Consider the following 72089-nt stretch of genomic DNA (forward strand, 5'->3'; position numbering starts at 1 on the left):
TGGTCTGAGGATAATCTGTCTGCCCTTTGGAAAAATTAAGTCAGAATCCAGGCTTTCCCAGGCAGAAATAGCGTCCTGCAGGATTATGTGAAAGTGTAACTGGCTGGACCATAAAAAGAAAATTAACAATTGTCAGAGTAACTGCCCAGCTTTCTCACGTTCAGGAAGGGCCTGTCCTTACAATTCTGTCAAAACCAGCTGTTCTATTTCTTAACCACAGAGTAGGCGTTGTATCTTCCTGATGTGGCCAGATGCATTCAGCGTCTCAATCTGCTTCTAAAAAGGGGTAAAATCCAAAAGAAATGGACTCAGTTTTTTTCCCCCAGAAAGTCATTTCCTTGTTCTGTTTCACTGAAGAATTTTCTAGGACTATTGAAACATTATTCTTGAACATGAAATATTTTGAAAGAATAATTAATTTATAATAATAGCTAAACAAAGTTAAAACAGGAAAATAGGATATAAGCTTGTGAATAATTAATAAATACTTATTGAGTTCTAAGTTAGACAAGATGGGGAAGTCATATGTATAAAGTTATCCATGCGAAGTGCTTACAACCAAACAGGGGGGAAAAAAATGAACTCAGTACTAAGAATACGGTAAGTTCTATGATACTGAGATATTTGTTAATAGTTCATAAACTTTATAGCTCAGTCTGGCCCAGAGGAGTCAGAAGATTTTCACAGAGGACATAAGAACATTTCCTTTGTTCACTTTGGGGAAACGTGAACTTGGTTCACGTCAGGGAAAGCTGACAAGAGGTTCTGTCAACTCAGGCTGCTTTTGTTTAGTCACCTAGAGTCGGGAGTTTTGAATTCCACAGAGGGGATACACAACTCCAGCCGTGTCGGATCCTAAGAGCAATGTCACCTACTGTTTCCACATCACGGGAGGAAATCAGGAAAGCCACAGGAAGCCACAGCCTGCACCATTCATTTATCTCAACAGACACCTCTTAGAAATCACCTTACTTCTGTCTTACAATATTTGAAACCCTCTACACCAGGCCCTGACATGACACACTTGTCTATATCATGGTCTACAGAGGGCTGAACCTGCACAGATACGCACAGCACGACATCAGGCAGAGCCATGGTAAGAAAGGGTTACCCTCAGGCAGGTCTAGGAGATTTCTGGTGAGCAGAGCAGGGCTCGGTCCTCTCACTTCACCAAAGAGGTGGCGTTTCACCACTGAGGGCAGCACAGGGGGTGGCTTCTAGGCCCTGAGAGTTTTTTGAGGGGACTGTGAGGGATGGCCTCCCCACACTCTCAAATCCCCTCCCTCGCTGCACTGTTTCCCTCGCTGTAGTGACCGCAGGTGATGGAAGCCCATCACTGCTCGGCGAGCACCACTCAGCCCCCAAGAAACACACCTGCCCTGCCCGGCATGCATCTTTGCTCTGTGAGTCCAGGACCCCACCCACAGTCACCCCCACCAGCGCCACTTAGCAGAAGGCGAGGGCCTGCAGGACGCTGCTCTGCAGAGGAGGGGAGCTGAGAGACACAGGCTGGAGCCCCTGAGCTAAAAGCCCACTGCTCTCTGCGCCTCGTGGCAACAACAGCATGGAGTCTTGGCGCCAGATGGAACAAGCACCCGCTTCTCGGCTACACCTGGCTGGACTGGTCAGGGGGCACCACGGGGTGCCCGGGGTGGCTCTCTGGGACAGCTCAGTCCACACGTCTCTCCCCTCTTTCCAGCATCTTGGTCTTCTCTGAGTTGTTCTCACAGTTACGAACCAAGGGGAACCTACATGGCCACAGTCTACAACTGACTGGCTGGAGCCTCTTTCTACCAAATCGAGTCAGACGGCCAGTGGCATCACGTGATGCAGAAAAGCTTACATTTGAAATAATGACAAAGACATGAGCCAGTATTTCCTGAGATTTTCACTTACACTCTACACTTGGCAGGTATGCTTCTACTTTGTGCTTGCATGGGACTGTAAAAATGGCCCAGTAGAACTCGATGTTCTCTGCTTTTGGACAAGATCCAGGCAGATGTAAAAAGATACTCAAAAATTGTCTACTTTTCCCTCAAAGTTTCTCCTTCTCAAGGGCAGCCTGTTTTTCTTTTTTGTTTTGTTTTTAATTTTTCACAGTTTTCTTTTTATTCAGACATGAGCAATATCATTCTATATTTGACAAAAGAGAACCGAACTGACGAAAGCTTTAAATGTGCTTCTATTATATAACAGAATTTAGTCTAATAATCAGTAGTCTGGATTCACATGTAATTCTGAGAAAGAATCTCTCTGATTCTGGCATATTGACCCGACAGGTGGAGGTGGTGCCACAATCCTATGCTTGAATTCCCAATCCTTTTTCCTCGAAGGATACTCCTGGATTTTTAGTTTCCATAGACTGTCAGGTACATTAACTCTAAACACTGAAACCAACTCAGTGCAGGTGGGCAGCAGCCACAGTCACAGTCACAACTCCTGAGTCAGGAAATTCCTGCTTCTCTGCATCGCCCGGTCTTGTCTCCTGTGTTCACAGGGCCGCTCTCCAGATTCATGGACAGAAGTAAAGCAGAGCTTCTGCATGTTTCAGTTACACTTAATTTCAATGTGGGGCACTGGAAAATATATTCACCGATTCGCTTAATTGTCACTGATATTAGCACACGTGATCAGTTGCAGCAAAGGAAGCTTTCTCATTGATGGAGATGGGGTGTCACACCCCACTGGCCACGGCATTCAGGTTAGCAGACACTGATTGCCAGACCGAACAATCCCTCTGACCAACGTCTGTGCAAATGGCTGATTTTCAACTGATGACAGGGTGAGCTGTCACAGAAGCAACGCCTGGGATCCATTGTGGTGGGAGACAAGTCTCACGGCTCCTGAGTTCCTGCCTAGGTCAAGCCTCCTTTGGGCCATGAGTAATATACTGGTCTTCTCTGACCCTGGGGTCTCCTGTCTCGCTGGCTATCTGTCTACTTACAAGCAAAGTGAAATCTAGACCTTTAGTTTCAGACCTAATGTGTGCACAGACAGAGTACAAACACGTCTAGAGCAAAATACAGAAACCAATGTGCGTGTGTGCTAAGTCGCTGCAATCATGTCTGACTCTTTGCAAACCATGGACTGTAGCCTGCCAGGCTCCTCTGTCCATGGGACTCTCCAGGCAAGAATACTGGAATGGGTTTCCATGCCCTTCTCCAGGGGGTTTTCCTGACCCAGGGATCCAAAGCAATGAAAAACTGACTCACAGGCTCACTTTCAGTTCTGTTACCATCGAGATCACTCACACTCTGCATGTGACCATAAGGACTTAAATACCATCCAAAGCCTCTGTGTGGTTTCTCTGGTAGTTCATGCAATGCCATTGGTGACTAGGCAACTTGTCAAGTGATAGAAATCATTAGAAAGCAGGGTCAGGCTGCTTGGAGGTGGAACTTCTGAGAAGAGCATTTGGAAACAGCAAACACTGCAAAGGAAACCGGTCGGGAACCAGGGACCTCTAAGTAAAGATGTTGATCACAGGTAAGATCAGAGGTCTGAAGTGGCAAAGTTCCTCAGATGTTTAGGCTGTTAATGGGAGAGCCTGCAGGGGATCGTGATGGGGGGACACCTGGGGCTTAAAGAACTGGCCACCTGGGCGGAGTGTCCCCTGGGGGCTCCGCAGAGGCTTCGTAGCAGAGGGCGGTGGGAACCCAGTGCACACACGTGGATGTACTGCCTGAAGCCACAGGTCAGTGAGTGACGGACAGGACCCTGAGCTCCACCTGTGCCTGCTGACGCGACCATCAGCCAGCATTTTGGAATCCACCCCAGTTTAATCTGGGTGGGAGATGTCCTCTCTTGTATCACTTACTGGACAACATTAAATCCAACAAAACACTTGAGCATCTGGAAAGCGCTGATACCCCTCACACATGCCCTCCTGAATAAAACAGCGCGCTCCCTCCTCTGAAGGCAACTTGCTTTCATTTAGAAATTACTTTGTAAAATTTGCTTATGAGATTAACTGGAACCTGAATCTTCTATTTTCTCAAGTCTTGTGTTGGAGAAAAGTATTGTGCGAGAAAATGAGTTTATTTTTAATCACAAAAGCAGAAGTTCAAACCCGGTGAATGTAATGGAAAAACCCAACAATTTGTTTTGTCAGGATTTTTCTTGAGATTTTAATATCAATATTTGTCCTTAATTTACCTCAAACACTGAAACTTTTTAACATTCCAGTTCGTTTGCATGAGTAATTTTATTTTCCAGAGAAAGACGGTATTGAAATGTTTTCATGTCATTGCCTTGGCAACTGAATCCTATATCTTTTATTGTTTTTCAAATTTCATCACATTTCAAGCAAGAGTTCTGGAAGATAATGACAGCTAATGCTTATTTATCACCTACTCTGGGCCAGGGAGTATTGAAGTGTTTACATTTACTGTCTCTGTTATTCCTCTCAGTGGCTCTATGACGTAAATGTTCCCATTTAACAGATGGAGAATGGAAAGCAACAGAGTTTAACCTAACTGCCCAAGTTCACAGAGAGTGTTGTGTGAGAATAGACATTGCAACTGAAATCAGACCCTGACTCCAGGGCCATGAACACTGCCCTTTACTGCTTCAAAGGGGCATTTTCAACAACGCCTATGATTTGAAAGAACTCTTGAGCCCTTTTTGAAGGTACCATGTCTTCCTTTTAACAGCTTCTGCTCTTGTCCAACTCGCAATGACCAAAGGACCACTTTTAACAGACACCCTAGTGGGGACACTCCACACCTTCCCTTCCCTGGACACTACATCTGCCGGATGACTCAGATGTTGTTACAAACTGCTTAAAGGTTTGCAATTATACATTCTTGGCACTTATTTCACAATTCTACTTCTTCTGTAGGTGTCAAATCCTTTACAGGGTCAATCCTCTCATCCGCTTTCATGAACATAATGTACACAGGTAAGCGAGATGAAGAGTCTGGCAGCATCTTTCTTTTCATGGCACCTGAACTCCCGCCTCCAAGTCTGCATGTCTGCTATGTGACTCCTGCAGTTCTGGGTCTGGGCTGGAATGCTAGGTCCCGATCCTTGGTGTATTTTCAGAGAGGCCCAGGGATGTTTTTATAAGGTCAACAGAAAACGTTTAGTAAAGTCCTCTTGACAATGCACCACCCTCCGTTAGGATGTAATTGCTGTGACATTTGTGTGGCCATTTGTCCTGGGGCTGCATGGCCCCAGGGCATCTCGTGAGATTCTCTGAGAAGTCCAGGCACCACTGACAAGAGGTCATTTCTCTGGAGGCTGCTGGTCCCTCTGGACCAGGTGTTTGGCAGATGGGCCAGTGCTGATGTTACCATTTCGCTCCTTCAGGAAGGGGGCCGGCTGTCACTCCTCTCGCAGCACTGCCTTTCAAGTCTCCCTGACCGTTCCCGCACCCTGAGTCCCTCACGGTGCGTAGGGTGGACCCCATGGAGCCCAGCACCAGTGTGATCACTCCTTCCCCTTCGTAGCTACCTTAGGCTGATACTGCAGGAAGAGTAAACTCTGTACAAAAGGACTTTATGTCCAGGAGCCAGGCCCTGAGGAAGAACTATTTCCTGGACACCAATCTGAATTCGGACTGGTTGGTTTTTTTGTCTGTTTTTTTTCTTTTTTTTTTTAGTTCAGGTACTAAAGATACCTGATTTTACTTAACTTGACTCACAGAAAAATAAGGACATACATAGGAAACATATGCTGAAAAGACAAAAATCCCTACATATCATTCCATAATTTACCAACATATTTGAAATATGATCTCTATTTAATAAGTTAAGTATTTAATTGATTTAACACAGGTCTATTTTGGTGTAAAGAAGTATTGCAAAGTTCTTAAAAGTTATTTTCCTGAGACACGACTTTATTGACAGCTTACAACACTTTAAATTTTATATTTATTGACTCTATATACACTGTTTTGTGATATTTTATTGTTCTCACTTGCAAAGAGTTTATTTATAAATAAAACCGGTAAAATATGAAAATTCTTTGAGCCTGTCTGGCACATCATATCCATGAAAAATTAGCTCCCCCTCCCAGTCTCCCCCACAACCTGTTTATAATGAAGGAGAACTTTGCTCTAGTTGGTTCCCTGAGATCTATCATGGCCATAAACAGGTGGGGCAAAACGAGATTAATTCTTGACCACTATAACAAGCTATTTATTTTATAATTGCTGAACTATAACTATTTTATTGCTCATAAAAATCAGAGTTCTGGGTTATACCATATTATGGGAGTCTAAACCCGTGTTGTGGAGAGACTGAGAAAAATTGAGAATGAAATGCCTGGTCCTTGTAAAGATTCAGAAGAAATTCTAAATATATTCCAGGGATTCTGAGTATTTGGTAATGAAGAAAAACTATAAGCCAAATTCACAGAAGATGGTATAGCAATGGTTGAAAAAAATGGTTATGAAAACATTTGTTTTAGGTACAACACCTGTTCTAAAAAATGACTTTATTCTAAGGTTTTATATCCTTGCCTCAGTGCTAAAAACTGTTTATTAAAATGAGAGCTCTCAAAGCATCTGATATTTTAGTCAGTTAAATAGCAATGATGACAAATAATCTGGAATATATCTGACAGATGGTGATTAGACTTACTATGGTGATCCTTGCATAAATGTATAAAAACATCAAATCACAATGTTGTGTGTCTGAAACCAATACAATATTGTAAGCCAACTATACTTGAACAAAAATGTATGCTCTCTACACTTATGATTCTTCACACAAATCAATAATTACAACCCCCAGAGGTCGGTGCTGGCAGCGTGTCGACTCTGTACACAGGTACACCTCTGAGATACCACGGGCCTGGCTCCAGGCTGACTCAACGAAGTGAGCCAGGCCTGTGCTGCCAGCCCCCACCGCGTGCAGTCACCGTGCTGCACTATCTCACTCCTCTCAGTCGACCTCAGATTTGTCTCCCCTCCCGTCAACAACAGAGCACGAGGTCCTTCCCTCCCACAGAAGAGATTGTAAATGTGACATTGTGCACACTTACCACTACCCCGACGCTCGTGTCTGAAGAAGCCAAACAGTGTAAGCCTGCAGTTGTTTGCAGACAAAGCGCCCAGAAGTGATTTATTCTCTCTGAGTGTCCCTCTCTCCCTCGCCACCCGGTTCTTCTCTTGCCACCTCCAGGCACTCTCTTTGAATTCTTAGGAACGCAACTTTCTAAGTCACTCAAACTGACATCCTTCATGACCTGCCAAAGGCACAAACATAAACACGGTTTTACTACTGAGGAGTTCTGACAACATGCTTCTTGAGGAAAAGTGAAGCGTTTCATTATATGAAAGTAAAAACAAGTCACTTTCTGTAGGAAACAAATTTCCTCAGAAAAAAATATGAAAAATGCAATGTTAACAGCTTCATTTTATAGATTCCTAATTTGACTCATTTGGTAACTGCTTAGAGTAAGAGGCATAACAAAAAGACATGTTTAGTGTTAGAATATAAATTTTTAACCCAACTTGAAATGATTTCTTTTTAATGTTAGTGAACACAGAGATGATGACTAGTTGGATTATAATAAACATTCCTATTTAGAAACACAGAATTTAATGATTTAAAGCAAATCAAAATCTTATCAAATATATTTTGGTAAATTTTTAAATGCAACTTCAATATGCCAGTGGGAAAAAAAAGTGAAAAAAGTGAAAGTCACTCAGTCACATCCAACTCTTTGCGACCCCATGGAGTACACAGTTCATGAAATTCTCTAGGCAAGAATAGTTGAGTGGGTATTTTCCTTCTCCAGGGGATCTTCCCAATTTAGGGATTGAACCCAGATCTCCCACATTGCAGGCAGATTCTTTACCAGCTGAGCCACCAGAGAAGCCCAACCATCCACTGATTTAAAGAAAGTATAAGTATACTCAGAGTGTAGTCATCACAATCTCAGCCGCCTGGTCACCAGTGCCACAGGATGAAAGGTACATGCCTAGTTCAGGAGTCTAAAGCTCTTTACATAAGCAGGGAGTAGTCTCTGTTCATTTTTATTTGTTTTTAGATAGATTTGCAGAACAGTTTTAGATTGACATAAACACTGAGGAAATGGGCTAAGTTCCCCTAAACTCACCCTCCACTCCCCCCAATTTTGGCGTCGGATGTTAATGCCGCACCTTTGCCACAAGCACAGAACCGATATTGCTGTATTTTGTTATTTAGACGCCCTGAGCTTTTCTCCAACATTCTTCTCTCCCTAGGAGCCATCCTGAGTCTCATTAGCTGTGATCATGTCTCTGACCTTCTGTGATTTCAATGACCTTCCCAGTTTTGAGGGGTGCTGACCAGGCATTTTATAGAAGGTCCTTTTGTTGGAAATTGTCTAATTTTTTTTCAGACTAGATTGGCTTTTGTTTGTTTATTTTGTTTTGTGTTGGGGGGGAGAAAGAACACAGAGGTGAAGTACTGTTTCCCTCACACGGTACCGAGGGTGCACACCGTCAGCGCAATCTGGCCCAGCCAAGGCAGACCTGGACCACCCGGTGGGCAGCTGGAGTCCAGGGTCTCCACAGAGAGGACTCTGCCTTGCCCCCTGCTTCACCTGCTCTTTGGAAGGAAGTCACTCTGTGAGGCCCACACTGCAGGAGGGAGGAGAAGAGTACCTACACACATTACTTGGATTCGATTCCATCAGAAACTGAACCTCTTATCCTCCATGTAATTATTTATTTAAACATTTATATCAGTTTAGATTTATGGGGATTACTTCACACTTTGGGTTATAAACCAGTACTGCTTTAATCATCTTGGTGCCTAACTATTCCAGCTTTGGCCACCCAGAACTCTTTGGGTTGGCTCCTTATTCTGACATACTCCATGGCTGTATGTGTGTGTGTGTGTGTGTGGTGTGCATGTGTGTGTTGTGTATGTGGGAGTGTGCATGTATGTGGTGTGCATGTGGCAGTGCATACATGTGTGGAGGTGTGGGGGGGTGTGCATGTCTGTGGGGGTTGTGTGTCTCAGGTGCGTGTGTGTTCAGCACTTCCTTACTTTCAGTCACAGTATGTTCCAGGTGCAGTCTGTACATTTCTTGCTTGGATTCTAGGACCAGCTGTTTCTCAAAGCCTTAATTACTTTTTTAAAATTGGGGAATAGTATTAGAAACCAAGATTTGGGTACTGAGTGTACTTGTTTAGACTGGGGTGACTTTCCTTCTATCTGACAAAGCAAGGATTTTCATGGATATATTAATTATTGAGTAAGTGATACACACAGACTAAGTCTGAAAACGGATTTTTTTCATATGTTTTGTTCACTTTCATAGTTGTCCACTGAGGCAGGCAAATCTGATGCCAGCTGCTCTGTGGTGATAGAAACTGAAATGTATCTAGGTGATAGTCAAGAGAAAGAAACAAAACTGGAGGACTTAACTATTGGCTATCAGGATGTATTCTACAACTACAATAAAAAAGACACTATATTATTTTCTCTAAGACAGCTAAAGTAACTGATGAAATTGAACAAGGAATCCATGAACTCATAAGTTTACAGTATGCGAAGAGTTGACTCATTGGAAAAGACTCTGATGCTGGGAGGGATTGGGGGCAGGAGGAGAAGGGGACAACAAAGGATGAGATGGCTGGATGGCATCACCAACTCGATAGACGTGCGTTTGAGTGAACTCCAGGAGTTGGTGATGGACAGGGAGGCCTGGCGTGCTGCAATTCCTGGGGTAGCAAAGAGTCAGACACAACTGAGCGACTGAACTGAACTGAACTGATGTATACCAAAGTTTACAGTGCAGTGTAGTGGGAGAAAATGACCTTTTCAATAAAGGCTGCTGCTGCTGCTAAGTCACTTCAGTCGTGTCCGACTCTGTGCAACCCCATGGACAGCGGCCCACCAGGCTCCACCGTCCCTGGGATTCTCCAGGCAAGAACACTGGAGTGGGTTGCCATTTCCTTCTCCAATGCATCAAAGTGAAAAGTGAAAGTGAAGTTGTTCAGTCATGTCCGACTCTTTGCGACCCCATGGACTGCAGCCTACAGGCTCCTCCATCCATGGGATTTTCCAGGCCAGAGTACTGGAGTAATCAGACCAATTGAAAGTCCATATATACAAATGTATATATGGATGAGATGGTTGGATGGCATCACCAACTCAATGGACACAAGTTTGAGCAAGCTCTGGGAGTTGGTGATGGACAGGGAAGCCTAGTATACTGCAGTCCATGGGGTCACAAAGAGTCGGACATGACTGAGTACCTGAACTGAACTGATATATAAATGCAATTTCACATCATATAATTAAACACCTAAAAGGGGATAATACATGATTGGCCTTGGATTAGATAAACTTTTTAAAATAGCAAACATAAATGACTCCATATACAAGAAAAATTCAGCTTTCTTAATTCTAAACCTCAGACCTATCAAAAGACACCATTAAGAGAGTATGATAGTGATCCACAAACAGGGATAAAATATTTTCAAAACTTAACAAATGACTCATATCCAAAACATATAAGGAAATTTCACAAATCTAAAAAAGATGAAAAAGAAAATTCACACAAATTCACCAAGTAAGGAAAAATACAGACTCTTTTAAAAGAAAATAATTACCCAATAGCCAAGAAAAAAAATCGGAAACATCCTGAACATAATTTATCATCATTATAATGAAAATTAAAACGGCAAAGACAGAACACCCTACGTCCACCAGGACTGAAAGGCCTGGCAGCACTGCATGCTGGTGAGACACCGCCACACGGCTCCTGGGAAAGCACCTGGAAAAAAATGCGCCTGGCAGCACCTGTCTCCCAGTGTTCCCGTCCTACACTCATGCCCTGAGAGATGAGCACACATGTCCGCCAAGGGTACATATGTGCCTTCCATGGCAGCTATATTAATGAATCAATATCCAAAAAACACAAATGTCATCAGGAACAGAAAGGGTAAATAATCTGTGACATAGTCATGCAACCAAACACAACATAGCAATGAGAAAATGAACTCTTGGAACACACGACAACCAAATGAAGCTTACACATTTGATGTTGAGTGGCAGACGATAGAGGCAAAAGTGTGCAAAGAGTATCATATGATAGAGAAATAGGCAGTGTGTGTCCAAGGCCCAGGTGTGGTTCTTCAGGATGCACTGTGCATTAAGAACCATGCACCATATCTTTATTCTGTGCTGAGTCCCTGGGAGTCAGAGCAGACAGTGACAGTGGACAAAGGAAGGGCCTCTCTCATCACAACCCCAGGGACACTGGGCAGTCTGTGCTCCTTGTGTTCCGACCATGAGCTCTGAAGTTTGAGGTCTTCTCCTTCCTGAAGTGGGAAAGGATTCCCAAACCAGATGACACATGGGGCGATCCACTGAACCTGAAGGTCTGGCTGCTGATGAGTCCTGTGTGTGTGTGTGTGTGTGTGTGTGTGTGTGTGTGTAGGGGGTACCTATGCTTGAATCTCATTTACTAAAATTATTTGGCAATTTTGATGGCAGGACAAAGTACATGCCACTGGATACATTGGCCGCGAGTCTACACATGGTGACTGTGGGTGTGGATGCGTGTGTTTTCCTCATCCCCTACCCCTCATGTCAGCACCAAATTGCAAAGTTTCCTCTGTAAATGACAACCTGTTATTCATAGAGAAGGTATGTATTTTTACAATAAGATGAAAAAATACAATCCACAGGTTCAAAAATTCTCAAATATTACAAACATACAAACTAAATTGCAAACATCTATGTTTAGTCCTCAGAATGACAGGACTCTTTCCTTTCTTGCTGATCACACTTCAGAGTGTGATAAAGCTATAAACACCCACATTAGCAGGAAGGAGTTACTTCAGCCATCGGTAACTGCCCCGTGACATGAGCACCGGCCTTGTGGCCTCGTGGCAGGCCAGGAAGCAGTGTGCATACTCATGGGGTCCCGGGGGACTCACGTAACAGCTTCCACTCCCAACATCACTGCCAACCGACAGTTTCAGCAGCCACAGTCTGGCCTGGTCCCTGAGCAGGAATGGACCCTGATGGAAGGCCTGATGGACCCCCTAAGGCAGGTGACCCAGATCAGCACCTGCCCCGGAGGAGGGGACGCTGCCGACGGTGGTGGAGAATACAGACGTAAAAGACAAAGTCCGTTAAACTGGAGGTGGGAATTACCACTTGTATTTGGCCATTAGTCTGTCTGCTATTTTAAAAATAACTGTGACTTTCACCTCATTGGAGAGCCAGGAACAAGACAGAGTGGCTATGGTGTGGGGCAAGCAGGCATCATGGCAATGCAGGGGGTGGACCCCCGCTGTCTCTGCCGACGTTCTGCCCATTTGCCTTCAGACCTCACGACTCCCCTGCAAGCTGTCGGTTCCAATCTTCTCACCAGCACCTGCACCCCCGCCTGAGGGACTTCTCTGGCTGAAAGGAATCCTCAGCCTGCCAAGACTGTTCCAAAGACTCAGAGCCCCAAGAAGCAGCCCCAGCAAACGACAGATGGGAGTTAATAGAAAACTACTTCCTCGCCCGCCCTGTGCAAAGTCAGGGGAGTGGCTGCCTCTGTGTACAACCTTCATGAAGGGCGTGAGGGCCCCCAGGGGCTCTGGAAATGGCCTGCATTGTGACCTGGGGGTGGACACCTGAGTTTATAGGTAGGACCAACCCACCCAGCTCCATGGTTAAGATCTTTCATACTTCACGCAGGTATGTGCAAAATGATAAATTTTAAAATATAGACAGGATTCCGATTCATGACAATTGACTAAATAGATTACCGTCCCAAAGAATCTATTACTGGGTTTACTTTCATGAAACCCCATGGAAATAAATGTACAGAAAGTACACAGACATCTTTATAACTACAAACAGAACAGAAGTGGGAACAGATTTCTGCCAGGCCCACGTGGCAGGACATGAGTGAGATGAAATGGAAGAGGAGGGGCACAGCTCGGAATAGACTTGAAGGATCTTCAACAGAGCTGGTTACCAATCACCTAGAAAGGCCCGGGAGAGGTTCACCAGGGATACCAGGAGTCTCACAGGGCAATATGAGGTGTCTGTCGGTCAGCTAAAAGAACTCAAAAACTCGAGCATCATGAAGCTTTACCGACAGATGATGCCTGACGTTAACCGTAGATCTGCAGCTGCAGGTGTTAAATCATCTTCTCTAAACGCAGAGTTCTTAAAGGAACAGAGGACCTCTGCAGTCAGTCCTGACATGTCTTCAGCAGATTTATGGCCTTTGGGTTTCATGGTGTCAGTGGAACCATGTCAGTGGTATACCACATGGTATTCAGTTGTGGGTGATAATTGTCAGCCAACATTTTTTTCAGGGTGCATATTTACCTTCTGTGTTTTCTAGAAGATACATAGTGTTCGATTTTTCACTAAACACCTGTTTTCATTTTTAGCTCATTGCTGCCCAAATAGATAAATCACTGCAGATTTATACCACACAATAAATGGCAATGCTGTTGCATTCAGAATGTCAGCTGGGCTACAACTGTTCACCTAGTCTAAGGTAAGTTAACCCACAGTTTCTGGCCTCCCCTGCCTGCTGGCAGCCTTCCACAGGCTTCTGTGGGGATCAAACACTTGGCATGGTCAGCTGGAGCAGCTGCAGCCCAGACTGTCACTGCAGAATCTTGGGAATGGGGAGAAGAGAGCACGGCCAGTAATTCTTCAGAGTTAATAGAGAATTAAGAGTAGTGTCTTTCTTCACAGCAGAAACTGGAACTACAAAGTAGATATCTGCTATACCTATCCTTACTTTAATGAAATTTAAAACTGTATATTGTTAAAACAATTTTTAAAATAAAATGGAGCAAATTCTAAACCAGAAAAAAAAATATCAGGACAATAGTGAGAAGCTAGGATGTATGACTATCGTGTGTGTAAACATATTCATTAGAATTATAGAGGTTGACTCACAAAGAAATTGTGAAAAGACAGTCCTCTTCAGAATGGAGCTAGTAAGAGACAGTGTGTGTATGTTTGGACTCATAAAACATTTTAATATTTCTGTATATATGATGTATGCATTTATCTATTTATTGTCTATCCTTCTACAGAGAGTTAGATAAATAGATGATATAGACAGATAATGTAGATACAGACAAGGATACAGATACGAATATGGACAGACACACTCATGGTCAGGTTGAAGTAGTGAGACAAGGATTGACTGTTATCCAGCTATCTGGTGCCAGATTATGGTATTTCATTGCACTGACAAGATCACTGGATGGACTTACTAGACTGTAGTAGGCTTGCCTGAGAACAAACTCTCGTTGTCTGCCATGTAGAATGAGCCTCACCCCAAACAACATCCACTCTGTTTTATGGAAAAGCACCTTGCTCCTCAAGGCAGAGGAGCCTTGTCTGGTGACGGGCTCATTCCCACTGGATCACAAATAAACACAGGTCCAACCCAGATTGTGCTGCTTCTCCCCAATGATGAAAGATAATTCATAGCCCTCCATCTTCTGGGAGAGCTGCTCAGATGGCAGAGAGAGAAACTATGTGTAAATGAAGGATTCAGCTTGGAAAACAAGGAGTTATGAGATATTTAATTTCTAGCCTTGCTAATTTCCATATCTCACTCAGAGTTATCTGTTCCTTTTGAGGAAAAGAAAACAAACCCAGTATCAGAAACTATGTCATCTCAATACCTCATATTTTAAGATGATAAAGTTATCACTGTTGTTGCTGTTCAGTCACTCAGTTGTGTCTGACTCTTTGTGACCCCATGAACTGCAGCACAACAGGCTTCCCTGTCCTCCACTATCTCCCTGAGTTTGCTCAAACTCATGTCCACTGAGTAATTGGTGTTATCTAACCATCTTATCCTCTGCCAACCCTTCTCCTCTTGCCCTCAGTCCTTCCCAGCATCACGGTCTTTCCCAATGCATTAGCTCTTTGCCTCAGGTGGCCAAATATTGGAGCATGAACTTCGGCATCAGTCCTTCCAATGATTATTCAGGGTTGATCTCCTTTAGGACTTACTGGTTTGATCTCCTTGCAGTCCAAGGGAGCCCCCAAGAATCTTCTCTAGCACCACAAAGGATCAATTGTTTGGCACTCAGCCTTCTTTATAATCCAACTCTCACATCCATATATGACTAGATGGACCTTCATCATCAAAGTGATGTCTCTGCTTTTCAATACACTGTCTAAGTTTATCATGGCTTTTCTTTCAAGGAGCAAGCATCTTTTCATTTCATGACTGCAGTCACTATCCACAGTGATTTTGGAGCCCAAGAAAATGAAATCTTCATTGTTTCCACTTTTTCCCCATATTTTCCATGAAGTGATGGGACCGACTGCCAAGATCTTAGTTTTTTTAATGTTGAGTTTTAAGCCAGCTTTTTCACTGTCCTCTTTTACCCTCATCAAGAGGCTTTTTATTTCCTCTTCCCTTTCTACCATTAGAGTGGTATCATCTGCATATCTGAGATATGAAATATCCTGGCAATCTTGATTCCAGTTTGAGTCATCCATTCTGGCATTTTGCATGCTGTTAGTTAATAATAACTGTTAATAACAAGGACACTTGGATATCCCTGGTGGCTCAGTGGTAAAGAATCCACCTGTCAATGCGGGAGACATGGGTTTAATCCCTGGTCCAGGAAAATCCCACATGCCGCAGAGCAACTAATCCTGTGCACCACAACTGTTGAGCCTGTGCTCTACAGCCCAGGATCCACAACAAGAAAAGCAACCCCAATGAGATGCCCATGCACTGCAATGAGAGAGTAGCCCCTGTTTGCTGCAACTCAGTTCAGTTCAGTTCAGTCGCTCAGTCGTGTCCGACTCTTTGCGACCCCATGAATCGCAGCATGCCAGGCCTCCCTGTCCATCACCAACTCCCGGAGTTCACCCAGACTCACATCCATCAAGTCAGTGATGCCATCCAGCCATCTCATCCTCTGTCGTCCCCTTCTCCTCCTGCCCCAAATCCCTCCCAGCATCAGAGTCTTTTCCAATGAGTCAAATCTTCACATGAGGTGGCCAAAGTACTGGAGTTTCAGCTTTAGCATCATTCCTTCCAAAGAAATCCCAGGGCTGATCTCCTTCAGAATGGACTGGTTGGATCTCCTTGCTGCAACTAGAGAAGAGCTAATGTAGCAACAAAGACCCAGCATAATCAAACAAATAAATAAGTAAATGTAACAACAACTAAAAGGAAACTTAAATGCATTTAAAACTTCTAACTTATTTTGAGGTCAAAACTTAATTTTACCCTCACTTTACCAGCTGTTAAGGGTATAGAATATCACTCCTATGCTGGAAATGGGTGGAAATGAATCAACCTTTGGAAGCAACCTAAAGATTTCTGCATCTCTACCTCTCTGATCAATGAAAATGATTCCTGATTCCCCCCATCAAAAAAAAACAAAAAACCAAAAAACTTCCTTTTCCCCAAAGATCTCATATGCCACACATAATATATTAGGAAGAAAAAGTTAAAGCTCTTCAAAAAGTTATAAGTAATAGGTATTATTCTATTACAATGTAATGAGTCCATTTGTTATTGATATTAATTTGAGACATATCAAAATTAAGTGTCTAAAAATAGCTTAGATAAGCATTCAGATATTGATATTCTGGGATGTTTTATATTCTTCATTATTAAGGTTTGCAATGGTTATTGGAAATACTCATTTAAGAAAATGTCAAAGTTAATAAAATGTGAACCCAGTAATACTTCCTGGGTAAAACTGCAACTTAAATAAAAAAGATTGTTCCCTCTTTGAACAAAAGCTAATTATATTGATTTAATGCAGAAAAGTTTCTTCCTCCCGATGTAAAATACCAGCCAAATGTATGATGATATTGACTTGTTATTCAGTGTCATTAAAAATAAATTATCCTAGAATCCCATGGATGTAAACACAAGGTATTATTGACTAAAATGACCAAGTAAGAAAGAAATATAAGAAGAACCTTAGTCCAGAACTGACATCATTTACCATAACACACAAAAATAAAAATAAATGCTCCATGTTAATTTCAAACTTTGATTTGACCAATGACTATTAATTTTAATTTATAGATTTTAGAGCAATAATATACTGGATAGATATGCAGACTATCTATGCAATATTTCTTCTGCTTTCAATAGTTACTCACTAAAAAAGTTCTCAAAAAAGGTTATAATTTCTAACCATATACAGAAAAAAGGGGACTTGAATATTTTTTTTGCTGACTTTGGTGACTCCTCATGAGAAGATATTCAGTATATATTCAGTTCCATTACATGCCATATTCAAAATAAAGAGATACTCTTTTATTATCTGTATTATAAAATTATAAGTGTGGTAAATAAAAAAGCAAGCAAAAATTTAAGTAAAAGCAAACCAAAAACTGAAACCAGAACAACAGTAAAAGCACATACAAACAAAGATTAGATGTTTACCAAATTCAGAACTACACAGAATAACACCACTGGGGGTATGAACAGATATGCCCGGTACCTAAACAGTGTTCAGGGGAACCTCATGTTCCTACTGCAACCCAGCTGCCTCAGGTTCCAGACAGCAGTCACCAGATCTGCAATAACAATAACACCATGGCCGCTGCAGCCAAAGCCATGACTCTCCACAGAAGCAACTCATAAAAAGGACGAAGCGAGCAGCCACGGGTGGGGAGACGGGCTGTTTTAAAAGATTTTAATAATACTTCTCCAGCTCTTAACATAATTGTACATTACCATTCATGCCGCTCTAGTTAAGTAAATGTCACATTTTGTTGGGCTCCTTTTGAAAGCCCAATGGGGCGTTTTATCTCCCCTAATGTAGCACGGCTATCATGCCTATTCTTCATCACTGTTAACACACACAGGAATTGTGAATTGTACCAGATCTGGAGGTGTTATTATTGAACGCATTATATTAATAACCCCCTGATGAAGTTTTCCCAAATAGCAGGGAATCATATGTTTTATAAATGACACCTCCTAAAACTGAACCAGGCCACGTGGATTCAGCCGAATGAAATGTGACAGATAATACATCTAGAAGAGTGGTCAAGCCTTTAACATTGTAGTTGGTTCAGACACATAGTAAAAGACTATATTTGATGAATTTGGTATAAATTACATATGAAAACTAATTGAATTTTTAATAATGGAATGATTTCACCCCAATCATTGTGAATATGTCTTGTATTTCATCTTTCTCTTCAATTCCTTCAGACTACTGTTAACAATATTTTAAAATTACTAAGTGCATAAGAATAAAAACCATCAAACAAAGAGAATAAGACAACAACATAAGGAGGAAATGGAGACACTGAAAACAACTCCCGTCTTCAACAGGAGTCAAACACACAGTCCTGAACTGACCCTGTGAACACAGCAAGAATGTTTACAATTTGAGGCTTCAGCAGCCCATGGGTGAATGTTACCAAAATGGTCACCAGAAATAAAGCCCACAGAATGGAGGCGCTTTGTGAGACCTCCATGTTCTCCTGTCTAACACATTGTGTATTCTACCACTTCACGGGGGAAGAAAAACATCTTTAGGGCATGATTAATATTTTTTTCAAAGACAGAGAAAGATTGTCAAGATGGTGTTAACTACTCTAAAGACTAGAATTAATCAAACGGGAAAAGGTACATTTGAGAAATGGAAATTCAAGCCTCCTTTTACCATACGTAATTCAGAGCATTGATTTGGAGCAGAACAATCAGGAAAACATTAGGTTTGGAACACAATCATGAATGAAAGGACTTCTCTGTTCTATAGGGAACTAACATAATGTGTTAGTCAATACTTGCATAGTCAGCTACAGTAACAAAAATCCCCAAATCTCAATGGATTTATACAACACAAGTGTATGTATGTTCAATATTTGCTATCCACTGTCAAGCAAAAAAAAAAAAAAAAAAAAACATGGAAAATGCTTTCTGGTTCTAACCTGACCCCTTGGAAGTGATGTCTTTTGTATTTGCTCATGTTTTCATTGGTCAAGCAACTCACATGGCAGCCCCCAACCTCAAGGGTGGCAGGTGTCATGGTAAGACCCAAATTTAAAAAGGAAGAAAAATATAGGCATAAAATCACTGCAGATGGTGATTGCAGCTATGAAATTGAATGACGCTTGCTCCTTGGAAGGAAAGTTATGACCAACCTAGACAGCATATTAAAAAGCAGAGACATTACTTTGCCAACAAAGGACCATCTAGTCAAGGCTATGGTTTTTCCAGTAGTCATATATGGATGTGAGAGTTGGACTATAAAGAAAGCTGAGTGTTGGGGGCCAGCGTGAGGCACTCTGCCCGTGGCAAAGGTCATGAGGAAGGAGGCTCGACATACGCAAAGGCGGGATCGAGCCTCAGGAGTCCCCCTGGAAATTCTCGAGCATCTACCCCCATAACCAGAGCCTGCCTACTTTACTACTTTGTGCTCTCACCTACACTTCTGACTTTACAGGGGGCTGTCCCCCACCACCTCTTTCGGAGAAGGAGTTAACTTAGAGCTCCAGTTAATAATAATTCCTGGGCATGACAGGAGTGTCCAAACTTACAAACTCCTCTGAAGGTTCTCTAGCCTGCCTGACAGGCTTGTCCAGCCACATGTGATTGCTCACAGCCTCCCAACCGTGAGAGGCACGAGATGCTTTAAACCTTCTAAAAACAGGCTCCTTAGAGAAGTTAGAAAACTATTAGTATAAGTATAGTGGGCTGATTAGAAATTGTATTGGCGAAGAGTTTTACATTTGTTGAGCCAATGTTTGCTGCTAAGTCTCCACATACCCTGCCCTTGCACACATTAATGAATATATAGAAGAAATAAGTATTAACCTTTGATATTAATCACGTTAGACCTCAGGCTAAGTAAATTCTTTCCTTAATTAAAACCCACTACACCCTCACCCTATAGGAATGTAACTTTATTTGGGTGGCGTCTGTTTTAAGAATAATCACCCCTGGAGAAATAAGTGTTGACTGACCGCTGTCACAAGGAGAGGGTCATAAATTGTCAGCAGGCCCCCTGGCCAGAAGATGATGTAACAACCCTAAGACCTCTGTATACATCTATATGAAGCACCTGACTTTAATAAAAGTCAGGACTGCTGACTCCACATGACTTTTGTATAACACCTCAATGTATACAAACAGATTCTGGAAAATAAAGGATGGAGATCAGTTCCTCGAAATACTAGTCTCCCCATGTCTCTCTAGCTCAAACTCTGGCTGAGTTTCCATCTGGAGCGTGGAGCTGCCAAGCTTACTAATTTTGCCTGGGCTTTTAAGATCCTACCGGGGAGACCTCAGTGTCTCCTCTCCTTCAGGAGAACAGAAGGATGCCTGCGGCCTACGTAAGTGGTGCAAGCTTCTTGTCTTCAAGTTTTATTGGTTTCCCGGGTAAACCAAGCTACTCAGCCTCTTTTCTCCACTGAATTTTCCTGCTGAGCTATCCTCATTCTATTACTCTTTATATCTCTAATTAATATCTAATTAAAGCCAGTGTATACACCAATGCCATCTCTCCTTCGAATTTCCCTGGATCCACCGGGGCTGGACCCCGATAGCTGAGTGCCGAAGAATTGATGCTTTTGAACTGTGGTGTTGGAGAAGACTCTTGAGAGTCCCTTGGACTGCAAAGAGATCCAACCAGTCCATCCTAAAAGAGATCAGTCCTGGGTGCTAATTGGAAGGACTGATGTTGAAGCTGAAACTCTAATACTCTGGCCACCTGATGCAAAGAGCTGACTCATTTGAAAAGACCCTGATGCTGGGACGACAGAGGATGAGATGGTTGGATGGCATCACAGACTCAATGGACATGGGTTTGGGTGGACTCCGGGAGTTGGTGATAGACAGGGAGGCCTGGTGTGCTGGAGTTCATGGGGTCGCAAAGAGTTGGACATGACTGTGCGACTGAACTCAACTGAACTGAAACCATCAAAGTTCTGCAAATTGATCTGAACTTGTCTATAAATGTCTAGTGCTATTTACTGGACTCTGTAACTCACTTGGTGGATTGATTTTATCACCACCACTCATTTTAGGTAATTCCTCCCTTGACAATTTCTTGTGGCCGGGACTATCTTACTGCAATTATTCTTGCAATGGACAACGGCCACCTACTGCTGCCTCGGGTTCCCTCCTCTGTCTGCCCTGAAGATGCCCAGTGAGTCGAGTCCCTCTGAGCCTCTCACTGGTCAGTACCACTCAGTGTCCTGCCAAGTCTCCTCAGAACTGGATTCTCTCGCTTGCTCAAGGCACCATTTACCAGCTAAAATGGTATAAAACTTGTGTTTTGTTCGAATCTGTGATGGTTGCACTAAGCGCATTGACTATATTTAGCATATGTGGTTGAGGTTCAAAACAATCTAACCTCCATAAAAGTTCAAGACCACGAATCATGCTAAACCATTTACACAGACTCAGAGTGTGGGAGGTTAATTAGAAATAAACTGACAGCATCACATGCCTTCACTGGAAAAGCTAGAAAATTGTCAGAGACGAAGAGCTTCCCCTCCCCTTTCTTCTTCAAAATGTTAGAGGAGAAAAATTAAAAAAAAAACAACCCTACTGCTGGCAAAGAGAAGAGTGTTCAGCAGAAAATAATTTCTGTAAGAGTCAAGAACTGAACCATATGAACTTGAGTTGTGTTTCTTAGTAACAGTACCCAGAAATCCTGTGCCATTATATGTCAACACTGGGACTTTTAAACTGAGCTAGAAACAAGCTAAATTACATTGAACAAAATTACAGGTTACAACGAATGTTTTTATTAATGAAGAGGTTGGAGAAGAAAGTGGAGAAGAATCTAGGCCAGGAGAAGCATGTGCCCATCTTTCTAAATATTGACTCTGGAGTTGCTGGTGTGTAGATAGCCAAATTCTTCAAGCCCTGGAGCCAGGAGCGAGGTAAGAGGGAACAGAAAAAGAAGTAATGCACTGATGTGAAAAAATAACAGGTAATAAGTAAATGTAGGTAACAGAATAATAAATGGCATACAGATGGCGAGCTAGGAGGAAATGTTGCCATAGAAACAGAAGTTAAGAAAAGAAAGTGCTGATAACTCATCTTGGAAACTATAGAATGATCAGGCTGAAAAGTGTGGAGGTCACTAAACACAGCCATCTTCATCTCAAGAACTGTATTTCTTACACCTGGTATCACCACAGTTCTCCTACACAGATTTAACAGGAGTAAGAACAAAAATGAACTATAAGCAGAGAAGAAAAAGGAAGACTCCATGACACATTGAGAGGTACAAAGAGAGGAAAAAAGAATTTGTTCTGAAATAACTCACTTTATGCTGTATACTTACCTACTCTTAACTGCCACTTAATTGTAATCAGAATGGTAATCTTATTACCTTTGGAAAAAGGAGGTGAACTGTTTTTAGAGATTCAAGCAAGGCATAATATATATATTATATATATATATATATATCCCCTATTATTTCATATATATATATGAAATCCCTATTATATATATATGAAATAATAGGGGCTCACTGATGGCTCAGTGGGTAAAGAACCCACCTGCAATGCAGGAGACAAAGGAGATGCAGGTTCTATACCTGGCCTGGGAAGATCCTCTGGGGGAGGAATTGGCAACCCACTCCAGTATCATTGCCTGAAAAATCCCATGGACAGATGAGCCTGGTGGGCTACAGTGCAAAGTCATATTCGGACATGACTGAGTGAGTTACTCAAGAAAGACATAATATATATAAGAAATAATAAGTTATCCCCAATTCTAGTACCAGTTTTACAATTTTTACTGTTGTTCAGACACTACGTTGTTTTCGACTTCTGCAACCCCCATGAACTGCAGCACACCAGGCTTCCCTGTCCTTCACTATCTCCCCGAGTTTGCTGAATTTCATGGCTATTGAGTCAGTGACGGCATCCAGCCATCTCATCCTCTGTCACCCCCTTTTCCTCCTGCAATCTTTCCCAGCATCAGGGTCTTTTCCAATGAGTTGGCTCTTTGCATCAGGTGGCCGAAGTATTGCAGCTTCAGCATCAATCCTTCCAGTGAATATTCAAGGTTGATTTCCTTTAGGATTGATTGGTTTGATCTCCTTGTTGTCCAAGGGACTCTCAAGAGTCTTCTCTGGCATCACAATTCGAAAGCATAAATTCTTCGGTGCTCAGCCTTCTTTACGCTTCAAATTTCACATCTGTACATGGCTACTGGAAAAACCATAGCTTTGACTAGGTGGACCTTTGTTGGCAAAGTAATGTCTCTGCTTTTTAACATGCTGTCTAGGTTTGTTATAACTTTTCTTCCAAGGAGCAAGAGTCTTTTTAATTTCATGACTGCAGTCACCATCCGCTGTGATACTGGAGCACAAAAATATAAAATCTGGCACTGCTTCCACTTTTTCCCCATCTATTTGTCATGAAGTGGTGGGACTGGATGTCATGATCTTAGTTTTTTCAATGTTGAGTTTTAAGCGAGATTTTTCACTCTCCTCTTTCACCCTCATCAAAAGATTCTAGGTCTTCTTTGCTTTCTTCATTAGAGCAGTATCATCTGCATATCTGAGGTTGTTGATATTTCTCCCAACAATCTTGATTCCAGTTCATGAGTCATCCAGCCCAGCATTTTGTATGATGTACTTTGCATATAAGCTAAATAATCATGGTGACAATATACAACCTTGATGTACTCCTTTCCCAGTTTTGAACCAGTCCGTTGCTCCATGTCCAGTTCTAACTGTTGCTTCTTGACCTGCATATAGATTTCTCAGAAGGCAGATAAGGTGGTCTGTATTCCCATCTCTTTAAGAATTTTCCTCAGATTGTTGTGATTCACAGTGAAAGGCTTTAGTGTAGTCAGTGAAGCAGAAGTAGATTTTTTTTTTTTTCCTTGCTTTTTCTATGATCCAACAGATTTTGGCAATTTGATCTCTGGTTCCTCTGCCTTTTCTAAACCTAGCCTGTAAAGTAATTGATATTAAAAATATACTACCTGGGGATCTAATTCTGAGAAACGCACTGTTAATGAGACAGCAAAACACCCAAATCATGGAATGAATGCTTGGAATAACTGTGTTTGGTGGTGGGTATAACCTTTCTTTTTAATTTTACTTTTTGAAAAGACTCTACCCTGAATTAATGTTCAATACAGTATAATAGTTTATCTAGAATTTAAGCTAATAGTATTTACATAATCTTCAGTCCAGGGGTCGCAAAGAGTCAGACACAACTGAGCAACTGAACTGAATTGAGTCTGCATGGAAATATCACTTCCAGTTAGAGTAAAAGATTATAAAGATGGGTGAAGAATTGGATCTGTAATTGCAGAAAGACCAAAGTGAGACACGTATCTTAAAGAATATTTCAGTTCTGCTGCAAACATTTTGTTCAGGTAAAGCTAAAAATCCTTCAGGCTGGAATATTTTCATTGCTGCTTTTGAAATATGTAGAATGATGACCAACATAATATATAGTGATCAATAGTTTAGTCTTCCCTTAGGAAGAAATATATACATAACAACTTACCAGACAACTTTTAAGTCCCTACAAGTCTAATGTTTCAAAATAGAAAAATTCTAACTCACTTGCAATTTTCCAGTTATGTATAGACTAACTCAAGAATCAAAGGATGTCCATGTAATTATCCACAAATATTTCAGATTATATGGGACAGCTTGTTCTGGTCTTCTGGGTTGGGCTTAGTGGTACATGTCTGTCCAGCTCACTGGTCACTAGGAGGAGTTACCTAGGAGGACCCAACTGAGACAATCTAACTGTAGCTCATGTGGACACTCACTCTCCAGCGGACCGTCTGAAAAGATTTCCAGGTGAAATCAAAGGAACCTGTAAGTTGGCTGGCAGAAGGAACAAGACCCGTAGGGCCCCCGTGCACCATTCTACCTTCTATACCCGATTCAGGGCTGAGAAAACAGCATCTGCCTTGGGGTAGATGAAATGCTCATACTGAGAAGGGAGTGGAGCCAAGGAGGCCATTCAATCAATCTACCATCACCTGCTCTGGCATCAATTATTCACTCTCCCTTGTGTAAAATACACTCCTAAGACCTTCTAAAATCTCATTCAATCACTGTGTCAAGCTTGAAGTTGAAAACCTTATAATCTTTATCAGGTTCAGAAGTGGCTCTTCTTCATCCAGATGTAGTGAGTGGTGTGCTCATAAATATTTAACAACTAATTCTTCTGGGGAAAACAACCCTGATTTGTAGCATCGGTTGATCTCTGTGATGGAAATATTGCTGCCATTGCTGATTTCAAGGCACCCATGTGAAGCTACTGAAAACAAGGTTGAAAAAAGGTGCATAGCCCACCATCTGGAGACAGTCCATGGTTTGGAGACCTGAAAGCTGAAAAGACGATGTATTCTGCCTCCCTCCCCCCAAACACACAGTGAGGAGACATAACAACCATGAACAGAGGCCCGACTGAAGACTTCCTGAAAGGGGGTGGTGGGGGGAGGAGAAAAGAAAAAGCACAAAGCAGTCTCTGTTCCTTAGAAAGTCTGAAATCGTGCAGGGCAAATGCTGACATGATTCCCTTTCTGGGAATGCCTGTGCCTTAGTCAGGTCCTGTTTGTCCTGGAAATGGCCCCTTTGCTGTTTGAATTCAGTTTTGGAGACATCTGTCCTTCCTTCCCATCACCTTAAAAGACTCATTCTGCAGAAATGCTTCATGTTGGCAGCTGAGCAGATGCCTCAGTCTGCTTCCTGTCCAAGGAAAGCTGGAGCCCGGAGCTCTTTCTGTATCTGGATAATTTCAGTGCCTTTCAGTCCATGTCTGTGGCCTGTGAAAATCCCATGAAAACCCTGCAGACGTCTTTGTACCTGATTCAATTTCAATCCATTTGAAAAAAAGGACAAACTCACAATTCTTTCCTAAACAAACTCTCTCTTTAGTCTTGATCTGTGTTCTCCTGGACCTGTCAGGCCGTTGGGGGTCAGCCTTTGAGGTCCTTTGTTTGGTTCAAAGCGTCTATTAGGCACTGCCTCACATCTTCCAGCGATCCTAACAAAGGTTCTTACTGCCACACCATTGATTTGATCTGTGCCCCAGGCTACATATTATTTTGAGAGCCCTTTGCTGGCTGGAGAGAGATGAAAGATGAGAAACAGCTTTATTTTCCAAACCCACAAGAGCAGACCTCTATACATCCCCTCTAAATTTGAATTAAAAACTGGCCAGCTTTTTATTTCACTCATCTTTTGCTTTTCAAACCTTCTAATAGTCACCTGAAATCAAGCTCTTTCAATACTTTGGTTGGAGGTCCTGTTAGCCAACTCTAACAGTTCAATAGGGATATTTTCCATCTTCCAAGTTACTGCAAATGGCAGAACAGTAATTATTTCTCAACCACATAACAGGCTCACCATTCTGCAGCCTCCAGTGACACTTTGCTCAGCATCTTTTCCTCAATCATTTCCAACAACTTGCTCATAGCTTTTCTTATACTCCCATCTCCAGCCCAAATGCCAGGCCGTGCATAAAGGACGTTTGTTGTGTCAACTCTTTACTCCTTAGAACCAGCTTCTGTATTAGTTAATTAGCTAGAGTGTGATGATGGCACACACGCAGCCACAAACCCCACATTGCTACACAACAATCAACACTCACACTTTCTCCCAAATCTAGGAGGAGGCTGTGTGAGTTTGCTCTTCTGGACTGGGAACAACTTATAGTAAAGCTCAATTTTAACTTGTGAGACAGAGTTTGAGAATTTAAGTATTAAACCACCAGGAAATTTCTCAGTATTTAGGGTGTGGGGTCCTCACCTCCTCCCTCTCTCCCCACTGCAAAAAGACCTGACTTCAGGGTCCGAGTATGTAGGATTCCAAGCATAGGTCCCTCTCTACTCATCTTCCGTGACTCCATAAACACCCAGCAACCTTGGGTTAAGTGGAATGCTTTCAGAAGCAATAAATGCATGTGAGGAAGGAACAAGTGATTAGTAATCACCAAGTCATTTGCAGGAATGAGCTGAGGTGTAGTGAGCTAAGATTGATGGCTGGTGTAAAACATGACCACTAGATAAATGTGGGATTCTGGGAAACCCTACTGTTATGGGTTTAATTATGTCCCATTAAAAGTCAGATGTGAAAGTCTAACTCCCATGAGCTCGGAATGGGACTACGTTTGAAGATCAAGTTTTTCAAGAGGTGGCTGAGTTAAGATCAGGTCATTGGGGTGGGGCCCTAATCCCACATCACCTGGGTCCTTATTAGCAGAGATGAGGACACAAGAGGACATGCAGAGAGGGAGACCACAAGAGGACACAGAGAGAACATGACCATCTACACACCATGGAGAGGGGCCTCGGGAGAAAGCAGCCCTACTAATGGCTTGGCCTCAGTTTCCGGCTGAGGATGGTGAGACAGTAAATTCTGACATCTAAAGTACCCAGGCTAGGATACGAGTCACAGCAGCCCTAGGGAAAAATCCCTCCCAATCTAAGAAGGATAAAGGCCGAGGGACACATCCTGTTAGGGTGATTCACGGGTGAAGTCACCATAGTTTACATACTGAGATAAACCAGATTGAGTTATCTTGATTTGGGTGCTGGTTTTATAGGTGAATACAAACTGACCAAACTGTACAGCCTAGACATGTACAGCCAAACATACATAAAATTGCAACTGATGCTGAAGCTGAAGCTCCAATACTTTGGCCACCTGATGCAAAGAGGTGACTCACTGGAAAAGACCCTGATGCTGGGAAAGAAGGAAGGCAGGAGAAGAAGAGGGAGGCAGAGAATGAAATGATTGAATGGCATCACTGACTCAATGGACATGAGTTTGAGCAAACCCCAGCAGATAGTGGAGGATAGAAGAGGAGCCTGGCATGCTGCAGTCCATGGGGTCACAAAGAGTTGGACATGACTTAGAGACTGAACAACAAAAATTGCATATTAATAAGAATAAAATAGACTTTATTTCACATCCTAGTGAGGTAAAACAAAATACTAATAATATTTTGTACTATTGTCTTTGATACATAAATTAAAAAATAATTACATCTTTACATGGAATACTCATATTATAAATCCTATACCTTTATTTTTAAAAAATTCCCTTTGTAAAATTTTTTTGTACTAGGACTTATTCATGGCATGTTTTATATTTTCTTTTTAACATTTCTTCATCAGTTTCTTTCTCTTGCTTTGGCTGAGTTGTTGAATATCTCCATAAATGGTTTTTACTATTTTTATTTCACTATTGGACTGCATTATGAGTGAAGCATAATTAAACAAAAGTATTCCCTGGCGGCTCAGATGGTAAAGACTTGATCCCTGTGTTGGGAAGATCCCCTGGAGAAGGAAAGGGCAACCTGCTCCAGTATTCTTGCCTGGAGAATCCCATGGATGGAGGAACCTAGTGGGCTACAGTCCATGGGATAGCAGAGTTGGACACAACTAACTGACTAACACTTTCACTTTTTTCACTTTATAATTACAAAATCAAGAAATATATAATATACCATCGTGAGACCTTCAGTAAGAGGTTATGATGTTACTCTCTCATACCTATGTCCTTATTTTATTAACTTATCCAGACTTTTAGTGCTAGATGATGGCTTCTTTTAATAATATATTTATTATGAAAATGCAATAGCACATTACTAACAACTTCATTGTGCTTAAAATTACTGTTATCAATTTTTCTAAATTTAACATCAGAAATGTACTCATTTCATCGCTCTTACTCTGTCATGTCAGCCATTGCCTTTGGCTCTTTTTCCTGATTCAATTTTACTTTGACAGATTTCAGATGCTTATTTCACAAGTATCTGCAGTTCTAAAAGTGTGTCTGTTTAATGTTCATCTGAAATGTCTTTTTTTCCCCTGAAAGATGTGAAGAATACTGTAACCCGTCCTAAAATGCTCAGACCACAACTCGGCAATCTCCTGTTGGTACAAACACTATTTTCTCTACTGTGGCAATTACCGTTTGTTAATGACAATAATAAATGCAAAATTTGCACAGCCTTTTTTTTTTTTAACCAGTGAATGAACTAGGATATTTATATAAATTCAACCTTCATGGTTTCCTGCGAGGTGTTACTGTTATCAGAGTTAATAATTACTAAGACTGATGCTAATTTGATCTTCTTCCCTTTGTACATAATGCATTTTCTCTATTTGGAAGCTTGTTGATTCTCTCTTCATCCTTAAAAGCATTTTACCAGAATATGTTTATCTTATTTATTTTCAAATCTCCCCTATACTCAGTGAAACATTTCAACTTGGAAAACTGAGTATACTTTCACCTCAGAAAAGTGTTTTTTCATTGTATTTTTGATTACCATGTCTCTGATTACTCTGTTCTCATCTGGACTTCTTGCAGAGATTTACACACCTTAGTTTACCCTCTACCACAGCCCTCACATTTTCTCTCATAATATTCATTTTTCTTAATCACTTTATTCCATGTCATAGAGCAGTCTCCCAATATGGTCTCCTAATTCAGTATTTAAAATTTTATCAGGGTCCTTATGTTAATCACTCTCTTGAATGAACTTTTGAAGTTTAATTATTTTCACTTCCAATTATTCATGTTTTACAGTTTTCCTTTTTTCCCATAGCTTTCTATAGGAAGATCTTTTTTACCAAATGGAAAATATGTATGACAGGGCTCCCCTTCATGGATTGAGGGCAGCAGCAAGAGATGGAGTAGTTAGGTCTCACTCCTTCCAGCTGCTTATTCATGTAAATGTCCAGAGTTTTCATCACGTGCTCAGTATTAACAGCAAAGTAACAGAATGGACGTGTCTGCACAGTGTTAGCAGACAACAGAACAGTTAGCTAGAGGTTAGTCTGTGGAAAACAAACAGGAGGAAATGACTCTCGTCTGAGTTGCACCCATGGTAAACTGGCTTGTAAGTCTGCTCTTTCAGTGAAATGAAAGCCCCCTGGGTCCCCATTTTCTCCCAGACACGGCACAGGGCTAATGTCAAGCTCTTATGAGGGACTTGGGGGCACTCCTTGGCTACTCAGTCTGGTCACCTGTCAAGGGCTGTGGCTGAGAGAACAAGGGCCCACCTGCAGAACCAGCAGGCAGAGGGAACTTTTACAGAGCTGTTGCTGACTCAGGAATGCAGGCGGCAGGACTAGGCATGTTGTACCTCACAGACCTCTTGATAATGCCATCTCCACGGAGGACCACAGCTTCCTGCACATGCAGAGCGGCCTTGCTGCATGAGGAGCTCGAGGGGCGGGGGATAAAGTAAGAGCCACATGGGTGCACTGCCATCCCAGGGGACCCTACCTGAGACACTGGAGTATTTTCTCAGCACTGCTCCAGGACAGAGAGCACTGCATGAAAGCGTCTGAAGGGGATGCCGTGTAAGATGGAGATAAAGAAGGCGTATGTGTGTGCTAAGTTGCTTCAAATGTGCCCGATTGTGCTATCCCATGGACTGAAGCTTGTCAGGCTGCTCTGTCCATGGGATATTCCAGGCAAGAATACTGGAGTGGGTTGCCATGGATGGCCTCCTCCAGGGAATCTTCCTGACCCAGGGATAGTACCGGTGTCTCTTATGTTTCCTGCAGGCAGGTTCTTTAGCACTACCACCACCTGGGAAGCCTGAAAGAAGGCATATAAGTAGCAATTAATTTCAAAGCAAAATTTCACAATTTTCTGGATGCTTCATCTTCTCCATGTGAGTAGCCATGAAAAGGACATGAGCATGGATGGTGAAGATCTCACAACATTTTCTGCTGGTATTTGCTTCTTCAGTCTGGATCACAGCACCTTAATCAACATCTGAAAATCTGCCTGCAATGCAGAAGACCCCTGTTTGATTCCTGGGTCAGGAAGATCCACTGGAGAAGGGATAGGCTACCCACTCTAGTACTCTTGGGCTTCCCTGGTGGCTCAGCTGATAAAGAAGCCATCTGCAATGCAGGAGACCTGGATTCGAACCCTGGGTTGGGAAGGTCCCCTGAAGAAGGGGAAACACCACCCACTCCAGTATTCTGGCCTGGAGAATTCCATGGACTGCATAGTCTACAGGGTCACAAAGAGTCGGACACAACTGAACAACTTTCACTTTCACTTTTCACTGTGACTCCAGATCCCAGATTTGAACTCCTGAGGTTACTATCAAGGTTTGAGACTGGGCTTACTCCTAAGTCATACAGACACTGGGGTCTTTGACACACCGAAGTTTCAGCAAGACACAGAGTGAAAAGGCACCCGCTCTGCAGGTCCCTAAAGGACTTCACTGGAAAGGTTCAAGGACAGAAGCAGGGCACACTGGGAGTGCTCCAAGAAAGAGGGCACAAGCCCCTGCCTTTCTCTTTATGGGCCTTCTCTGAATGCCAGTTACTGCTTGGAAGCTGTTGAGGAATGAAAGAGGGCATTGATTTCAAACATTTGCTGTTGGTTGGCATGGATATGTATAATTTTCGGCTTGCATTACTTTGAGTCATTCTTAGATTTTAGCACTAAACAAAGTATTTTCACCAAGCTATTTCTATGAGAATTGAAATAGCTATCTAAATATGGCAACTCACTTTGCAGTCTGTATGGACTTATTTCTTCTTGAATTTGGCAGTTCGATGATATCGTAGTACCTATTTGACTGCTAAGTTCAAAGCTTAGAATTTCACATGCTTAAAGCACAATGGCAAGAATGGTAAAGGGTATGTTTTAGTCCTTACAGCAGGATTCTGTATGTTTCAACCTAATCATATTTAATTCCTTCTATGCAGAATTATACAGTGTAGGACATTTGGAGATATCAGAAACCTAGGAGAAAATGTGCCTTAAATGTAGACAGTGACATAATTGAGCTAAAAATGAAGAGTTTGGGTCTGTTCTGTGTCCAAAGAGAGAAGAACTGAAGCTGGCAGAAACAGCATGGTTTCAAAATGTAAGCTAAATACTCATTTGTGTCATGGATTTTTCATCTCTTCCTCCTCTCCCTCCCCCTAATCTCCTCTCACAGCATGCTCAAGCAGAAGATAATAATTAAGCTCATCTGCTTTGTCTTTCACTGTCTTTGGGAATTTATGAAATGAAACAGAAGAATAGGCCCCCAAACGCTCTTTTGAAAATGTGATATGATATTTATGTCTTGTGAATTTAAATACATCTGCTGACATCTCTGCCCCAAGATGGAACTTTTTGTTTGCAGTATCAAACTTGTGTTTCAATCTTTCCAAGTGGGCGGGATAGAGCTGGGAGGTGATAATGCTCAGGAATTTAATTTACAAGGCCGGTGACACACACTGTCACACAGAAGGACCCCAGTTCCATCTCAGGGCATTTCCAGAAAGAAAGTCAGGAACTTGGAAGTTTAGAGTCTCCACAGTATGGCTTCAACAATGCAAATGCTCTAAATCTAAAGTCACCTGATTCTCAATCTATTTATTTGACTCAGACGGATAGATACCTGGGCAAAAGAGGATGATGGTCTCTGTCCATGTAGGTATCAACTCTCCCTGCCTAGAAAATACACTCCTAAACCAGAAAAGAGGTCTGTATGACCACATGCCTTTGTAAAGACAGCTTCTTTAGGACTGTATTAGGACATGTATTGGGACGGATTATCAAACCTTGCTTCTATAATAAATTCATTACCACTTAAGCCAACATGCATATGCCTTAGAACCTTGATAGGTTCTTCTTTCTCTGTAACCATTCAATGTCTGTTAATGGAAACATGCTTAAATACATAAGGTCTCACTAGGTTTTACTTTATCACTTCATTAATTCAATGAAGAGAAAATTCATTAGGAAACTGACATAATGTATCATCAGCTTAGTTTCAAATGTGAACCAAAAAACACAAATATAAAAAAGCATAAAGTAAGATTTATTTTTGATCCCTAGAAAAATTTAAATAATCTTCATAATTATATGGAAAATATTTTGTTAAATTTGAAAAATATAAAAACAAATTCAAATATTTATATTTCTATTGCTAGAATTAGCAGGTTAATATTTGTTCCTAGTTATTTTTATAAAAAAGAAACGTAAGTGAGGAAGTGAAAGAATCTATACACTGAAAATTATAAGACACTGATATAAGAAGTTTAAGATGACACAATAAATGGAAAGATATCTCCTATTCATGGAATGGGAAAATCAATATGATTAAAATGTTGATACTACCCAAGATCTTCAACTGATTCAATGCAGAGAAGTGGGAATGTCTCAAATATGCACAAATATGTGAAAATTCAAAGTAAATGGAAATATTCTTAGAGAAGGCCTCAACTTATTGTTTGGTGTACAGAGAGGATAGAGATGGAATCGGGATGGTTATTTAATAAGTGGATTATCTGCAGAAGGGCTGTACAAGTTCTCTTTTATTAATACACTCATGACTGTCAGTCCTCAAATTCAAGCAGCTTGCACACACACAAAGAAGGTATGTGTTCAAAATGCACTGGCTAATCTGCTGTGGAGGGCTTTGCTCCCAGCAGAAAGGCTGGCACACCAGGTAGATGAAACCTTACTTTGGCATGAGAGAGGGTTCTCAACCAATTTACCAACCTCCAATGTAGCCAACTTGAACAAAAGCTTAGCAATTCACATGGCAATCTCTCTGCAGAGAGTGTTCCCACAGCCTCCCTATTTATTATAAACAACTGATTTACCAGAATAGATAGAAAAGGGAAAAAATGTCATTATTATATATCAAACAATTTTTTTCAAGTTAAATTATAAGTATACATCTATTATCAGAATTTTAGGGTAATAAGCGGGAGAAGGCAATGGCAACCCACTCCAGTGTTCTTGCCTGGAGAATCCCAGGGACAGGGGAGCCTGGCGGGCTGCCGTCTATGGGGTCGCACAGAGTCGGACACAACTGAAGCGACTTAGCAGCAGCAGCAGCAGGGTAACAAGCATCACAAAGATAAATATGAAAACAACAAAAAATACTGAAGTCGAAAAACCTGTCACTAAGGAACCAAGAGAATTCTTAAAAAGTTAATTTAATATTTCATGGAAAACTTGAGGAAGATAAACATACAATAAATAAAAATGATTGCTCTAAGAAAGGAAATATGCAGAGATTTTAATAATTAGTGAGAAAGCAAAATGTACAGTTATCTAAAATAAAATTATTAAAATTAAAAAATCAATAGAATACCAAATTATAAACTTAAAAACAACCATAGAATTGGCACAAGTTAAACATAGAAAACAGGTGAGAAAAATCTTAGGAAGGAAAACAATTAACTGAAGAATGGCAATACACATTTTACAGGAGAAGCAGAGAGAGAAGGGAGAAAATATAAGAGAGAATAAACTATGGTTAAACTATTTTTTAAAATAAAAATTGCATTTTTAAATACTGAAGAAACATGAGTTTTCAGTATGCTGAGTATGTTGAGTACAATAACAAGCATTATGAGTTAATAAGCTATATTTAGAATGTCAATGACAATATGATGCTCTTAAAAACTCAGAAAGAAAAAAGAACTCATCTTTAAAAGAGTAAGGGTGTCCTTGGTGGCTCAGATGGTAAAGAATCTGTCTGAAATGCAAAAGACTCAGGTTCAATCCCTGGGTCCAAAAGGTCCCCTGGAGAAGGGAATGGCAACCCACTCCAGTATTCTTGCCTGGAGAATTCCATGAACAGGGGAGCCTGGTGAGCTACAGTCCTTGGGGTCACAAAGAGTCGGACCGACTAAGCGACTTTCACAAGCTATACTCAGAATGTCAATGACAAAGTGATGCTCTTAAAAACTTCTCAGAAAGAAAACAAAAAACAAAAAACTCACCTTCAAAAGAGTAAAAAAGGGACTGACAACACTGACAATAGTCATTCTTTAAGGCAAAGGAACATTATCTCAATTTCAGAAGGAGGGTAATTTTCAAGATAGAATTCCATATCAAACCAAATTATCACCCATAAGAAACACAATTTCAGACATAAAAGGCTTCAGAAAATGTATTCATTATGGAAAGTGGGGTATTGAAGTTTCCTACTATTATTGTATTGCTTTCTATTTCTCCTTTTAGTTCTGTCAGTGTTTGCTTGATATATTGAGAAGCTCTGATCTTGGATGCATATATTTAGAATTATCATATCTTTCTAGTAGAGTGATCCTTTTATCATTATATATTATCCTTTCTTGTCTCTTAATGGATAGAACATCAAAACATAAGATCAATAAAGAAACAGAAGACAACACTATAACTCAGTGGACCCAATAGACATACAGAGAACAGTCCACTTAACAGCAGAAGTATACAAGCTTTTTTCAAAGGCACAGAGAATTTTTCCAGTATAGATCACATGTTAGGTCAAGAAACAGGTGTTAACAAATTTAAGGAAATTAAAATCACCCCAAGCATCTCCTCTAAACATGATAGAATGAAAATGGAAACCAAAAAAGACAAATTGGAAAATTTACAAGTGTGGGAATTAAATAGCAAACTCTTGAAGAGCCAGAAGGTCAAAGAATAAACTAAAGAAACAATTAGAATAAAATAAAAACCTTAAGAAATTGAAAATGATAACATAATATACCAAAATCGATGACATGCAAAAAAAGCAATACTCAAAGTTTCTTGTGATAAAAGCTTACATTAAAAAAGAAGAATATAGCCAACAAACAACCTGACTTCACACCTCAAGGCAATAGGAAAGGAAGACCAAACTAACACCAAAGAAGCAGAAGGAAGGAAACAACAAAGATTAGAGTAGAAATAAAAGACAAAGAGAATAGAAAAGCAATAGAAAAAAAATCAACAAAACTGACTTGTTTTTTTTTTTTAATAAACTGATTTTCAACCCCTTAAGTGGACTAAGTAAAACAGAGAAAAGACAAATAAAACTGGAAATGAAAGAACTGATATTAAAACTTATGCCAAAGAAAAGGAAAAGATCCGTAAGAGACAACTATAAACAATTGTATACCAACAAATTGGACAACCCAAAAGAAATTAATAAATTCCTAGAAACATACAACCTACCAAGACTGAATCATGAAAATAAAAGTCTGAACAAATCTACAGACAGTATAGAAATTGAATCAGTAATAAAAATTTTCCAGACACAGATAACCCCAGGACTTTACTGATGAATTCTAATGAACTTTTAAAGAAAAATTAACAACAAAACTTCTCAAACACTTACAAAAACTTGAAAAGGAGGGAACACTTCCAAAATCCTTTCATGAGGCCATCATTACCCTAATATCAAAGCTAGAGAAAGATACCACAAGAAAAGAAAGCTTCAGGCCAGTTTCCATGATGAACAGGTGCAAAATCCTCAACAAAATACTAGCAAACTGAATCCAAGAGCACATTAAAAGAATGATCAACTTAAAATTTATCCCTGTGATGCAAGGATAGCTCAACATATGCAAATCGATGAACACAACACACTACATAAACAGAATAGAGGATAAAAACATCTCAGTAGATGGAGAAAAGACATTTGATGAAATACAACATCCTTTCATGATAAAAACGCTTGACAAATTGGTAGAAGAAAGCAAATATGCCAACATAATAAACACTATACATGACAAGCCCAGAGCTAACAGTGGAAAAAAATAAGAGCTTTCCCTCCAAGATCAGGAGAAATACCAGGAAGTACACTCTCATCATTTCTATTCACTATAATATGTGGAACTTTATGCATAGCACTTAAACAAGAAGAAGAAATAAAAATCATCCAAATCAGAAAGGAAGAAATAAAACTGTCCCTGTTTACACAGTGTGATGTTCTAGGTAGAAAATCCCAAAGACTCCACAAAAAATAAGACACCTGTTAGAACTAATTAAAAATTCAGTTAGGTTTCACCAAACAAAATTAACTTACAAAAATCAGTAGCCTTTCTACATACCTATAAAAATTATCTGAAAAGAAATTAGGAAAACAATCCATTTACAACAGCAAAAAGTAATTAAATAGAAATAAACTTAACTAGTAAAAATTATTTTTAAAAAATTATATAAAGTCTTGGAAAATGTTCTAAAGGAGCCACTGTCCCCACCCCAGCTCAGATCAATGGCTCACAGGTTTTGGCCAGGAAGAGGCAAGCAATAACCCGAAGAACTCACAAAGAAATTGACCTTACTAACAACAGAGACTGGAAAACTACACAGAAATAGAATTAACTCTCACTCCTTTCCAAAGCATATCCTGTGCTAAATGAATAAACTTATTCCTATAGGCTGCATGTTATTGCTACCCCACCACGAACGTCGTTATGTTGAAGCCCTAACATCCTTTGTAATGGTACTGGGAGGTCAGGTCTTTGGGAACAGGATTGGATGAGGTCATAGGGTGGGTCCCTAACAATGAGATCATGAACCTTATGAAAAAAAGACACCAGAGAGTTCACTTGCTCTCTCTCCTCCCTGTGCGGATACAGCAAGAAGGCAAACCGGGAATAAAGCTCTCACCAGAACCTGACCTTGTTAACACCTTGATGTACATCCAGCCTATAGGACTGTGAGAAATAAATGTCTGTTATTTAAGGCTTATGGCTGCCTAAGCTATTATGCCTATATATTAATAAATCAGAATAAAGCTTAAAATCTCAGATGAAAAGCTTAATAGCATTAGAAAAATGTGGGAAATAAGAATCCATGATCATTTTGAAATAAACATTAATTTTAAGTTCTTTTCTGCTCAAATATAGCAAAACAGAAATATTAAAAAGGGAGCCTCCCCAGAAAAGGCTAGGGTATTAAGAGATAATCTATCACAAAAAGCATGATGAGAAATATCATACTGTTGTTCAATATTTACATTAAACATGTAGATAGCACCTCTCTGTACTCTGTTAGGAAGGAGAGTGGGCTCAATGAAACTGGAAAGGACAGGTTAGCTGTAACAGGAACAGGCTGCGGTGAAGAGAGATATGATGGTCTTAAAAGAATGAAGGGAAAATATGCAGCAAAGACTGAAATGGCATCAAAGATTAAAAGAGATTAATCCACATTGAAGATGCTCAAATCAGTGACAGGAATATAGACATTCATAACTTTTTAAACTAGATGAAGCAAAATGAAAAAATTTTAATAAAATAACAAAGAAAACTTTCTTGAACTGAAAAACAACCTGAACCTATAAAACAAGACATCTAAAAAACAGACCCCCTTGAACTTTGAAGTATCACTGAATGGGAAAATTGCCCCCTTTTCAAAGCAGAATAAACTAGGAAGTAACTATATGCATACACACAGATCATAAATTATTTTTAATTATGCAGGTTATACTTTTATAAAGATGTTTTAACAAAAGTGCTTTATAAAATCAATTGCTTCAATTGGAAAGTTGAGGTTAACTTAATCAAATTTCAGACACACAAATTCATTTTGTAAAGCAAGAATTTCAATTAAAAACAATTTAAAGCTAAACTACCTTGTGTTTAGCTGCTCAGTCATGTCCGACTCTTTGTGACCCCATGGACTGTAGCTCGCCAGGCTCCTCTGTCCATGGGGATTCTCCAGGTAAGAATACTGGAGAGGGTTGCCATGCCCTCCTCCAGGAGATCTTCTCAATCCAGGGATTGAACCCAGGTCTCCCCAATTGCAGGTGGATTCTTTACCATCCGAGCCACCAGAGAAGCTCAAGAATACCGGAGTGGGTAGCCTATCCCTTCTCCAGTGGATCTAAATGACCTTACAATACCAAAAAACCCTGTCTTTATGTACACGTAGGTTTTGCTCATGTTCGATGTCTTTTCTAGTCTTCTCACTGCCAGGTCACCAGTACAGTATGTTCTATATTTTCTTTCAATGTCTGTGCCAGTTGTTAGGATAAGTACAAATCCACTCAAACGTAGCAGCTGTGTTTCACGTACAGAAGCTTTTGTTTCATGGTAATCGGGACTGGTTCCAGATGGCAGTATTAATTACTGATTTCAATTGCATTTTGACTAATAGCTGTTCACATTATACAAGTCTCATTGCCTAATGAATCGACAGACAAATACATTCAGTCCATGTTGTGGAATTGTGCTCTCTAACTAAAGCTGTATTACAAAACCAAAAGAGAAACCCTCATTTTTCTCTGTTATTTTAAGATTTTAGATAGTTATTAATACCCTAGAGGAAAAAAAAAGAAGTTTAGCCTCAGTTTTTGTGCACATTTTTAGATGATAGGATACCATGGAATAATATCTATAGAATCATGAGAAATAATTGTGACTGCTGAAGTAAATAAGAAATTCATAGCTCATTACATCAATTATAATAACAAAAATTATACCATGTAAAATGATATAAAACTATAAACATTTTAATATCTTAATTTTAATTAACTTTTTATTGTATGAAATATGGTATAAATACATTTTTTTAACTATGAAAAAACTATTCAAACTATATTAAACAATATAAACAAGACCAGGCTTCATTTGTATGCTATGTATAAACTTACTCTGGAAAACTTATCAGAAGTCATATTCCAGTAAACTGAAAGATAAACAGGGAGCTTATTATTGTTGTTCTTCTTATTGTTTGTTAATTGGTTGGCTGATTTTTAGTGGCATTATGAAACTAAGTTACTGATAGTGAAACGTGTAAACAAATTCCACATATGTTTATTAATAATAGTTGTCAACATCTATTGGGTTTCTGCCCCGGAAAGCTCTAGTTTTAAGTATTTAATGAAGATCAACTCACTTGCTCTTCAAACCAGCTCTTTATAACAACATAAATGTTTAAAAATTTAAAATTAAGTATACAATACCACTATGAACAATTTCATAATTAAAATAATTGAGGAAAATTCAGATCAGTTCAAGTTCAGTCATTCAGTCATGTTCGACTCTTTGCAACCCCATGGACTGCAGCGTGCCAGATTTCAGTCCTGAGGAAAGGCTTGAGGAAAATTACATTACATATTAGCAGGCAGTAGGCTGGCTATAAGTGTTAGTATGAAAGCATATCCACATTTGATAGGAGTTTAATAGCTACAATTTTATTTCCTATATTGAACTTAGAGTAATATAAATATTAACATATATTAATATTATAATACTATATATTTATAGTATTTGAATTCCCAAGTATAACTCCTTGAAAATTATTGGAGAAAAAATACAAAGAAAAAGTATGCCAGACAAAAAAAGAAGATATTAAAATATAAAATATGAGGTAAGTTTATAAATTACAACCCAATATTTCTTACACTGCAATAGATGGTAATGGGTTTGACTCACTGAAGAATAATCTAAGATTATTTTTTTAAATCCAGAAATATGGAATATTATGTTTCTATGTATTAGCAATGAACACGTGGGAATCAAATTTAAAAACACAACACTACTACATTCACTCAAAAAGAATGAAATATTTAAGTGTAAATCTAACAGAACATGTAAAGGATTAATATGAAGAAAATACAAAATGCTAATGAAAGAAACTGAAGAACATCACAGAGAGGACCACTACGTTCACAGTTAGAAGACTCAGAACAGTAAAGACACCAGTCCTCTCCAAATTGAGGCACAGTTTCAAAGTAGTCCAATCAAATTCCAACCACGATTACTGCAGACATAGATAAAGCTTATTCTGAAGTTTGTATGAAAAGACAAAGGGACTAGAATAGACAAAACAATTTTGCAAAAGTATAAAATAGGAGATTTCACACCATCCACTTTTAAGACTTCCTACCCAGATACAGTAATCAACATATTTTTGCATTATAGAAGAGTTGCAGCATAGATTACAAGAATATAATGGAGAAATCAAATATAGACAGTTATGACTAACAGATTTTTTTAACCAATTGACTTTTGGCAAATGTGCAAAAGCATTTCAATGTAGGAAAATAACCTTTTTACGAATACTAAAAATTGGACATCTTGGAAATGGAACAACAGACTGGTTCCAAATAGGAAAAGGAGTACGTCAAGCCTGTATATTGTCACCCTGCTTATTTAACTTATATGCAGAGCACATCATGAGAAACGCTGGGCTGGGAGAAGCACAGGCTGGAATCAAGATTGCTGGGAGAAATATCAATAACCTCAGATATGCAGATGACACCACCCTTATGGCAGAAAGTGAAGAGGAACTAAAAAGCCTCTTGATGAAAGTGAAAGAGGAGAGTGAAAAAGTTGGCTTAAAGCTCAACATTCAGAAAACGAAGATCATGGCATCTGGTCCCGTCATTTCATGGGAAATAGATGAGGAAACAGTGGAAACAGTGTCAGACTTTATTTTTGGGGGCTCCAAAATCACTGCAGGTGGTAACTGCAGCCATGAAATTAAAAGACGCTTACTCCTTGGAAGGAAAGTTATAACCAACCTAGATAGCATATTCAAAAGCAGACACATTACTTTGCCAACAAAGATCCATCTAGTCAAAGCTATGGTTTTTCTAGTGGTCATGTATGGATGTGAGAGTTGGACTGTGAAGAAAGCTGAGTGCCGAAGAATTGATGCTTTTGAACTGTGGTGTTGGAGAAGACTCTTGAGAGTCCCTTGGCCTGCAAGGAGATCCAACCAGTCCATCCTGAAGGAGATCAGTCCTGGGTGTTCATTGGAAGAACTGATGCTAAAGCTGAAACTCCAATACCTTGGCCACCTCATGTGAAGAGTTGACTCATTGGAAAAGACCCTGATGCTGGGAGGGATTGGGGGCAGGAGGAGAAGGGGACGACAGAAGATGAGATGGCTGGATGGCATCACCGCCTTGATGGACATGAGTTTGAGTGAACTCCAGGAGTTGGTGATGGACAGGGAAGCCTGGCATGCTGCAATTCATGGGGTCGCAAAGAGTCAGACACAACTGAGTGACTAAACTGAACTGAACTGAACAGGCACAAAATAAGCATGAGCCCTATACCTTACACTTTGAAGAAAAAAAAAAGAACTTAAAATAGATCATAGATTTAAAATAAAACTTTAAAATTTGGGGAAGAAAACATAGGAGAAAATCTTCAGGATTTCAAAACTAGTGAAGCATTCTTAAAAATGGCACCAATGACTTCCCTGGTGGCTCAGACAGTAAAGCATCTGCCTACAATGCGGGAGACCCAGGTTCAATCCCTGGGTTGGGAAGATCCTCTGGAGAAGGAAATGGGAACCCAATCTAGTACTCTTGCCTGGAAAATCCCATGGTTGGAGAAGCCTGGTAGGCTATATAGTCCACGGGGTTGCAAAGAGTCGGACACAACTGAGCAACTTCACTTTCACTTTCATGAAAGAAAAAAAAGTCAATAAATCATTTAAGATCCCAGTCCATGATATTTTATTCCAGTAGTTGAAGCTAAGAAACAAAGATATCTACATTTAAGAATCACATAATTTTTCTCCTGAATTCATTCTGAATTTGTACAATTACTACTCTTTAGTGTTTAAATCAGAGAAGGCAATGGCACCCCACTCCAGTACTCTTGCCTGGAAAATCCCATGGGCGGAGGAGCCTGGTGGGCTGCAGTCCATGAGGTCACTAAGAGTCAGACGCGACTGAGTGATTTCATTTTCACTTTTCACTTTCATGCATTGGAGAAGGAAATGGCAACCCACTCCAGTGTTCTTGCCTGGAGAATCCCAGGGACGGAGGAGCCTGGTGGTCTGCCATCTATGGTGTCGCACAGAGTTGGACACAACTGAAGTGACTTACCTTACCTTACCTTACTTACTATAATTTTATTTTTTCTTCATTGGCCTGTCTTTTTCATATATTTTTTTAGTGGACATCTTGACAAGATATACACTCTTGCCTTAAGAAAGTCTAATGAAAAATATCATTTTTAGTACAATCAGAAAAATACAGGACATTCAACTCCAACTCCATTGACCCAACTTCTGAAATTCTAACTATGTTGGTCATGTATTTTACTTTACATGCATATATCCCATAAAATATTAATATTATTAAGTGCACAATCGTCCAAAAGGGAAATCCAAATATTTCCTTTTCAAAGATTTTTTTTAAGCTTTCCCATGTGTTCATATATCCTCTACCTCCTCCAGGGAAAATTTTGGTTCTCTATTAATAATACACTTTTTAAATCTCTTTTTGAGTAGTTTTTCTGTTAACAAACTCTATAAACTTTCATTTGTTTGAAGATGCTATAACTTAGACTTCATTTTTTAAATGTATTTCTACTTAACAAATATTTTCAGTTAAAGCAACTCTGCCTTGACTGGTTGGTATTGTTTTACAGAAATATAAATTGCCTAGGTATGGTTTTCTTTGTACTGTTCTTTTCACTACTAAGAAAGCTATTTTACCCTGACAATTCTGAATTGGGTATGGGTGGAAAGTACAAAATTTTAATTTGCTGCATATTTACTTTGCAAAATATTCATTCAAAATATCAGTATTAAATCTAATATAGTTAAATTTAATTTACTTGGTTTTATAAACAGAAAGTTCATGTATCATATAATAATAAATTTAAAATAATTTTCTTCTCAGAAATGCATTTTTATAATTTTTACTGTTATGTATTTTTAGGTGGTAGGACAATATTGGAAAAAATACTGCATATTTTTGTCTTGTTCTATGTTCTTTCATTTCATGATAGATTGCCAGAGAATTGTGTATTTTATTGCAATAACAACCACTTAATACTATAAATGAACTCATCCCCAAATTTCTTTTTCTCTTAAATTAATTCCATTCACTTGTTGCTGTTATTATTTTCTTAAGTTCTTACACCAAATACTTTTTTATTATTTTGGCTATTTCTGGTCTTTGATTTCTAGATTTTCTTTATTTTACATTTACTTCAAGATTTTTAGAGAGAAATTTATTAGAATATATTCAACATGTTTTTGGATTTATTATTACATTTTATTCTTAATATGTAGGGCTTCCCAGGTAGCACAGTGGTAAAGAACCCACCTGCCAATGCCGGAGACATAAGAGATTTGGGTTCGATCCCTGGATCAGGAAGGTCCCCTGGAAAAGGAAATGGCAGCCCACTCTAGTATTCATGCCTGGGAAATCCCATGGACATAAGAGCCTGGCAGGCTACAGTCCATGGGGTCACAAAGAGTCGGACACAACTGAGCACACATGCATGCATGCATAGGTAGTTAGTATAATTATTATCAAAGTTACAAGTGAGTCTATTTTCTACTTTGATTAGTTATTTTATATTTTCTTTGCAGTCTGGTATAGAACATATTTCAAAAAGTTTAAATTGCCTTTAATTACCATCCAATCTGGGCTTCCTTGGTAGATCAGCTGGTAAAGAATCCACCTGCAATGCGGGAGACCTGGGTTGTACCCCTGGGTTGGGAAGATCTCCTGGAGGAGGGCATGACACCCCGCTCCAGTATTCTTGCCTGAAGAATACATTAGACAGGAGCCTGGCGGGCTGCAGTCCACAGGCTCCCAAAGAGTCAGACATAACACAGCACCATCTAATGTATTTTGACATAAGTTCGACATTGTTGTTAATCTTTATGTTTTAAAAAATATAACATCAATATAAAGAAAAAAGCACAGGGAAATATTACAAAAATATCTTGAGTTTACAATTTAGAAAATCAATTTGTGACTATATATTAATGATAACTGTACTTCAATGAGCCCAATATTTATTTTATTTTACCTTCTATTTGCACTGTCCAGTATTTTCAAATGAAAGTAAAGTCAGTGAGATAGAAAGTATTTTTGTTTTTTTTATTTTTTCCCCCAGGATTTAATGGTAATACATCCAGTACAGCATTTTCCAAACAGGATTCCTTAAATCAGTAGTCCCTTGAGATGCTACTGAAGTAAATATTCTGGGACAACCCAACTGGATGCTTTAGTAACATCCCACTTCTCTCTTCTCATTCTTCCCTTCTCTTTCATGGTATGTTTTATTTTCCCTAGGGATGAGATGAATATGTATCTAGGTTTCCATATCTCAAGTTTCATATCTATAATTGTGATTCCTCTATCATTTACATGGATGACTTATCCAACAGCCTGGGTTTCCAGTTTCTTGACCAACTTGCCTCTGAGATTTTCCTTCACCCATTCAGTTAGCTGCTGTAAGTTCATAAGAGCAGCTCAGAGCTGGACATAATAAGGGCTCTAAGTGTTTGTGATGCAGGTGGAGGCGTTGAGTAGAGGAAATGGCTTCCTTTCTTGGCTTGTTTTGTCCTCTGGCTGACTCCAGGCTCTGCCTCTGGTCTGTGGTTGCGGCTTAGCCAGGTTTGAAGACTGACCAGCTCTCCCCAGGCATCCCAGACAAGCTCGGCTGCTTCTCCCAAAATGCTCAGTTCCTGGCCACCCACCGAGTCACACGATGAAACTGAGCCTAGTAATGTCCTTACATTGTCTCCTTTTTCCTTTAAGTGAATCATTTTCTAGGTTTTCTGAATTCAACATTAAGGCTGAAATGATAAGATGGAAGGACCAGAAACCCTAATACTACAGTATATATTTCATTGGTTCTTATAATTAATATTTTACAAGTAATTTTCTATGATTTAGAGTATTTTGTCTAAACTATTACAGGCATGCTTTTAATACTTTCTTTTTCCTTTTTGAGAAAGTTTTAATTTGGAATTAAAGAACTGCTATTAATCATACAAGTCTTCAAACTTTATAGTAAAATACAAATACAAAATGCAAAAACATTCTTGTTTTTTCATTGTTTCATTGTGGTTAAATACACATAACATAAAATTTATCATTTTAACCATTTTCAGGTGTACGGTTTTGTGTAAATACAAGAATCCTGTTGTCTGACTAAACTCTTTCATTCTTGAACTCAGCATAGAATATAAACAATCAAGTTGAAAAATATTAACTCTCTCATTTAATAAACTGCTTTTAAAATAATTTGATATTAAATGTAATTGACTAAAATTTTTTCACTAATGATGGCAGTGACAACTCATCTTCACCAAATTATTCTTAATTTACCAAGACCACCTCAAAGGGGAAAAAAGATTTTAAAGTAAATGGAACAGATAGCCATCATTACACTACCTTAATTTTAGTTTTTTATTTACAGAAAAGAATGTTAAAATGTTGAGAGTATTCTGTGTGAGATCTTCTAATATCAGTCCTTCAACTTACAGGTAAGACCCTTATATATATATCTATGTTTTATTCTTTCGCTGATATTTATTTTTGTCTGGAATGAATTTTTTAATTTGGTTTTATTATGGGTCAAACATAATATTCAGAAATCAATTTTATTTCAGTAGGGCAAACCTGTGAAGAAGATAACTGCCATCTTCAGATTATTCATGAATCATAATTTAATCTCAGGATCTATCACTGATCTTAGACCTCTTTTTATCCCCATCGCTTAGCAACTTCTTTGCTGTTCCTTCCCCCCATGGCTTCAGGTTATTTCTATTTTGTAGTTTATGCATCCTCTAAATGTTCTCTGGTACCCACACTGCTATTTTGTTTTTCCTTTTTTAAAGTGCAGATGTATTAATCACACCATCCCTCCCCAAATTCACAGGGACTGAAATATTTACATATCAACAACTCCTCCGGTCATGATAATGTATTATGTCTAAGAATTTATATATCTACTTAAACATTTGAGACAAAATAAATAATTTAAAATTTTTGGAATCTTACAGTTTACAAAGCATTTTTACTTGCAATAGTTTATGTAGTTTTCAATACAGTCCCTTAAACAATGTGCTACCAATAGTCCCCATTACACAGAGAGACTAGGAATGGCCTCTTCAGACAGAAAACAAAGTGTCTGTGGATTAGTAAATTTGTCGAAGACATCTCGACTACAACACTAGGAAATAAAGGCTCAAATATTTTTCAGACAAGTGTTTCCTCTTTCCACTGTGAGATGGTAAAGGAAATTAAGGGCCAAATACAACTGAGTGAGAAAAGTCGGTCAAATCTTTCATCTCTACCATACAGTTGCCATCAGCCTCATCATGACTACTGGTGCTGGCCAACAGGTGGTGGGTATTTACCTGTGCCAGGATCTGTGCCATGGAGTCTGCAAACATTCCTGGTGCAATGGGTACAAACACACTTTAAGATAATGAGTGAGGATCAGAGAGGGAAAGAAGATAGTGCAAGAATGAAAGTGAAAGTCATTCAGTCGTGTCCAACTCTGCAACCATGGTTCATGCAACCTCTTTTGAACTCTATACAATCCATGGAGTTCTCCAGGCCAGAATACTGGGGTGGGTAGCCTTTCCTTTCTCCAAGGGATCTTCCCAACCCAGGTCTCCTGCATTGTAGGTGTATTCTTTACCAGATGAGCCACAAGGGAAGCCCCAAGAATACACAGGTAGTAAACAAAAGAGTAGGGACTTGAGTGAGGGTATTTGCTGCCATAATTCTTATTCCTAATCTATATGTTTAAATGCTACAGAGTCATAAATCAATAGAGATTGCAAAATTAAAATGATAGTATAACAATTTAATAACTTTGCCTGATCATAAGTTCCAATCAATAGACTATCTGTTTAGTTTTTGTTGTTGCTTTTGTTGTTGCTGTTCAGCTGCTAAGTTGTATCCAACTCTTTGTGACCCCATGGACTGCAGCAGGCCAGGCTCTTCTGTCCTCCACTATCTTCTGGAGTTTGCTCAAATTCAAGTCCGTTGAGTCAGTGATACGATCTAACCATCTCATCCTCTGCTGCCCGCTATCTCCTTTTGCCTTCAATCTTTCCCAGCATCAAGATCTTTCCCAATCAGTATCTGTTTCTAAAGAGAGTGAAACCAAAGGTGATGGGGTGGAGAAGGGGAGAGAAAATTCAGATGGATTACCAAAATAAATAAATGTATATAAGTCATCAATTGCTTAGGATATTTTAACAAATTCCATTATTTTAATTTTCCAAAGTTTTGTAATTATGCATGTATTTGTGTGTGTTTCCTAGTTTTACAAGTGGGCTACTATCCATCACTCTTGATAGCATTCCTATTCCTTGGGTAGATATTTTACCTGCCTCATATTTGAGAATACTAAAACACTAAATGAATTGCTGCATCGCTCCCCCTACACCACAGAAAAGAGATATTTCCTACTAAAATCAAAATATGGAAAAAGAGCGTGTCAGACAACCAGCAGAATATGTGTTCCTAAAGTTATGGAAAATCTGAAACACAGGCATTTTGTTTTCCAACATTCTGAAATAGGTGCATATGACCCAGTACACACACTGAGATTATGCAGAAATATATTTCAGGACAGAAAAAGGGGAGTAAGAGAACACTGCATGGTAATTCTATTGTCTGAAAAGACTTAAATTCTGAAAGAACCCCAGACACTTCTAAAGGTGGAACGTGGTTTTAATCTAAATTCTTCTGTGCCCATAGCAATGTTGTTCCATAATTTAATATTTTTTACTCTCTTTACAGAGAGAATTAGAAATAAAGCCCTCATATATTTCTTCATCAAAATTAATTATAAGAGAACATGTTGTGACTCTAGATGACCATAATTTTCATTATAATTTCACCATGTTGCTCAATTCTCCACTGGGAAATAGTCCTTGTACTATAGGCAAACCTTCAAGTTCCAAAAATGAGGATGAAATAGCAGAGTTGTGTGCATGTATTTTGTATATTGAATAAAGATTTCAGACAAGGAATTAATACTTATGCATGTTCAAACGTATTTCTAAGCTCCACCATTAGCCTGTGATGATTTATTTATTGAGAACAGACACACATGTATGTACATTCATAGCTATACCCATATCCATACAATCTGAAATACTTAGAACAAAAACATGATGTACATGGTTATGTAATTTAAATGTTCTGGTTGTGGCATCAATAAAGAGGCCTGGGAGAATCTTCTGCAGCTAAATACTGGACAGAAGGCTTCTGAGAAATCCAGGGCTTGCTGTCAGAAAGCAATTAAGCTGAAGAAATTACATTAGCGGAGAGCAGATGCCATATTCAACGCAGTCGCCTATTTTTCATGCGGTTGGGGCTCTCTGGTCCTTTATTTCCCAATAAACAAAAGACTGACAAACACCTGTCCCTTCTACAGTCAGGTGAAGTTGTTTATTTGAAGAGTAGGTAGACACCGCAGACAATGTCACCCAGCTCTTTCCTAGTCTAAGTTTGTTCCTGATTAAGGAAGAGAAAATCAAGGAACTTGGAATGCTTATCTCTTTTAAGACTGAGCTTCAAAAAAAAAAAAAAAAAAAAAAGACTGAGCTTCACTGACATCCTCAAACAATTTTTACACGGTCTTTTTTATTCTAAAATCATTCCAGAGTGGCACATGCTTTGGCAACTAACACAGTTCAATGGTGACAACCAAATTTTCTAGCCTACTTGTGCTTCCTGTCAATGAAACAAGCTGTGTTTTCTTTTCTTTCCACTTTGAAGAAATCATAACATGAGCAAAACACTGAACAGAACCAGACAGAATTATGCTTTTAGTTATGACAGAAATCATATTTTTCTAAAACAAAAAAATGGCTGACATAATTTTCTTACATAATAAATCTGTGAAGGCCAAATTGGATGTACATTTTCTGAAATTTTGAAATTCACCATCATCAGGGTTCTGAATTTTTAATTTTTTTTCATCAAGCAGTATTTTTACTTTTCAGATTTGTCATTTTTGCACCTTCTCTACAGAAATGTGTAGATGACTTTATCTCCTCTTTGACACTTTTAAAATGCCTTTCTGTTTTTCAATTTAAGGATTCATTTCACCATATGGTCTGTTTAGCCTGATAAACCCTCCTGCACATTATGAGGTGAGCACGGCCGTGGAACACCATTCGCGCTGCTGTGGTGAAGGTTATGCGAGTGTTTTCATGTGTGCTGACCCCTCCTCCAATTCCAGGAATTTATCACTTGAGCCGTCAATTCGTTTCAAACCTGCAACCTGGCACAGATGAACTCTGCCATTATGCCTGTTGCCCAAGAGATTATTTTAGGTCACAAATGTGATGGTTTTATTCAAATTCATTCTCAGGGAAAGTTGAAATAAAGCAAACATAAATGTTACTTATTCATGATATCACAAGTAAAAACAGTAATATTCCCTCTAATTAAGATGTAATTAAGCATAAAATATTTCCAAGAGCCCCACTGGTTGTGTATAAATTCAATGCAACAACACACACACACACACACACACACACAGAGCAGACTCTGAGGTCGATGGCTGGGTGGAGACATCGCTGCCTACAAAGAAAACTTCATTTTTGTGTGAATTTAATTTCCAGCAGAGTTTTCCTGCTATTGCATTGCTAGATTTGCACCTCTTGTCAGATTTTGTTTTTACTCATGTTCATGTGACTTAAGTCATAAATACACACCATCTAAAAATGTTGTAAAATGCGGTACACAGTGAGAAGAAAAGCAATAAAATGCTTTTGAAAATATTCTGCCAACCACCTCACTCTCAGTATCCTGATCCCCTTTTAAGGTATTTCTTCTCTTCTCTTTAACACAGACACACATTCCCTCCAGCATCCGCCAAACAGTATATTCTGCCACCTGGAAAAGTTCCACCGTCCCGTTTACTTATTCTCCCTGGTTTTTAGAGCCCAGCACTTTATGAAGATGGATCACCCATGAATTATAACCACTCACTTGTTCTCTAGTCTATTGACCGTTATTTCACACTGGTATATGCCAGACCCTCTTCTCGGTGATCCCTCAATAATCATATGTTCTGGAAAGGAGGAAAAAATGCAAAAATAATAGCTTATCTGAAATATTTTCTGTTTTTACTTCATTAAACACAGTGACAAATAAAACATAAACTAGTATTTCCCCATCTGAAATAAAAATTTGGATGACTTAAGCAAAAGCTGTGTTCCAATTTGAGAAGCAGCATTATTCTATCCGTGTTACAACTATGTCCATTTTTATAATTTCTCATTAGTTGATTTCTTTTTGTTTGCAGCACTTTCTGCATAAGATTGAAATAAATCAACAGGTTGCATAAGATTTAACTCAGAAACTCAAAATATGCATTCAAGGAAGCAAGGCATACTTTGCTGAATAATTAGAATATAAAACCGCACTTCAATATAAAGCAAACAGATCCTGAGAATTTAAAAATTACTATTTCCAGTTTTGACTACTTCCAAGTGTCCCACAGGTACATGGTAGATAGCTTTTTGTAAATTAAAATGAATATAATCTTTTATGATTAGCTAACCATTCTGACCCTGGTGGCTCAGATGGTAAAGAACACACCTGTAATGCAGGAGACCCGGGTTCAATCCCTAGGTGAGGAAGATCCCCTGGAGAAGGGAATGGCTACCCACACCAGTATTCTTGCCTGGAGAATTCCATGGACAGAGAAGCCTGGTGGGCTACAGTCCATGGAGTTGCAAAGAGTCAGACACGACTGAGTGACGAACTCTACTACCATTAACCACTCCGACCATCTAGCTTTTGCATTCTAACCTCCCCTCTGCTGATCATCCACAGGCATCCATATACAATATATCTGTGAGTGAGGGACAAAAACAGCACAAAGAATTCAACTGCTAAAGCTGGGGACAAAGACAATATCACAGATTTTAGGCAGCTAATGGTCCTTCCCCAGAACATAGGGAATTTCAAAGAAATTATGGAATAAAATTTGAAATAACTCATTGCTGGATAGGAATTATTCAAAGTTGGAAAAGCAGTTAAGTGTGGTTTGAGGACACACAGAGAAGCTCAGAACAGATGGAAATGTGCTCAGAGCAAGTGGGTTACACTAGGGACTTTCCCAAAATAGCTTTAAAAAGAGGAACAGGTTGGTTGTTTGGAAATGTTAAGGAACACTTTTCTTTGCATAATAAATGTCCCAAACCATAGTAAAAAATAATAAAAGCAGTAACAATGATAACAGTAATAGCAGAAAGTATACTGACAGCAACACCTTGCATACAGCACTTACTCTGTGCCAGTCGCCACTTTGAGCATCTTGCAGAGAAGAATTCATAAAATCATTCATGGTTAAGAAAAGACTTGTTATTGTTATTTGAGCTCTGAACATCCAGGAAGGTTTCTATTTAATATATGCTGCTATCATCAAAAGTGGAAGAAAAGCCATGACAAACCTAGACAGTATATTAAAAAGCAGAGACATTACTTTGCCAACAAAGGTCCATCTAATCAAAACTATGGTTTTTCCGGTAGTCATGTATGGATGTGAGAGTTGGACTATAAAGAAAGCTGAGTGCTGAGTAACTGATGCTTTTAAACTGTGGTGTTGGAGAAGACTGTTAAGAGTCCCTCGGACTGCATGGAGATCCAACCAGTGAATAAAGGAAACCAACCCTGAATATTCATTAGAAGGACTGATGCTGAAGCTGAAGCTCCAATACTTTGGCCACCTGATGAGAAGGACTGACTCATTTGAAAAGACCCTGATGCTGGGAAAGACTGAAGGCAGGAGGAGAAGGGCACAACAGAGGACAAGATAGCTGGATGGTACCACCAACTCAATGGACAAGAGTTTAAGCAGATTTCAAGAGATAGTGAAGGACAGGGAAGCCTGGCGTGGTGCAATCCATGGGGCTGCAGAGAGGTAGATACAACTGAGAAATTGAACAACAACATTTTAATATACTAGTTATGAACATTTGTTGCAAAAAATGACAGATAAGCAAAGAAAAAAGTCACCTCTAGTCAGGACATCTGGAGATAAAATCTGTTAACATTTTTATGTGTGAATATGTGTTTATGTGTGTGAAAAGTTTTTATTACCAGTAAATATATTTCCTAAATCTCATTTCAATAGCTATTTAATGTTCCATCATACGTCATACAAAATAATTCATTTATTGAGTTATTTAATCCTATTTGGAGCACTTGAGTTGTATGTAATTATACAACACTAAATAATGCCATAATGAATATTCTCATAGAAAAATACAAATGAAATCAAAATTATTTTGCCAAGTTCCAGGAAAATAAGCCAATTTGGAATTTAACTGAAACAACATGTAAACTCTAGTGTAACACTGGAAAGACCTGCTCCAGTAGGACTAATGAATTTTCCTTTCCCTTTATTTTTATCAGAGATTTTTTTACTGTACAATTCTCCCATTCTTCACATCAGCACATTTCTTTTCCTTTACTAGAATTTAGGTAATTTATTTTTTTCATTTTATTGGCAAACATCATCAATGCAACAAATTGTAAACACTGCCCTCTCTCTTTCTTCTCATCCACCTCCCTCAAGAATTTTCCTCCCGAGCTCAGCTAGTGAGCTCAGCGACAATTACAAACTATATCATTTACATATTTTCTAAAATTAAATGGTATTATGTAGTAGATATATTCAGCAATTGTACTGAAAGTGTAGCTAACAAATGTCTTTCATTTTTAATTTTTTATGGGAGTATAGCTGATTTACAATGTACTGTTAGTTTCAGGTATACAGCAAAGTGAATCAGTTATTTAGATACATATATCCAACTCTATTTTTAAGATTCTTTTCTCATTTAGGCCATTATTGAGCATTGAGTAGAGTTCCCTCTGCTGTACAAAATCTATGCATTTGAGTCTCTTTCTTTCTGTACACATCTCTAGCTGTATCAATACTACGGTTGTCATACTGAAGAATTAAAAATGAATGTCAAGTATATAGCCCCTTGCCCTTGGTCTTTCTGTTTCAAAATGTTGTCGTTATTCTTGGCACTGATTTTTAACTTGCTAAATTAAACACATATGCTCACACATCTTATAAGCACATTGGGATTCTGATTGAGATTTTACTGAATCTATAGATAAGTGGATAAAGTTGAATATTTTTACAAATTTGAGCTTTCCAAACTATGAGCATCATGTATCTTTCCATTTATTTAACCTGGCTTTGTTTTCTCTCCTCCTTCCAAATGACTGTTCATCTGATTGTCTCAACCCACTGAGCGAGTGTCAGCACTGACCTCTGTTAGAGCCACGCGGTGCTTTCAAGGGGTAGTCAGGTCTACAGGATTTCGCTCCTCTTTCTTTCCTTCTTCAGTCAGCTACTCAACATAAATGGGTCCTGTTAGCAACAACCACATGAACTAAGTCTTGTGTGTATTGTTGCTTCAAAGTATCACTGGGGATTTTACAAATACATAAGAATTCAATAGCTTTTCACACAAAGGAAACAACCAATTAAAATAAAGCACATCAGACAACTCATTTACAAAAGAAATAAAATGAATGTGCTAGCTAGGAATAACTTCAGTAAACTACGGCAAGAACCATGCAAAAATACTACATGATGTGACTTAATTGAAATTTATAAAATAATACACAAATTAATACACAAATTAAATCATCAATGTTTAAATTCAGAAAGATAAACTATTTTAAAGAGGACCTTTCCTCTCAAATTTTATATATATATATATATATTTGAAAAAGAAAGCCTTATTCTGACAAATAGAAGAACAAAATAAAAGTAAGAAAAAAATTTTAAATTCTAAAATATTATATTATTAAAGCAAACACAGCAGAGAAAGAAGTGGAAAAATAAGTAACAAAATCTTTTCAATTTTGTGTTACAATAAAAGTGAAAGTCAGTCAGTCATGTCCAACTCTTTGTGACCCCATGACTATAGCCCACTAGGCTCCTCTGTCCATGGCATTCTCCAGGCAAGAATACTGGAGTGGGTATCCATTCCCTTCTCCAGGGTATCTTCCCAACAAGAAGATCGAACCTGGGTTTCCTGCACTGCAGGCCAATTCTTTACCGTATGAGCCACCAGGGAAGCCCCATTTATATATAGACCTTACTTTAAACATGAACTTCATTTCAGACATAAACTGCAGCAGCACAAACCCGTGCAGGGCTTGAATTATTTAATAAACGTGGCTAGAATACGGGCTTTATGAAAAAATAGGTACTCACACCATTCACAATCTAATTCTAGACAGACTAAAAAGATAAAGGGAAATCAAACCATAAAAGAGAAAGAAATGTTGCTTAATGTTTATCTGATTTCTACCTGGGAGAGCCCACTAAGCATGAAGTAGGAAATCTGACCTAGGGCAGGTTCCAGGAGAGGTTATCCCGGCCTCTCCTGAAGAGCAGAGCCTGGGCCTGGGCTGGGGGGCGGGGAGGGCAGACACCTGAGGCAGGAGGGCGGGCTCTCCCCCTGGAACTGTCCGGGGTGTTTGCAGCCCATCCGCAAAGTTCTAATTGCTGAACAAAGAAATGCACAATATAACTTCCCACAGGCATCACTTTTAAGTGGCAGATTAGCAAAGATTGGTTTTTAAAAACGTATGATGCAAATGATGTGAAGAGGAATTGAGTAGAATTGATGACAAAGGAATTCTGATCAATTTGATAAACCTAATCTGGGAAAGCAACACATTCAAAACACAGTTTGTCTCTATGTATGATTTAAGGTCATTCTCTTGCACCCAACAACTTATCAGCTAAAACATATATATCTTGAGACAGGTCACTTCTTTTGTCTAAGTCTGCAGAGGCTTTAAAATAGAATCTCTTATTATTTCTGAAAGTGAAAAGTTAGTGGTCAGATATGTGGCAGCGGTTCTTTCCACCAATATTGCCAAGGTAACTTTCTACCACGGGAAATTTGAGGAAAACATTGTATTTATTACTGTCCCTAATAAGGACACACCAAAGTATAGGTATTTAGGTATCTTTTTTTTCTCTTCTTTTGAAGGAGGAGGTAACAAAGAGTAAGCTAATTTTCAAAAACGATGTGCCCCACACTGGATGTATGTACAGAAATGCAAAGTCAGAAACAATCCCACAGACTTTAAACCATGGACCTTGAACTTGATTTCTGGTGGAAGAGCCCAAAGACTAGCCTTGTCATGTGAAGACCAAGAGTAAGATCTGGACAGTGTGGTCAAATACTTAGCCAAACCCCATGACCCTCAAAGACACCTAGAATCCCTTTTTAATCAGATATTTTGTATGCCTTCATTTGCAAAGGTGGGATAGAAGTCACTTTCAGCTCAGCCAAGGGAAATCAGGCATTTAATGCTAACAGTAAGGGGTAATCCAAGTGTCACCTCCACTGTTGGTCTCACTGGAATTGCTTTTATTTCAGAAGTAAAGCACAGACTAAGAGTTAACCACCTCACATTTCCCTCGTGTTTTTAAATTGAGGTGTAACTGAAAACTAAAAGTTATATATTTTAATGCATAATATTTGATGAGTTGATACACAGACGCACACACATATATACACATTATGAAACAATCACTACAGTAAGCTAACAAGTCCATCATTTCACGGCTATTTTTAGAGGGAGATGGGAACACTCAAGACCAACCCTATCAGCCAACACCTAAGATGGTAACAGCCCCTCCCAGACACAGGAGGAAGACCAGGGTTATTGTTCCTGGTGCAAGCTGCTCCTGGACCAGATCTTGCAAGTGAGCACAGGTCCCTACAGTCCATAGCCTCGGCCCTGGCCTGGTCCTACCTCTCAGCCACATCACCCCATCACATGCCCTTGAAGGCGGAGCCTGTGCCCACCCATTCAATAGTGTCCCCCTGCTTTCTGACCACTGGCCTCTGCTCAGTCAGCCCTGACCCCAGCCCACACCACAGCAGCCTTCATCTTTCACCTCCTTTGAATCTGATTCAAGACCCTGGTGGCTTCTCCCACTTCGTCTCCATATCTGTCCCTGTCCACTGCTCTAACTCAGACTACTCTCATGCATTCTTTATTGATCGGGTGGTCTTACATCATTCCCGAATTATTCCAGACAAATTATTGTATTTGTTTTGCCTTCAAGAAGAAGGCCATGTTACATGTTTATCTGAATTATCTTCTGCATGTAACAGAGGTTAAGCAAAAGTTTGCAAGCAAGTATTCAGAATGGACATCATTTGTCTTGCATGATTGTTACATACAAGTCTTCCCCTTCCTCCCCAACCCCCAGGGTCCAGCATCCTATGGGTTCTCCCCCAGCTCAGCCACATACAGTTCATTTCTGTGAGTCAAATGGTCTTGCTTTTCCAGCTTCTGAGTCAAAACTGCCTCTTTTCTAATTCCCAGTGAAACCTCCTTGTAAATCATTTAATTCCAGTTTTTCTGTAGGTAGCATCCTTTCCTTTCCCCCAGTTTCATGGGTCTTCACCATTTGCAGGAATCCACACCATGACAAGGAAAGGACACACAACATGAACCAGGTAACCTTTCCTAGTTCTGTGCCCTTGGCTCCCCAAAGTCTGTCAGGGTCCAGCCCATTTCTGAATTCTCCTTGAACAAGCACTTGGGTGCTCTACTTAGGTTCCAAGACAATCCACCCCACTCTAACTGCTATAAAATGTTAGCAGTGTGAATCTAGTAACAATGAAACATGCTATTGTGAGGAATGCTGATGGGTTTTGAGTAAGATTAAATAAGAATATAAACCTATAAAACTTTGAAGAACTTTGCATACTGTAGACACTCAGTGAATATCTCTTTTCACTCTGTAATAAAATTATAATAATTCTGCATGCATCCTGAAAATACACACAAATATTTAGCCTATGCATTTGCCTAAGTAACAAGTGATTTAAATTCACAACTTTACATATATAAATTATGCAAATACTCACCATACATCTGCAGGAAACATTTTTCTGAGATTTTTCTCCAAATTAACATAAGCCAAAGCAAGTCTTATGATTGATATGTATTAATTTCAAGCTTTAATTTCCCTTCCTTTATGCAGCAGTGGACTCTTGAATCTATAAATAAAATGCTTATGATGATTTATCTTATTTTGACTTTCAAATATCATTGAATGACAGATAAGGCCAAAATTCTTAATTGCGAGAGTTAAGACTCACCGAAAGCACTATCTTATTTGTCTAAAGTAACATAACTATACAATGAAAATAAATGCCTTAAGATCCACTCAATTTAGAATTTATATGAAATAATAGGTGTTACAGGAATTTTTATGCATTAGTGAATCTGCAATTGCCTTTGGTCTTTGCCATTAATAATAATTAGTATGACTCAGAGAACACCCCCAAAGATACTGTGGTAAAGGATAGTCTATTATATTGAATCTGCTCATTCCAGATCCTAATGTCTTCTCCAAGATATCAAATTAGTGTTATATAATCTAGGTATTAACATATACTCTATAAGATAACTACTTGCTCTTATAAGGGCATTTTCTCCATTTTCCATTTTAGTATTTTCTAAATATCTTACAACTTACAAAATTATTTAAGCTGCTCAATTTTTAAATTTCTCTAAAGGAATACAATGTAAAGACAGCTGAACTCTCATTTCATAGACCCAAGAGGCCACCTATGTGGATTCTTCCTATTATATCCTATGTGCCTTTCTTAAAACTTTACTTGGGTAAAATGAACAAAACTGTAAGATATGTACAGTGTACACTGCGATGATTTGTTATGCCTACACATTGTGAAGAATTCCACCGGGTTAATGAATACATCCATCACTTCATACATCTACATTTTTTATAAGAAAATTATGAATCAGTTCTAATGACGTGGATGAAACTGGAGCCTATTATACAGAGTGAAGTAAGCCAGAAAGAAAAACACCAATACAGTATACTAACACATATACACGGAATTTAGAAAGATGGTAATGATAACCCTGTATGCGAGACAGCAAGAGACACCGATGTATAGAACAGTCTTTTGGACTCTGTGGGAGAGGGAGGGGGTGGGATGATTTGGGAAAATGTCACTGAAACATGTATAATATCATATAAGAAACAAATCACCAGTCCAGGTTCGATGCAGGATACAGGATACTTGGGGCTGGTGCACTGGATGACCCAGAGGGATGGTACAGGGAGGGAGGTTGGAGGGGGGGTTCAGGAAGGGGAACACATATACACCCATGGTAGATTCATGTTGACGTATGGCAAAACCAATATTGTAAAGTAATTAGCCTCCAATTAAAATAAATAAATTTAAATTAAAAAAACAAACAAAAAAGAAAATTTAATTTCTATTTCTTAGCAAACTTCAGTTCTACATTATCAACTATAGTTCAGCATTATCAACTATAGGCAGATCTAGTCATGTTTTTCACTAGATCCTCAGATCATAATCAACTTATAATTGAAATTGTGTATCCTTTTACAAGTCTTTCCCTATTTGCCTCTAGCAGCCACTTTTCTACTCTCTGTTTTCTTCAATTATGCTTTTTGTTTTTAGATTTCACATATGTGATACCATGCAGTAGTTATCCTTCTTTGCCTGGCTTACTTCAGTGAGCATAATGCCCTCCAGGTCCATCCTGCAGTCATAAAAATCAGAACTTCCTTCTTTTCATAGCCAACTATTATTCCATTGTACATATATTCCAAAATTTCTCTATCAGTTTATTTATTGGTTGCTCCCATACCTTGACTAAGGTGAATAATGTTGCATGAACATGAGGGTGCACATATCTCTTCAAATTCCTTGAGTATTTGGATTATAAGTCCACAGCCAACATATGGTTTATGATTATTTTCTTCCATTTGGAGGCTGCTTTTTCATTTTTGTTGATGGTTTCCTTGTAGGAATTTTAAGTCTTACATTCAGGTCTTTAATCCATTTTGAGTTGACTTTTTATATGATGTAAGATAAGGGTCTAGTTTTCCCAGTACCATTTATTGAAGACATTGTTCCCCACTGAATAATTTTGGTTCATCATGAAATAATTAACCACATATGCATGGGTTTATTTCTCAGCTCTCTGTTCTGTTCCATTGATCTGCACATCTATTTTTAAGCCAACACCATGCTGGTTTGATTACTATAACTTGTATACAGCTTTGCATCAGGAAATGTGATGCCTCCAGGTTTGTCTTTCTTTCTCAAGACTGCTTTGGCTATTTAGAGCTTTTCAGTTGGTGCTAGTGGTAAAGAACTCACCTAACAATGCAGGTAGGGCTTCCCTGGTGGCTCAGATGGGACAGAATCTGCCTGCAATGTGGGAGACCAAAGTTTGATCCCTGGTTCAGAAAGATGCCCTGGAGAAGGAACTGGCAGTTGATTCCAGTACTTTTGCCTGGAGAATCCCATGGACAGAGGAGCCTAGCAGGCTAAAGTCTATGGGGTTGCAAAGAGTTGGACACAACTGAGCAACTAACACATACACAGACACACACACTCACACACACACCAATGCAGAAGATGCAGATTCAGTCCCTGGGTCAGGAAGATCCCCCAGAGAGGGCACGGCAATCCACTCTAGTATTCTTGCCTGCAGAATTCTATGGACAGGGGAGCCTGGCAGATTACAGTCCACAGGGTTGTAAAGAGTCAGACACAGCTGAAGGAACTTAGCACGTGGCTACTTAAAAGTTTTTAGGATTGTTTTTCTATTTCTGTAAAAAAAAAAAAAGCCATTTAAAATTTTGATAGAGACTGCATAGAATCTTTAAAGTGCTTTGGGTAGATGGACATTTTAACAAAATTAATTCTAATACATGAACATGATATACCTTTCCACTTCTTGTATATTCTCAATTTCTCTCATCAACATCTTCTAGTTTTCAGTTTATAGATCCATCATCTCTTTGGTTAAATTTTCATGGGTTTCCAGAAGGTCTGATCGTCAGGCACTCTGGCTTCTCACATCAACACATCTTAAGAATCTAATGAGGTACCATTTCACACCAGTCAGAATGGCTGCGATCCAAAAGTCTACAAGTAATAAATGCTGGAGAGGGTGTGGAGAAAAGTGAAGCCTCTTACACTGTTGGTGGGAATGCAAACTAGTACAGCCACTATGGAGAACAGTGTGGAGATTCCTTAAAAAACTGGAAATAGAACTGCCTTATGATCCAGCAATCCCACTGCTGGGCATACACACTGAGGAAACCAGAAGGGAAAGAGACACGTGTACTCCAATGTTCATCGCAGCACTGTTTATAATAGCCAGGACATGGAAGCAACCTAGATGTCCATCAGCAGATGAATGGATAAGAAAGCTGTGGTACATATACACAATGGAGTATTACTCAGCCATTACAAAGAATACATTTGAATCAGTTCTAATGAGGTGGATGAAACTGGAGCCTATTATACAGAGTGAAGTAAGCCAGAAAGAAAAACACCAATACAGTATACTAACACATATATATGGAATTTAGAAAGATGGTAACAATAACCCTGTGTACGAGACAGCAAAAGAGACACTGATGTATAGAACAATCTTATGGACTCTGTGAGAGAGGGAGAGGGTGGGAAGATTTGGGAGAATGGCATTGAAACATGTAAAATATCATGTATGAAACGAGTTGCCAGTCCAGGTTCGATGCACGATACTGGATGCTTGGGGCTGGTGCACTGGGACGACCCAGAGAGATGGAATGGGGAGAGAGGAAGGAGGAGGGTTCAGGATGGGGAACACATGTATACCTGTGGCAGATTCATTTTGATATTTGGCAAAACTAATACAATTATGTAAAGTTTAAAAATAAAATAAAATTAATTAAAATAAAATAAAATATACAAAAAAAAAAAAAAAAAAGAATCTAATAGGTGATTAGCCTCCAGAAAGGCTCAAACCTCAAAAGCTGGCTCCAGTCCTCAAAAGCCTCATTCCTCTTGGTTAGTCCATGCCCTACAAGTCCATCTTGGTAGATCACAACAACCTAGAAGAATAATGCCAGAAGAACCACTACCCTGTCACAATGTCCTAAAGGTATTTTCCTAACCCTTTGCCTTGTAAGACTAGGGGGTTTTTTTGTTTTTTGTTTTTAATCAGAGCTCTAGACACATGGTTCTTGTGTCTCGCCTGGGTCCCCAGATCTTGAGGATGTTGGGTTGGGTGACTTAACTCCTCTGGACCTCACGTTACTCCATCTTTTCTAATAAGAAGGACTTTGATGAAGTAACATCCCTGGCCTGTGGATCTATGGGAAAGACGTGAATGGAAGCAAATGGAAGTAAAAGAACTCAGGGTGTCTCTTCTCTGATACTAATTTCAAATGATATTTGACACCTGTGGAGTCAACCTCTGTCTTCTTCATAGAGTCCAATTCTCTGGACTCCTATTAGAATCGTAAGATGTTGGACAATATCAGATAATGAACAGACAGGAGAAAGTTATGCTGAGCACAGACTTGACTATTTCCCTGCACAAGATAACATCCTCTAACAACACTGACCTCTTCAAAATCCAACTCACTTGTCACAGAATGATTTTTAAGAAAAATAAAGTTTCCGAACCACTGCTCTGATGGGACCTCTTCCAACTGCTCTTAGGCATGGCAGCCATCTTACAAAAGCCATGAAGTCTGAAGCTGGCCTTACCAGCACTTGGAGAACTAGCAAGGTGGCTAGTATTTACTTAAACATTTGCTATGGTACAAAAGGGGACTTCTGTGTAGTAATGAGGGTATCAGGTAATGCTGATGCTCTCATTACTACAACAGTGGAAATGGTTAACTGACAAGAAAAGCAAGGGAAACACGTAGCTATATGACATAATTCTATTATTTAAGCATTTCAGATCCTGTTTGAAGCCTAAATAAATAATACAATTAACTCCAAGACTTCTGTCATTAAGAATTTAATTTGCACTCACTTGCTTTTCTAATGTTAAAACTCAACTATGGAAAGAAAAATTGTAATAACAGAGTTTACTCTTGAGCAATTAAAAGTATAAATTCTGAAGTGCTATTCGACTAGAAGAGTTCTAGGGATGGTTATTGGTTTCTCAGTCAATAGTGACCTCAAACTGGACGACACTAACATATTAGCCAAAGTGCATTTATTACAGTTTTTTACCAACCCATGCGACTCTGATTTAAAGTCATGCATTCTAATGTGTTTTGACAAGTAAATTGCTTGCCTTTTTTCCATGATAGCCAACCACATAAATAATGTATGCATGGTAATAGCTAGAGCAATAATGTAAAAGTCAAGCATGAAGCACAGGCAGCATGTTAATGATAAAGGTGCTTCAGCCTCTGAAGAAGCAAGCCACAACCCAGAGAAGGCCAACGCACCTGAAGCCGTGTAGCTTTTCCCCACAAAATATAAGTGACTAAGCTCACTGACTCACTTCTTTCTCCCTCCTCTAACTCTCCTCTAAAAAGGGGGATACTTTTTTCTTAGGAAGTATTAAGATTCATGGTATAATCATTCAGATTTTCACAAAACACTTGATTTTGCTTGAAGTTAATTTCTGAATATAACAACATAGAACAACATCCTACAAATAATAAGTAAGTTTACAGGACAGGAGAAATAATTTTATCCTAAACTGAGTTATTTTCCCACTAATCTACTACAGTCAAGTCTTCTAGATGCCAAACCATAATGTGATATGAAAATGAAAATTGTCAAATCATCCTCCTGTATCTCCTATTGGGTAGATTACGATGCACATATCTTACTTGTCTTTAGTTCAACACTCTTAATCTAACTTACATCACAAGAGTTATGCACATACGCATGCTCAACACTATCATTTATCACCATCAGCAGTACCATCATGGTTATCAGCACCATCATTGCAAAACTGGAAAATATTCCTTAAGAAAGGAAAAGGGTTAGAGAAAGACTAAATGAAGGCAAAATAAAATAATTTTTCATATTACTGTGTTCTAAACAATATAAGCGATGTATTTGATTATTACAGAATATGGATAAGTGAAATAAAGGACAGCAATGGTAGAAGGGATGTTCCCTTCTAGCAAGAACTATTCCTTCATTATAAGGTATCTGCTCTACTCATAAAGAAACACATTGTTATTTGAAAGCAGACTTGGATTAGTTGAAATGCATAAGTAAATTCTAGTGCAATCATTAATAAAAATAAAAGTAGAAATATAACTGCTGTAAATAAGAAAATGGAATCATATAAAATGCTCAATTGAAGTCATAGAAGACAGAAAATAAGTGAAAGATGATGAAAGAAAGAACAAAGGCAGCAAACAAAAACTAACAAATATGGTAGATATTACCTCAACTATATAAATAATTATTTTAAACATCAATGGTCTAAACACACTAATTAAAATACAGAGCCTGTCAGAGAGTATCAAAAATGTTGTTTATAAGAAATTAGTTTAAATAGATATATATAGATTAAAACTTAACTGGATGAAGAAAAACACACCACGATAACACTGATCTAAAGAAACACAATATTGTAAAGCAATCATCCTTCAAGTAAAAATAAATTTAAAAAAAGAGAGGTATATAATTTGCAATAGAGCAGATGTCAAAGTTAAAAAAAAAAAGGAAGAAGAAAAAGACAGGCATTACATGATAGAGGAGTCAATTATCCAAGAAGACATACCAATCTTTAACATGTAAAAATGTGCCTAAAATCAAGAATTAAAACACAGAGGCAAAAACTAATAGAATTGCAAAGCTAAATAAATGCAGCCATTATCATAGCTGGAGATTTTTAACACCCCACTATCAGTAATGGAAATATAAATTCAGAGGTCAGAAGGTTAGTAAGGAAATAGTTAAACTGAACAGTATAATCAATGAACTAGATTAATTAATATCTATAGATTACTTCATCTGATGACAGCAGAGTGTACATTTTTCTCAAGCTCATATTTAACTTTTACCAAGGTAGATCACATTTTGGCCCAAAAAATACCTTTTATCAAGTCAAAAATAATAACACATTGTATGATAGTGTGTGCTTTCAGATATCAATGGATTAAACAGGAAATTAACTACAGAATGTAGTTAAATGTCCTAATGCTTGTAGATTAAACAATACACCTCTAAATAGCACATGGATAACAGAATAAATCTCAAGAGAAGCTTCAATTAAATGAAATATTTTGAACTACATGAAAATTAAGATATAACCTATGAAAATATGTGGGATGCAGCAAAAGCAGTGCTTAGAGGAAAATTAATAGCACTGACTGCATAATTAGTAAAGAGAAAATCTATAATCAATCATTAAAATTTTACCTTAGGAAACTGAAATGGAAAAGTAACTTAAAACCAAAATAAACAGAAAAAGGAAATTTAAAAATCGGAGCATGAATCAATAAAACTGAAAACAGGAAATCAATTGAGAAAATTAATAAAATCAAAAGCTAGCTCTTTGAGAAGTATAATAAAACTGATAAACCTCTAGCTACCTGACTAATATTAAAAGAGAAATAACAGAACTAATCTCTGAAATCAAAGAGAATACAACACTTCTCACCCTGTGGATATTAAAGTAATCATAAAGGAATATTATAAATAACTCTTTCCCCACAAATTTGACAACCTCAACAGAATTAATCAATTTCTTGAAAGACATGATCTTTTACAATTCACACAAGAACAAAAACAGTCTGAATAAGTCAATACATACTAAAAGAAAATGAATTATTTTAATATAATTCTGAAATAGAAAGTTCCACTCCCAGATGAGTTCACTGGTGACTTTTTCCAAAGACTTAAGGAAGAAATCATACAAATTCTCTACAGTATGTTTCAGAAGATAGAAGTAGAGTAAATATATATATATATATTTATTTAAGTCGCTTCAGTGGTGTCCAACTTTTTTCAACTTTATGGACTGTAATCCACCAGGCTCCATTGTCCATAGGATTCTGCAAGCAATAATACTGGAGTGGGTTGCCATGCCTTCCTCCAGGGGATCTTCCCACTCCAGGGATTGAACCCACATCTCTTATGTCTCCTGCACTGGCAGGAAGGTTCTTTACTAGACTTACCTACTATCAAGCAAGACAAAGACATTACAATAAAGGAAAACTATAAATTAATACCTCTATAAATACAGATGCAAACAACTTTAACACATATAAGCAGATGAATGAAAAAATGTCCAACTGAGATTTATCCCAGGAATGCAAGGTTGGTTCACCATTTATAAATCAATTAATTAGTGCAATGAGGAATTATAGCAGTGTTTCAGGATACAAGGTTGATGCACAAAAGTCAATTGCTTCCTTACATACCAGCAAAGAACAGTTGGAATAAGACATTAAAACCACAGTTCCATTTGCATTAGCATCAAAAAAATGAAATATTTAGGTATAGTTAACAAAATGCATATAAAAGCTATACAAGAAAACTAAAAAGCTCCAATTAAAAAAAAAGAAGAAATAAGTAAATCAAGAGATATTCTGAACTCATGAATAAGAAGATTCAGTTTCACTCAATTTGATTTAATGCAATTGAAATTCTAGAAAGTTACTTTGTGGATATTAACATTGATTCTAAATTTACATGGCAAGGCAAAAGACCCAGAATACCCAACACAATATTGCAGAAGATAACAGTTGGAAGACTCACTACCCAACTTCAAGACTTACTTTCATGATGCTGTAATCACGACAGTGTGATACCGGCAAAAAGAATAGACAAATAGATCAGTGGAACAGAGTATAAAGCCAGGAAATAAACCCACACAAATATAGTCAACTAGTCTTTCACAAAAGAGCAGACAATCCAGTGAAACAAAGACAGTCCTTTTAACAAATGGTGCTGGGACAACTAACAATTGAATTAGGATGGCCAAAATTTGGAGCACTGACATCACCAAATGCTGGCAAGGTTGTGGAGTAAAAAAAAAAATTCCAGCAATTGGCTGGTGATACAAAATGGTGCAGCTGCTTTGGAAAACAGTTTGTTGGTTTCTTACAAACTAAACATAATCTTACCATATGATCCAGCAATGTGTTCCTTGATATTTACCCAAAGAGTTTAAGACATGTCCACACAAAAACTTCCATGGATGTTTATATTTATAGCAGCTTTATTCATAATTTTCAAATGTGGAAGAGACCAAAATGTCCTTCGGCTGTTGTTATTATTTAGTCACCAAGTCATGTTCAACCCTTTTGAGACCCCATGGACTGTAGCCCACCAGGCTCCTCTGTACATGATTCTATAAATAAATTGCAGTACATCCAAACAATGAAATATTATTTAGTGCTAAAATAAAAGAGCCATCAAGCCATAATAAGACATGGAAGAATCTTAAATGCATATCTGAAGGCTGCATACTGTCTCATTCCACCTCTATGACATCTGGAAAAGGCACAACTACAGAGGCAGTAGAAAGATCAGTGGTTGCCAAGAGATAAACAGGTGAAGCACAGGATTTTCAGGGCAATGAATCGACACTGTATGATGTGTGTCATTATACACGTGTCCAGACCCACAGAATGTACACCACCAGGAGTGGACTCTTCCATAAAGTACGGACTCTGAATGAGGATGCAGCAACGCAGTTTCCCCAACTGCAGCAGAACCGCGCTCAGGCGCATGGTGCCTGATCATGTGTGAGAAGGGGTGTGTGAGTACCATTTGTGCTTTGTGCTCAGATTTTCTGTGAACCTAAAACTTCGCTAAAAATTAAACTCTATAAAAAAAGGAAAGGTAACATAGAAAGCTTCAGGAGATCTATTTTTTTTTAAAGCAATGAACAAAACACACGTAACAGAATACACTGTTCTGTTAGAAAAGCAATACATTTGATAACAGCTGTGTTTTTCAGAATCCAAAATGCACTTTTGATGAGTAACTTTGATTTTTGTCTTTTTTCTAGCTTTGGTTATTATGGTTTATAAAATGTAGCTTATAAGACTGTACTTTCCATCATTTGCACAGCATGCTTTGCTACATTACGTAATGATACTGCACTTAAATCTGTCTAAAATCTGCTGTCTTAATAACAAAAACACATTAAGCAAATGGACTAAAATGAAATTGCTGTTGCAGATGCTCGTTTCCACAGCCTTTTGTTTTGTATTTTTCGTAAGAGATCAGGTGGTCAGTGCTCATCTGATCAGCTTTATCAATTAGGGATTATGAGAAAATACTGAGGCCAGGGTGGGTGGGCATGTTCCATGTCCAATGAGGGAAGGAAGTCAAAAGGTACAAATTTCCAGTTATTAAGTAAGTCATGGGAATATAATGTATATAACTATATATACCATAAAGAATGTTAAAATATATTATATATTTTCTGTATTATATACATCATGTAGTTATAATATTAATATGCTATAATACATCGATATTAACAATAATTATATATTCATATGTTTGTGTATTCAGTGCTGAAGAAGGTCACAAATAGTATGACCTCAATGTTTATTATAACAGCTGAAGTAACGACCAGGTGTATTTAGAGTATGAGGTATTTCTACAGCTTAGTTTTGAGAGTTATGAGTTTTAAAATTTCAGTATCAGAAAATAATTTTCTTTAAAATATATAGTCAATCAAAGTAAGAATTATTCATCTAATTATTAGGATTATCAGTGTTTGTACATCATCAATTCAAAAAATTCTGTTATAGGGCATGATACAAACATCACCAAATATAAAGTTTCTGAGAGATTGTGACATACATAATCAATATGTCATATAATACGTGAACCATGAACTTCCAGATGTTCAAGCTGGTTTTGGAAAAGGCAGAGGAGCCAGAGATCAAATTGCCAACATCTGCTGGATCATCAAAAAAGCAATAGAGTTCCAGAAAAACATCTACTTCTGCTTTATTCACTATGCCAAAGCCTTTGACTGTGTGGATCACAATAAACTGTGGAAAATTCTTCAAGAGATAGGAATACCAGACCACCTGACCTGCCTCTTGAGAAATCTGTATGCAGGTCAGGAAGCAATAGTTAAAACTGGACATGGAACAACAGACTGGTTCCAAATAGGAAAAGGAGTACGTCAAGGCTGTATATTGTCACCCTGCTTATTTAACTTATATGCAGAGTACATCATGAGAAATGCTGGGCTGGAAGAAGCACAAACTGGAATCAAGATTGCCAGGAGAAATATCAATAACCTCAGATATGCAGATGACACCACCCTCTGGCAGAAGTGAAGAACTAAAGAGCCTCTTGATGAAAGTGAAAGAGGAGAGTGAAAAAGTTGGCTTAAAGCTCAACATTCAGAAAACTAAGATGATGGCATCTGGTCCCATCACTTCATGAAAAATAGATGGGGAAACAGTGGAAACAGTGGCAGACTATTTTTTAGGCTCCAAAATCACTACAGATGGTGACTGCAGCCATGAAATTTAAAGATGCTTACTCCTTGGAAGGAAAGTTATGACCAACCTAGACAGCATATTCAAAAGCAGAGACATTACTTTGCCAACAAAGGTCCATCTAGTCAAGGCTATGGTTTTTCCAGTAGTCATGTATGGATGTGAGAGTTGGACTATAAAGAAAGCTGAGTGTGGAAGAACTGATACTTTTGAACTGTGGTTGTTAGAGAAGACTCTCAAGAGTCCTTGAACTGCAAGGAGATCCAACCAATCCATCCTAAAGGAGATTGGTCCTGGGTGTTCATTGGAAAGACTGATGTTGAAGCTGAAACTTCAATACTTTGGCCACCTGATGGAAAGAGCTGATTCATTTGAAAAGACCCTGATGCTGGGAAAGATTGAAGGCATGAGGAGAAGGGGATGACAGAGGATGAGATGATTGGATGGCATCATCGATTCAGTGAACATGAGTTTGAGTCAACTCTGGGAGTTGGTGATGAACAGGGAAGCCTGGCATGCTGCAGTCCATGGGGTCACAAAGAGTCGGACATGACTGAGCGACTGAACTGAACTGATGACATACATACTTTCTCTATGGAAGATACATTTAAGAACTGAGCAGATAATAATTAAGAAGGATGAGTTAGAAGATGGTTGAAATGTTCTTGATGACAAAATAATAAGGTAAAAAATAGGACAAGGTTTACTAAATTTCCCATTATTAAACATTTCCCTTTAATAATAAGTTCTCACATTCTATTTAGCTCCAAAGTTATAAAATAATGCCATTTTACTAGTATATTCATTTATTCGCCAACTATACAACCCATTATTTATGCCCTACAATGTGCCAGGCTGTGTGCAAGGATCTAAGATATAAAGGCAGGCATATTAATAATTTTTAGTTTCCTGTGTACATAACACATGAATCCAGACTCAGAAAAAAATAGGAATACATAATGCTGAAGAATAAAATGGATTTCAAGTAACTCAAAATTGACAGAAATTTCATAGCTCACTTTTAGCAATGCCTTAACTATTTTTGGAATGTATATTCTCTGAACTTAGGAACATTTATCATCCCTCCTACATATCTGGCAAGAACAATTAATTTGAAATGAGTGGCAGTGTACACTCATATAAATAGAGGCCTTCATGCTTCATTTTTAAAAAGTGCTACTGTAATTTACAATGACATCATTTTAATTTTGACATCTTAATACTGTCTCCATAGGTTTGCTTTGACAATGTTTTGTTGTGTTTTGACACTGTTTGTAGTTTTATCCCAAAGCCTTAGAATTTTAATTCTTTGTTTCACACCAGAGGCACAATAGAACTCAATTAAGACTTTTTCTTGCTTTTGGAATGGAAAGAAGTGCTCAGAGATTTGATTGATGATTTCATTGCCATATGAAATAAATATAACTTACATGTATGATCCTAAAGGCTGATTTTTTTGTCCCACTTAGATGTAATTAAAAATAAGGATAAAGAAAATAATACTGAAGTATTAAATTTCATTTCATTTTTAGGTTTGAAAATATGAGCTCTCAAAAAGGGGAATTTGGTGAATAATGGCTTCTACTTGTCCAAAGATCTGTGAATGAGATCCTACAAATGGACAGATGATGTATTTATAAATATCCAAAGGCATCTTGTCAGCTCAGAGTGTTTGCCACTAAACTAGCCTCAGAATGAGCAGGTGGGCATAAATGCTGCCTGGTGACCCACCCTGGAACCGTCAGCCATAGGATGACTCCCCTCTGGGTGTGTTTATAGCACGGACTGATCAAGATGGATTCTCTCATGATTGAAAGGGACCTTAAGATTAATGACTAACTCAGTGTTTAAATCCTAGCCATAAACAGCTTTCAGTCCTGCTAAGTTAGCCGAGGGGTCACAGCTCATCTCAAAACCATGTGTATTAAAAAGCATGAGCCTCCCAAATCATCCCCGCCTTTACTCTCCGGAGCTGGGAGGGGGGTTCAGGATGGGGAACATGTATACACCCGTGGCGGATGCATGTTGGTATATGGCAAAACCAATAAAATATTGTAAAGTAAAAAAATAAAAAAATAATAAAAAATTAATTAATTAATTAAAATAAATAAATAAATAAAAAGCATGAGCCTGTACATGCTGACTTTAAATTACCCTCCCTCCATGGAAACATGTGAAATAAAATCTACTGCTGTTTCATACACAGTCCATATGAGACAGCTGTCCTGGCACTCACATGTTCTCTTATCCAAGCAAAATAATGCACATATTTTTCAGTTCTTGGTGTGATATCTTTGTGTTCATGGAATATTTTAAGGTCTATCACCCTTAAAGATCTTCTCTAAACTTTTTGCTTAAACCATCACATTTTAATATTTTAAAATATCTAATTTTATAGTGTATTTATTTCTATAAAATATTGTTTAATTGTTCAACAAATTTCATTGAGCTCATTGAACTAGATTGGCAAAACATTTTTGAATACTTACAACTGACTGGTTCAAAATTAGGAAAGGAGTAGAACAAGGCTGTATATTGTCACCCTGATTATTTAACTATATATGCAGAGTACATCATGAGAAATGCCAGGCTGGATGAATCACAAGCTGGAATCAAGATTGCTGGGAGAAATGTCAACAACCTCAGATATGCAGATGATACCACTCTAATTGCAGAAAGTGAAGAGGAACTTAAGAGCATATTGATGAGGGTGTAAAAGAGTGAAAAAGCTGGCTTAGAATTAAACATTCAAAAAACTAAGATCATGGCATCCTGTCCCATCACTTAATGGCAAATATAAGGGGGAAAAGTGGAAGCAGTGACAGATTTTATTTTCCTGGGCTCCAAAATCACTGTGAACAGTGACTATAGCCATGAAATTAAAAGATGCTTTCTCCCTGAAAGAAAAGCTATGACAAGCCTAGAAGCCATATTAAAAAGCAAAGACATGACTTCACTGACAAAGCTCCATATAGTCAAAGGTACGGTTTTTCCAGTAGTCATGTACAGATATGAGAGTAGGACCATGAAGGAGGCTGAGTGTGCAAGAACTGATACTTTCAAACTGTGATGCTGGAGAAGGCTCTTGAGAATCTTCTTGGACTGCAAGGAGATCAACCAGTCAATCCTTAAGGAAATCAACCCTGAATATTCATTGGAAGAACTGATGCTGAAGCTGAAGCTCCAATACTTTGGCCACCTGAGGTGAAGGGCTGACTCACTGGAAAAGACCCTGATGCTGGGAAAGACTGAGGGCAGGAGGAGAAGCAGTTGGCAAAGGATGAGATGGTTAAATAGCATCACTGTCTCAACAGACATGAATCTGAGCAAACTCCAGGAAATAGTGAAGGACAGGGAAGCCTCAGTCCATGGATGTCACAAACAGTCAAATATGATTTAGCAACTGGACACACATTCCTCAT

Source organism: Bubalus kerabau, chromosome 13 (assembly GCF_029407905.1).
Source record: "Bubalus kerabau isolate K-KA32 ecotype Philippines breed swamp buffalo chromosome 13, PCC_UOA_SB_1v2, whole genome shotgun sequence".
In the NCBI taxonomy this organism is placed as follows: Eukaryota; Metazoa; Chordata; class Mammalia; order Artiodactyla; family Bovidae; genus Bubalus; species Bubalus kerabau.